This window comes from Diadema antillarum, unplaced genomic scaffold, assembly GCF_040938485.1.
Source record: "Diadema antillarum isolate AM-2024a unplaced genomic scaffold, OU_Dant_1.0 seq00001146_RagTag, whole genome shotgun sequence".
In the NCBI taxonomy this organism is placed as follows: domain Eukaryota; kingdom Metazoa; phylum Echinodermata; class Echinoidea; order Diadematoida; family Diadematidae; genus Diadema; species Diadema antillarum.
The window spans coordinates 220,542-292,630 of record NW_027271958.1 but is presented as its reverse complement, the minus strand read 5'-3'; the positions used below and the strand labels follow the sequence as shown (position 1 = coordinate 292,630).

Here is a 72,089-nt window from a genome sequence, read left to right as displayed (position 1 = left end):
GTGTAGTGGGCTCCTCCTTTTTTCGCGGAAAATGCCTTAAACTTACCTTCAGTTGCAATGGCAAGTATATATATATTTTTTTTTCAAAAGAATGATTTTCACAATAATTGATGTCACTGTTTTGTCATCTCATCTGCATATCTTGTTAATATCTGGACAGTTGAAAAATGAAATAAGATGCAATATTGAATTGACCTGAATTGAATTGAATGTTGTGACGTCACACCTTTGAGGATTCTTTTGAGTCCTCCGTCGAACCAGAGTATTTGCTGCTGCCCGTACCGAGTGGCCACGGCACCCCAGTTTCCCTGCTCCACGTTGAAGAAATAGCGGATGGAAACGTTCTGCTGCAAGGAGCCATCTAAGGAGAACGTCTCACGGGGATCGGCCGGGAGAGACGACAGTCTCGCTTCCCTGGTTTGAGGGTGCGAAGCTGTGAAAACTATTCGGGATCCCACGTTATCGTCAACTACATTTGAAAATAGGAAACAGTATTATAAATTATTTGCCGCCCATGGTTCAGGACACCATTTACCGCGAACATAAGAGCAAACAACAACACCAACAACAAAAATCGCAACAACAGATAATGGGTCTGGCGCTCTGAGTATCGCAAGTTCACCTTCCACCCACTCTTACAAATTACAAAAACATAAACTTGTGCGGGGATTCTGCTGCCGGGGGGGGGGGGGGGGGGGGACTAGGAGGTTGCCCTGCGTTTCTTATGAAAACTCTTATGAATTATTGTAGGACTCATGGAGCAAGATCTTGAAACTGCCCCAATCTGATGATGTCAAGAATCCTTCATAAAGTTTGTTTGGAGGAAGCTAGGTCCAATTCGTTTTTGTGTAAAGTTCTTTACAAAACCTACATAACCAGATTTATGTGGTACACTGTATTGACAGACGAAGAATCACTGTTTATTCTTCTGAACATTAACCCTTGAAACCGTATTCCCACTTTCCTGTGGACTTATATCACTTGATAATCTAAAGCCCCCTTTCCACTATGCCGTTCTCGCTACGATTTGACACTTTTCTCAGATCGGGAAGGATCGGGTAAAACCTTAGCCGATCTGTACGATGTTAGAACGCTCTAAGTACGCTGCAGTTACGACTACCACGTGCTTGCTTCGCTCTTACTACGATGATCGGGAATGGGGCATTACGATCTCTGCCGCTGCAGCTATACGCTTTAGAACGATGTACATTGTAGCTACGCTGTCGGTGCGATGTTGCCGATGTTATCCGATCGATGCACGCTGTATCTACGCTCTGAACGATCTATACGATCTTATCACGCTGTCATCCCGTTCAGAGAGCTGAAAAGTGCCCGATGTGCCCCGATTCGACTGTCAATCTGCAGTCAGTCAACTTTTTAGCATGCAGAACCGAAGAAATATACTGTGGACCTCGAAGAGGCTCCTCAACTCACGGTTCTTTTGCAGCAATGCATTGTTATAAACAAAGACGTGCTAATTTTTCCAAGGTTTTTTCTTGATGTCCTTGCTTTTATAGTCCGTCTTCCTCCAGTTGTAGATGATTTCATATTCTTCAAAATTCTGCTATGTCCTCTTCCTCCTCTTTAAGCATCATGTGCAGTCTCTCTTTTTCTTCATCTCTTCTCCTTCTTCGAAAATTTGAGCTCCTTCTTCTTCATGTTCTGCCCCGACAAGTGTAGCGACAATGCCCTCCTCCTCCTCAACAGTTCTGCCTCTCGATCTCCTTGATCTTCTTCTGGCAGACATTTTTGTGTAAAGCCCCCGTTCCACTATGCCGTTCTCGCTACGATTTGACAATATTCTCAGGTCGGGAAGGATCGGGTAAAACCTGAGCCGATCTGGACACAGTACGATGTTAGAACGCTCTAAGTACGCTGCAGTTACGACAACCAAGTGCTTGCTACGCTCTTACTACGATGATCGGGAATTAGACATTGCGATCTCTGCCGCTGCCGGTACGCTTTAGAACGATGTAGCTACGCCTGTTAGTGCGATGTTGCCGATGTTATCCGATCAATGCACGCTGTATCTACGCTCTGAACGATCTATACGATCTTATCACGCTGTTACCCCGTTCAGAGAGCTGAAAAGTGCCCGATGTGCCCCGATGTACCCCGATTCGACTGTGGGTCAGCAGTCAGTCAACTTATTAGCATGCAGAACCGAAGAAATATACTGTGGACCTCGAAGATTCATTCTTCTTTTTTTACTTTTGATTTTCAAAGTTGTTGTTGCTTCGTTATTCTCACTACTCTTTCTTCATCAGCGAGCCCGTGCTTCTGTGGCTCCAGTGCCCTGGTTATGACCCACCATTTCCCTCTCCTCTCCCCTCCTCCCCCCCCCCTTGTCCACCTCGGACTTACTACCTTCTTCACTACTATATCTTTCTATCCTCTCATCAATTTTTTCCTTACAAGAGAGCCGCCATATGTTTGTTAATGTGCGTCCGTATGTGTGCATGTATGTGTGTATTACTCTGTCTGTCTTTTTTTTTTTGCTACCGCTTAGGGAAATTTGTTGTTGTTTTTTGCAATTATATATTTTTCTCTATGAGGGGACTGCATTCTAATACTACAAGCTCTGCTTTTTAGCAGTCCCTTCCATTTCCTGTATCTCTTTTACAATGTTATTCTGTTCATCGCATTGTGGTACTGGTTTCATGACGTCTGTGTATATGAGCGTTTCTTTGTATTTTTTTTTATAATTTGTTTGTTGAAAGTGAAATAAATCAACTTGAACTTGAACTTTAAGAGCCTCCTCAACTCACGGTTCTTTTGCAGCAATGCATTGTATAAACAAAGACGTGCTGATTTTTCAAAGGATTTTTCTTGATGTCCTTGCTTTTATAGTCCGTCTTCCTCCAGTTGTAGATGATTTCATATTCTTCAAAAATCTGCTATGTCCTCTTCCTCCTCTTTCAGCATCACGTGCAGTCTCTCTTTCTTCGCCTTTTGGGTAGCTGCTTCGCTGCTTTCTTTTCTTCTTTTTCTTCATCTCTTCTTCTTCTTCGAAAATTACAGCTAAAATTACTTCCCGTTCTTGTGCCGATGTTACTACGCTCAGAAAGACCTTGTTACGCTCATCCCGCAGCGTTTACGCCGTCATTACGCTCTCCCCGCTGCGTTTACGCTGTCACTACGCTCTCCCCGCTTGCCGTACGATTAAAAATATGTCAATTTTGATCGGGGAGATCGGGAAGAAATTTTGAACCGGTTCAAAATTTCTTCCCGATCTGAAAAACTGCCCGCTCCAACCCCGACCTCCACACGCTGCTGCTACGATGCTTCCGATCCCCGTACGCTTTTGCCGCTCTCTCCCGATCTGCTAGATCGGGACAGATCGGGGTCCAAATCGTGATAGTGGAACGGGGGCTTAAGTTTTCTTCCCGTTCTTGTGCCGATGTTACTACGCTCACAAAGACCTTGTTACGCTCATACCGCTGCGTTTACGCTGTCACTACGCTCTCCCCGCTTGCCGTACGATTAAGAATAAGTCAATTTTGATCGGGGAGATCGGAAAGAAATTTTGAACAGGTTCAAAATTTCTTCCCGATCTGAAAAAATGCCCGCTCCAACCCCGACCTCCACACGCTGCTGCTACGATGCTTCCGATCCCCGTACGCTTTTGCCGCTCTCTCCCGATCTCCTAGATCGGGACAGATCGGGGTCCAGATCGTGAAAGCGGAACGGGGGCTTAAAATAAAGCCCATCCCCAAAACAAATCTCCGTAGCTAACCTAACTAACCTTCTTAACTATAAACTAAGGCATCCGCACAAGAACACACATTAACACACTCACATATACACACATTTACACGCACACACACATGCACACACACATACACATACATGGTATGACCTACGAAGTCTTTTACACACCTATCTCATAAGAGATAAGAAATCCCTGTCCCTGTCCCTCGAAGTCAGATGTAAAGCGAACCGTGAGGAAGCGAGATGTGGACTGTATTGTGACGTCACCACTCGGCGTTTCCAATCCACAAAATCGACCCGATTCAACAGAGTCGCTGGCTTCAGGTCCATCATAAAATCGCAAGGAATTGAGTCTGAAATAATTATCGATACACATAGTTAGGAAAAGGCAAGAGATACAATCCCGGCGTTTATATACAGGTTTGGTGTTAATTCGTGTGTGTGTGTGTGATTTTTTTTCATACAATCTGCAGCAGGAATATGATAGTTTATACAGAAAATTTTTAAATTGAATTTAATTAATCCAGGGGGCCTATAAAGTATTGGGATGCTAGTAGTCAGTTCCTGTGTTCCCACTACATACGTTTCAATACTTGGAATCATAATATGAATGACAGTTGGCGCCATGTTGTGCAAGGCAAGCGAAGTCATTTGATCGTAGGGGCACAATCAGATGCCGGTAGGCCTAATGATGTTATCAAGAAAGTTTATTTGAGAATAAAATCTATTTGAATGTCAAAATTTAGCCGTATTAGCATACTATGATATCACATGATCTTCGTTCATTTATATACTCCGACGAAGCAGTATTCACGATATATTGCTTCTCGGAGAACATTTCACTGACAGCTTTCTCTTTTGGAGTCATCCGTGTAAAGTCTTTTCCTGGGACCTGTACCATGGCATCTTGTTACATCGGCCTATTTCGTTTTCTTCATTCATGTATATCCATTCAAAAATGTTAAGCTTCCTAGAAGACAAGTAACTCAGAATGTTACGATTTGTCTAATGTTTTGATTTGATCCGAGTGGCAAAAGAAAGAAGAACGAAAGAAAGAAAGAAAGTTATAAGGGTGACACTAAATTAAGTGGACTTTATTGCTGCCTCGGAAGTCAACCTACGTGCAGTTTTCACCAGTTTCCGGTATGTCAAGATGAAAAAACCGGATCCTTATCCGGGTGCCCTCCGAACCCCGGATCACCCATGTGCAGTTCTGAGACGGTGGATACCAACTTGGATAATTCGGAGATCGGATAGTTCCAGCTCCTGCCTCCACTACGTAGCTACACGTTTCTGCAGTAGCGTCAATCTGTAACCTGAAATATGAATGAAAACAAGAGTACAACGAATTAAATCTGCGGTTGTATTCGCGGTCATTGAAAAAAAAATACAAAAGAGATGGCGCATGTTAATCTATATAATGAATGGAGAAAACCTAACACTCCGACTACATGATGGATTAAATTGCATTGGAAACGTATACGAAATGTTAGTGTGTGCTAGTTTGCTTTACTTGTGTGTTCTTCATTCAACCAGAAAGTCGTTCGGAAGCTGTCACATCAATAAAAGCATTGCACATCATCTTAATATCCATCAAATTTAAGAAGAGCAGGACATAACTAATGACTTTCCTTGTCTGTGCAACAATGTTATTTGTACCATTGCATTTCGGGTATTGCTTACGAACAAAACACCCCTGAACAAACAGGAAATGTTTGGCCATTACCGCAATGATCTGATATGCGGTTTGATTCTCCTTAGTTGCTACATAAGTGATCGCTGGTACAGTGTTATAGGGTCAGACCACTTTTCATGCCATTTCCGGCATCTGGTTTGAGGTCAGGTGCTATCAATCCAATGTCATAGTGGCAATATCCGTTTGACAGATAGCCAGGAAATTCATCAACAAAGGAAACGGAATAAAACTCGAAGAAAACGCCCACAAGATTTATTAAAAACGTGAGACATGTCGCAATGGAGGGAGAACACATCGTTCACCGGTACAGGTGGTAAAAAGATGTAGAACTAGAGTCGCAGGTGGTTTAGACTGTAATAACAGGTGATTCTAACTTTATCGTCACATCAGCTGTAATGGGGAGTGCGTGCAGCTCTTCACTATTTACATGAGGATGTTAAATTGATGCGAATCCTGCTGTACCTGTACGATTGTGTTAGCGTGATTTGTGTCGCAGACACGTAGCACAAATGAGATTATTCTCGTATCCATTTTCTAGTTGTTTTTATTCTTGTTATGTGTTAAGGAATATAAACATATGGTTCAATAACACCAGTAAGCTTTTACATGCATTGTAATTGCGATGGTCAAGATAACATACCCCCTCCCCCAAGAATTGGACCTTTTTCATATAGCATAAAATGGTACTTTTCATGGAAGCAAATTCTAAATTCCAATGACTTACACACAAAGGGCTGAAGATATTCTCACTTTAATCTCACTAGAGCCTACTTAAATAAGTGTTCAACTTAATAATACAAACATACATGCATAAGAACACACACACATACGCACACACACTCGTAGTGGTTAGATACGAAGTCTGCTGTACAAAAGTAATAACATTCGTTCGTTCGTTCGTTCGTATTTATTCTACTTCTCAAATCAAATCAAAATAAATGACATAGTTGTAACAAATCTAAACATAACAGAGCCAAATGACAAAGGAGCGATACCAAAGCGCAGTTCATACTGCATGCATAACAAAATCATTGTAAAGCATTTATGGTTCCATATAAAATTAATAATGCAGAAAAAGACAGTGCATTTGATTCAACAAGGAAGCAGGAGACCGTCATCATAAGCATGGCTTGACTGGGCTGATGGCTCAGGTCTCAATGTTAGATTTAGACCGAAGAAGCTACAAAGTGTCAGTTGAGCTAATTCTTACTTTATTGTTATGTTCATCGTTCGTATCGATTTGTTTGTCATTTCATTATCATATTTGCGTCTAGGGCCCCGTTCATAGTGTGACTAATCTACAATGAAACATTGCAACTAAAATGATATCAAGTATAAGAAGTAATGTATACGGGGATGTGAAAACGGAAGAACGCACAAGAAAAAAGTGGAAGCCTTACATTAGACCGTTAGACCATCTGGAACTCCCCTTCACTGTCACTGTCTATTTTTCAGTATATGCATCTTAACATGGCAAGTGTTACTATGTAATCTCTCAACTTACCCATGTGACTCTTTTTTTTCGTCGATGACTCAACGTTTGCCTTCTTTAACTCCTTTAGTATATGACTTTTGTCTTCTCTAAAGTTCATCACTGTAAACACTTCCAGACCCGTTTTCTAATTGTGTCATTGACAAGACATCTTGTTCAAACAAGGTGTTGATAGAAATCATTGTGATTCCTCATCTATCGTGTTTATGACGATGAACCATTTTGTCTTTTCATGTCAAAACTAAATGCCTTGTATATCGGAGCTCCAAATTATAATGTAATTGGGCTTTCACCTTGCAGTGCGTTTGAGAGTGGTTACAAGTATTTTGGTGAGGAAGGCGAAGACTGTTTATAATATTTTTTTTTTCGCAAGATGACTATGTTGTAAACAAATAAATTAAACAAGTTAGGTTCAAACACTCAATTCGTCTCTAAGGTCTTGTAATCGAATCGAAACATTTTATAAAAGTAATTTTAGTTTCGAGGTAGTTTTAAACTCTTACTAATCAAATTGATCATCCGTGTTTTTACTTTACTGGTTTTCCCTGCTGGTCCGAAAAAAAAAAATCACTTTAAATAGAGAAAAACAGTGGACGCTTTGATAATGAGGGACATTATATTATCTCTTGGTGATTCATTTATCGCATCAGTATCTCACTGCCGTCCGTTTTACCTCTACAAAGTCAGCCCACAAAAATCAAATGTCGAGGCAGTACTCACACTGTGGAGAGACTCCAAAGGAGAGAGATTACAGTCCAGTGGATCAACGCCATCTCACCATCGACGCAGTGACATACTCAGCCCTTCCCAGTCTGTACAGGTTTCTTCATACACGTCTTCAAGGTTGACAGATGACAACTATTCGGGAGAAAATTCATTTAAGCCGCATCACAGCAATTTGACATTAGCAAGTTATTGCCCACGTTTTATATTTCCACGATGTTCGCGGCTAATGTTTGTTTGTTTGTTTGTTTGTTTGCTTGCTTTGTTTGCCCTTATTCTGCTTCCCAACTCAAAACAAAGTAAACTTACATAGTTTTTGTTATCATCAGTGTCATTATTAATATTTATTTCGCAAAAAAAAAATGAAAAGAATCAAGCACAAAAGTAGACTATATATAGAAAGGAGCATAAAAAGAAAACAGTCTTACGTAACACTACAGCATAGTTATTACAAAATATAGATGGTTGTATAAATCACTAAAGGCAGTAGGACATCGTCAACATAAGCATTTGTTTTTATTGTTCTTGGCTGATCTGTTGATATAATCTAATTTCTCTTTTCATATAAACCCATGGGGTTTAATTATGGAAAATTTGAATACTTTGTTTTTCTAAATTTGGATTTGCCTGCAGGAAAAGCGTTTCAAGTGATATCATGGATTTTTTTCCATCGATGCCGATAGGGACATTGTGTGTAAGAAATATGTGTAATATCTATTTATTTAGTGGGTTTTTTTTTGGGGGGGGGGGGGAGATGCTAATGCTCCTTGCATGATTCTCAACATTAGGAGATACTGGAATATGATTTGACAGATTGAAAAATATGTAGACTGGCCTATAATATGAATATATATATATATATATATAGAGAGAGAGAGAGAGAGAGAGAGAGAGAGAGAGAGTTATATATTTATACATACAGACACACATAATTATACCTAGGACGGAACAAAAGATATGGTGTATAAAATTCTCATTTTTTCGGGGGGGGGGGTGTCAATGCCGCTTTATTATTCATCAGCATTATAGAGACACTGGAATAATATGTTTTGTCAGATTGCACAGTGTCCTCACATTTATACACGCACGCACGCACACACACACACACAATTATATACATACATATCTATATACATACAGCGTGTCCCACAAAAAATGGCAGTCTAAACGAGTACAATTTGAAAATTACCTAATCATATTGTATATAATGTTAGGCCAAGTAAAAAAAGAAAGCAGTTTCTCGTCCGGGTGTTTTGAGCAAGGCGATGAGGGAGGTCCTTACTATTTGATATCTTACTATTTTTTTCGAGGATTGTCAAAATGAAAGTAATATGTGTTTCTCGTCCGGTAATTCTGAGAAAGGTAATGAGAGAGGGCTTTACTATTTTCTATATATTCAATTTATGAAATGAAATATCACTCTGTTAGCTGTGTTATGAGAGACCAGGTCCAAAGTGTATGTCTTGCCTGCACTCTGTGCATTTTCAAACAATTATGTACCATACTTGAAATGAAACTTCATGCATGCAGAAATACATTTGCTTTTTCTTGCCACTACAGATATCAAGGGAAAATGACCATCTTAATACTGGTATTTAGTGTTGTAATGGCATTTCTGATACCAGTGTACTTGCAATTCTGATGTATTGTGCTATTAATAGAAACAGGTATAAAACATGTCTTTAACAAATGTACGACTGAAATAAATTCCATGATATTCAAAACACTGCTTTATTTATCATTGGTGTTTGTGACTTTTTGTGTCCACACAGCTGGTAATGTATCTGCATCTCTTCACAGTACAATTGTAGCACATTCAACTGGAAACTGGCTTGTACAATTGCAGATGGATGTAAAAATGATACTGATATGACATTATAGCATTAAACATTTAAAGATGTTTCTTCATGTTCTAAAAAGACATTTGATAATCACTCATCATTGTACAGTACAATTATTGTACAGTCTTTTCATTTCACTATGTTCTATTTACCTTGTTCTCTGTTATCAAAAGAAGTGAAATATATGTTTAATATGTCGAAAAATGAAATAAACTTTGAATTGAATTGAATTGAATCATTTGGACGATGAATGATTGTATACCACACTATGACAGGTGATACGACTCACGGCCGTGTCCGTGAATTTACATCGTAAAGAAAAGTATCCCGCAGAAATACGAGACAAACCAGAATCCGTGGAAAAGTTATTTATATTGTAGATACACCCATTTAATAATTCTACATTTGCTGGAAAAGCGCATTCATTTTCTCTTCAAAATAGAACAATACATCGCCGGCAGATGCAACGTTACAGAGCAGAGTGTACGGGCCTCTACACATTCGAATGTGTTCATGCGTGCGTGCAGACAGCCGACAGACCAGGGGATGGGGACCCTGACAGCTACAGCTAGAGACACGCATACGCGGCCGGCACGGCCACTGCACTGGTACCGTACCTTCCGACACTGCACACACATGCACATAGTCACAATGACATGAAAATGTATACAAACTCGATACAATCCTCACAAACATTTGTACAGTACAATTCATCCGCTTAAAATATGAGAAACGGGGAAAAATACGAACAATGCGCGAAATATGCGTGGAATATGATATCAGCGATTGTTCGCAAAACTGTTGCCGCTATTGCGTTCACGACGTACCGAGTACGCTGTACATCACAGCCCACACTCGCCCGCGCGCGCCCAGCCAACTACAGTTCGACTGCTTTTATCGGTCATTCCTTCTTGCCGAGCTCGCAGTGTGAAATGCATGCGTTATTACATACGCATTACGGAAGCTACAGCTATACTACAGCTAAGTAGAGGACGCAAGGCGTAATTAGAAATGAGACATCACGATTGGTAGGTGAATTGTCGAAAAATAGTAAATATCAAAAAAGTCGACGATGCGGCAACTGAAAATCGATGCGGGCGGGGAGCGGGCTGGGACGAGAATTATGAATTTCTTGGTATTTTCAGCGCCATTTTGAAAATAGTAAATAGTAAAAAAATCGATGCGGCGGCCAAAATCGATGCGCGCGAGGACGAGAAACTGGTTTCTTTTTTTACTTGGCCTTATAATCGTATAAACTAGCATTCATTTTATGCAACTGGCTTACGTTTTATGCGATGTAGTCCATTGAACACAAAGATATGAGCCTTCTTTCAGCACTCATCAGAAAACCTCTCAATCCAAGTTTCGTTATTACGTTGAATAAAGTATGTAGTCAAATTACGTCTTCATTCATTCTTATTTTATCTCCTTTTTAGATTTTGGACCCACAACTTGCGGGCCCATACTAAAAAAAAAAATGAAGGTTTAAGAAAACTGGCATGACATCTTTGGTATGTTATGAGATGTGTCCTGGTCAAGATGATAACCTACACAGGTCAGAATTTGAGACCCCTGTTTCAACAAAATGCATCTCTCTATTGTTCGTCATGTTTTGCTGAACGCACAGTCGTAAATATGCAAGAATTTCTATTCATCAGAGGTGGATGAATGAATAATTATTCCCCAAGTCCTGAACAAAAGAAAATCCTTGCAGATTTATGCCCGTTGCTGAAAGTGAATAGATATAATTTGCACCACTTGAATAGATAACAAATCTTGTTAGCTGAACCTGACTACACGTACTACTTAATACAAAACTTGGAGAGGTTTCCTAATGTGTAATGAAAAAATGCTCATATCTGTGTGGTTATTGGACCATATCACAAAAATTTCATCCAGTTGTAGAAAATGACTTGTAGTTTACGGGTGTAAACAATGGTAAAGATATAATTAATATAATGTTGTGATTTCAATATTGTACCCATCCAGAGTGTCATTAGCATTTTTGTGGGACACGCTGTATATACATAAAGAGACAAATAACAGGAGACAATGGACCTTTTTTTCATAACATTGTAATCACAGGCAAAAAGTTGGTATTCCTTCGGACGGAAGAGGCGTAGATTTAGTCTATGTTTATTTCTGTAGAGGGTTTTTGTGTCAGTTACGACTATATAGACATATCCGATATTTCTTTTCTTTTTTTTTGGGGGGGGGTGGGGGGGGTGGGTGGGAGGAGATGGTTTGTGATTGCTTATGTTGTTCTTCTTGACGTAAAACATGAATGCGTTCATGGAGGTATGGAGTCTTAGTGTCATATTTGAACGTTGACAGTCGTCAATCATCTATCATAAATTTACAACCAGTCCATTTGAATGTAAAGAAAATTGTTATACATCTGCTGTAAAAAGCAAGGATAAATATTATAAATAACAATTGATGCAGCCCATGCACAATAACCACAACACGTTGTTTGGAACAATACCAACAACGAATGCAAACAGAGGCCAAGTGCGATTTTTATGGGAGACCACTGTTATAAGTTATACACATTACGAACACAATACTCACGCAACGCCAAGTAATCAGCTTTGGTCCACACAGTGACGATATTTCCAACGAACAATTGATTCACTTCAAAAGTCTTCTGTCGCGTCTGCCTCAAATTATCTAGAAATATGATATGTGATGTATACGTCAGTTCATCTTGTAAAATATGGATAACGTTCCCGAGTATTCCACACTTGAACCCACTGGTGTTCCTTAACTAACTTGTGGTCCGATCAAATTTTGCCTGCCTCGAGTTGAACGTGCTTTAGACTGGTTTCCTTGTTGCCTCATATACCACCCAGTGAGTGACGTTTCTGGCCGCAGCTTCCCACACTCAAATTCAAGGATCAAAGGTCAGGTATATGATATATCTAGACCCGCTTAGCTCCCCGTGACGTGCCCAGCAAAGATCAAACATTTGGTTTCCGCTGGGAACCACGTGTTTCCACAAATTAACCCAGGCTGAACGGCATATTTACAGAGGTTTCCAGTCGGCCTAACTGTGCCTGCTATTAGGAGCAGGTGAGGTAAATTGATATACACGTATTTCAATAATATAATAATTGTTCATGCTAGCTATTCCATGTTTGTGTTGGCGTTTTGCCATTAGGAGTTAAATTTGCCTCATTTTCAGCTTTCTCTCCACTTTTACTTGCTCAGTAGAAATAAAACCTCGCAACTCAGCCATAATCCCCTATTGATGACATTTAGAGCCGTTTATACTTCTTCCACACTGGCCTCATGAATGGATGGTTTAACTTTGTCGTCCACCGTTACGCGGAATAATGCTTTACTCTTTTTCTTGGAAGCGCAACGACGTACTCTCACAGTTGAACATTTTCGAATACATATTATGATATTATATCTTATGATTAGGTGTGTACTTTTTCATAAAGATACCATTAAGATATGAATATTTAATACGATGATTTTGGTGTTCTATTGATAAATTGTGGGATCGTTCAGGGTCAAATATAGGAAATTAGTGATTAATCTTACGCTACGTATCTGGAGTACAAAACCTAGATTAATTCCAGCTGAGCAACAATTTGCCCAAACAATATTGCAGTATGACCATAATCATTGTCATATATGGTAGAATTAAAGAATTATATAAATACAAAAGGAATTTTGAGATTCAAAGAATGTATCTGTAAATTACAGTGTATTCGGATAAATGCATCAAGTATTATACGTATGTAAAGCTGCGCATACCCTACGCGAAAATACATTGCTTCGGAATTGTAACCCTCTCTAGTGAAGACGAATTCACTGTTGTCTCCTAGTTTGAACAATTATATTGCAATTCATTAGGAAAAAATATAACATACATATCATATATATATATATATATATATATATATATATACATATATTGTTCTGTTGGTAGGTCCTGACGAAGGTCCAATGACGGGCAGAAAGCTTGACAAATAAAAGGGAGACTAAGATCGAGAGCAACGTCCCGCCTCAGTCCAATTTCTTTCAATTATTATACAACCAACAATGCGGCACCGCGCACGTTCGGGACCCAGGGAACTATCTCTCACATTATATATATATATATATATATATATATATATATATATATATATATAATAGGTCCTATATTAAACAAGAAATTTTTGAAAATTCAGTCATATAACTGTGTAATACCTTAGATATTATATTTGTACATTGTTCATGGAATTGTTTAGAATTGGTGTAGGTCTATACTTGTGAAGAAATGCCATGCATAGACTAAATCAAATCAAATTGAATTAAAAACGATTTTAAATCTGAAACGTACCGCAGTGTGGGGTTGTGTCTGTTCCATCGACATGGGGAACTACCTCGTCAACGTCAGTTGCTGGTATAAAAATTATCTGAAACGTTTAGGGACAGTTTATCAGGACGTAGACCATTGAGAAATCTTGTCTTTGTTTCGTGTTTAAAATCTTAATCAGTGTTTCGAAGTCCTCATAAAAACCAATAATATTAGTATCATCCACAATTAATGTAAAGTTAAGAGTTCTGGAAGATTATCAAAAAATATATACATTATTGATGTATAATATTGCATATGATTCAACAGAGGACCCAGGACTGATTCATGAGAAATGCCAAATACAACATGAAATTTCGGGAATGGAAAATTTTATATACGCATTACTTTCTGCTGGATATAAAAAATCAATAATTCTTTAAAAAGGTGAACCTAGCAGCCATATCTTTTTCACTTTGATATGAATCAAACTATTACGACTACTGTATAGATGCTATCGTAAAGACCCATGAGAATAGCACAGGTTTTGATCAAAATTAGATTAAAAAAAAGAAAATCATGGATTATCGAATTATTGTTACTTTTGCCTTATCTTTGATTATGATAAGATCTTCTTTAACTTATACCTCGCAGTTGAAGGGTTTGTTGTATATTCTTCTTTTCTTCTTCTTCTCTTTCTTCCTCAAACCTCCGAGGATCGTTTTCTCTGTTGCATACTCCTGTCTATTTCGTTACCTCTTCGTCGCGCTGTAGTCTTGTTTTCTGTCGTGTCGTCAAGTCAGTTTTCTTCCCTATAAGTAGTCTTGTTGCTGTCCCAGTCTTGTCTCATGCTCATTATTTTGTTTGTTATTGTTTTGTGTGTAACTGTTTGTCCGTCTTTCTCTTAGTGTCTTTTTAGTGGGTCCCTCCGTTTTTTCACAGAGTGCATATTGACAATTCTTTCATTTTCGTTACCTCTGCAACAATTGCAATGTATTGATACTGTTAGTTTTTTCATTATTGTTGTTTTCTTTGTACAAATTTACATGCATTGTTTCTGTCACTCAAGAAAGTGAGATTTATGTTTGTATGACTTTATTGTGGAAAAACAAATAAATTCGAACTTGAACTTGAACTTGTATTCTCTCATGAATTCAGAAAGCAGATTCTATAACCGGTACAACATGGGTAAATTATGAGTGTGTTGATAGGGTAACAAATCTCCAATTTTACCTCCGGACAATTCTTCTCTAAATACCTCGTTGTTGTTGTTGTTTTACATATGAAATAGAAAAGAAAAACTTGTATCATTCATATAAAATCTACGCTGCATTGCCATATTTTATAGCCTAGCAATGACGACCTTTGTGGAGAAGATGTTAGAAGTCCTGACTTACAGACTGAAGTAAAAAAAAAATGTTGATTTCAATTTTGGGAAAATGTGTGAGCTTATGACAATGATCGTTTGATGATTCATACTTTGTAGAGTCCAACCACAGTCACAATTTAGGCTGAATATGTATGAAGCATAAAAATTCCACAACTTTCTTTACGTTTTTAAGACAGATTTTGGTAAAATTTTCTCGAAGAACAAGTCTACACATGGTTCTCTACGTCTGTCTCCGTCACAACAGGCAACATCTAATACCAACAATACCATATCAAGCACATTCCATGCCAAGTCAGCTCCCACTTAGTATTCAATACACGGCCAGTATGCTCCACAGCTCTACATCATGCACCCATACCCACGTCCATAACCCAGCAACCTAAACACAACTTTAGTGCCGCACATATTACTATGAAACCCCAGTGACACTTGCAGTGAACAGCCGGGGTAACATAGCTGAACACATGACAATGAAGCACACTGTAATACTCTTCACAGATTTCGTGACTGCTTCTATTCCTTTGGTTTCCTGTATCTTCGCATCGCTCATACTGATTACAGAGATGGCTATCAATGAAGATAATAGTTACTGATAGGGATAATAAAGATAATTCAGATTATTTGCTTAAAAGTGATTTATATATACGTCTCGCATTTGTAAAGAGGTAAGGCGTTTCCATTTTTTTCCACCGAAGTGTGTGTGTGTGTGTGTGTGTGTGAATGTGTGTGTAGGGGAGTGGAGTAGGAGGTGGGGCGGTTCTGCACACCATCCCCTGATGTTGTTGGCTGCGGTATGCGTATGACATCCTCCCTTCCCCTCATCTGCATCCCCTATGTATACAGCCTCAACTTTGTTTTTTCGATATAATCATGGCATTTGTAGGGGAGATAAATAGAATATTTCTTTTGGCAAGGGGATGTCTGTATAGACTGTATACTCCTTTGCAAACACGCACACACACACACACACACACACACACGTAAACAAAATATCGATCAGTGGAAAACTGACAAAACTATCTTATATCGTGTAACTGTTACACTTATGAAATCAATCTAAACGTGTCCCCCCTTTATCTTCGTCGCCATTACGACGGACCATACAATGACAAAGAAATAGTTCTGGAAGGTCACTCAGAGCCAACCAAACACACACACACACACACACACACACACACACACTTGAATATCAATTAACATTGAGGAACAGACCCCAATTGCAGTATAAAAATGCCCTTTAATCACTTTCTAAAAGCAAATGTGATACAAAAAAAAAGCGAACAACTTATTTGAAGTATACACCAAGTAAAAACTCTTACATGTTAAAGAATTGAATAAGGCACTCAATACAATATCCACTATTTAGCAGGAATCTGTAGGGACATCCTCCATAGCACACCGACGTGAAAACTCCTCCGAAATACATGTACTAAGTAGAATAAGGCTTTGAATGATTTTATTTATTTATGCACTTATCTATTATTATTATTATTATTATTATTATTATTATTATTATTATTATTATTATTACTATTATTATTATTATTATTATTATTATTATTATTATTATTACTATTATTATCATCATTTTGCTTACCGAACGTATATGGGCCCATGACGCCCCAGGTAGGTGTTTGACTTGTTCATGGTAGATATGTGGCAATGTTAGTATGATGAGCCCCAAAGAACCACATCTCTTGGTGTTGAGTTGAAATGAACTAGATCTTGTCTTGCCACATCTTGTCGAAGATGTAACCCAAGTTATTCATAATACAATAAGCGCGGGTCGTGTGTGACTACACTATGATCTCTCTTTTATCCAGATGTCAAAAATGTGAACGAAATTCAGACTTCGGACATATCTGGCGTTTGTGGTTATATCCTAATCTATGGGTTTAAAATGTACAAAATTATTGACTACGAACATGATATCTTACCTATTTTGCCATGAAGTACTTGTTCGGGTAAATATCCGGGTGAGGCCTGATTATGATATGCTCTATCTCTTTGATTATACGCTTTCATTGCAGCCTTGCAGCAAAATAATTTATTCGGATTCTAAAAGTGTCAAATTCTAAGAAGAGCGATGCTCGGAAGCCCCAAAATTGGTATACACGTATCTGTATCACAAGGTCACGAGTAAAATAAGATTACATAATTCATCGAAACACATAGCAACAATATCATGACTGGGATTGAAAGTTGTTTCATCTAGCCCGTTGTGATCAACAATCAAATGAGACTGCTACAAAAAGTGGATGATTGTTTAATTAGTGATGTAACCAAGGACAATCTACACGAAGATAATGTGGGTACATTGTAAACACCTCTGTAGGCTGAGAAAACAAATAATGATCAATAATGTTTCAAACATAATTATACATGAAGTTTGTCCTGGAACTTTATCGGAATGCATTGTGTCTCAAATGAACATTCTGTATGTATGAAAGTCTCTGACTCGGTGAAAGACGTGAAGCAGTCTATTAACAAACATACGAACAATAGGGCCTTCATATACGTTCACAAATTTGGCGCAATAAAATTGGTTCAGTTCAAAAAATGAAAAAAAAATGCAGCAACACAGATTATTTATACTGTCACGAAGAAATACACCCGCAGTACTCCTATTTTGAAGTCATTACTATGGGTATCAATAGAACAGCGCATTAAATTCGTACCTTTACCTTCTATTTCCCAATGTTTACAAAGTTCTGCACCTCTGTATATAAAATCTTCATGAGTAAACATGATACACATGTACCGGTGTACAACCCATTTCAATCACTTCGATGAGCAGACTAGTTTATTGTGGTCCCTGCATGTTACAAGTCTTGGAGGCCTTAGAGAGGTGTTCGTCTTTTACCGTGGAATTCATTGTTATTTACTTACATAAGAAATTCATAATCGACAGAGTCGTTAAGGAATGAGTTTAAAACTTATTTGTTTCATGATATTCAAACTTTTCCCATTTCTGAATCTGATCTGTATCTTTTCGTCATTTCATCAATTCAGTATGCCGTGGGGATTTGACACAACACCAGTTATAACTATCAAAATGTCGAACAGCAGAGAAGACTGCCTGAACAATTACTAGTGATACGATAGTCGAAATGTATAGCGCCTTCATATATATATATATATATATATACGCATAAGATAGGGGAAACTTATATATATATATATATATACATATATATATATATAAGTTTCCCCTATCATATGCGTATGAAGAAATAGCGCGAATTCTACCAGCAGTAATGGGGATGATATTATGGTCTCTTAATGACCGATATTTTCTGACACGTGACACATTGTGTGACACATTCTGTGAGATGGCATTTGCCACGTCATCACTGTTGTCTCGAAATGCGAAGAAGACAATGGGTAGCACTACGGTCCTGGCATCGGGGTCACAGCTGACAGAAATTGAGGAGAAAAGAATTAGAAAACCATTTACAATCATTTATCATGAAAGGATTACAAGTGATTGGAACGATTATGAACATTATCAAGACAAACTCAAAATAAATCACAAAAGACATTCATCCAAGGTTGGGACACACTGTGGTTGCGGAATCTACTTATCAGCATACTACGAGGGTTAATAAAAGTGAATAGACAATATTATGCAACCAGGTTTCACCATTAATCCAAATAACAGATGTGAAAAAATTATATGGATTGCTATTAATTATTATGACATCTTATCAAAAGATACTGATACATACAAACGATGGTTCCTTTGATTTTGTTTTATATCTGTTTGTAGCTCATGAATTCATTATTCGTTCTCTTATGCATTTTCTGAGGGTCCCATATCGTACAAGTTATGCTTTTTAGTGGTACCCTCCATTTCCATTCTCATCCTTACCTAATTTGTACTATGCATATGTATATGTCAAAAAGATACAATTGTTTTCTTCATTTTGTTACTCATTATCACATACATTTTGTTGATCTACGTTTTGTAATTACACTGCTTATACATTGTATTGAATTTTCTGATTTATTATGAAAATAAATTTGAACTCTGAACTTTTATGTATAAGTATACTACTACTACTACTAATAATAATGATACGTATTATTAATATTATTATCATCATCATTATCATAATCATCATCCTCATCAGCAAGTGTTGGTTCTAATCCTTATAGCATGCAGCAGGTACTGCGTAATTATCTAAATTCATGAAATTATTCCGTCGAAGTGTTTTCATTGCAACTGATTGACAAATTGCCCTACATCGACGTAAATAAGCACTGAAGTAGAACTAACACTCGCTGTCGGGCGAAAGCTCGGTGGTCTGGTGGAGATGACGCCTGTCCGGTGATCAGGATGTCGTAGGTTCGAATCCTGCTCGAGTATGTACGCCCATGATTTTTTATCATGGCTACTGCTAAAAAACACTGATCAATTCAGTGCTTATTTACGTCGATGTAGGGCAATTTGTCAATCAGTTGCAATGAAAACACCTCGATTGAAGAATTTCATGAATTTGAATCAATTTGTTGTTGTTGTTGCTTTTTCAGTTACACCCATCGAAAGCCAACAGATAACGTTTGACTGGCATTCACTTATTTTTACTGGATGACAGTCCTACACACAAACACACATAAACACACACACAAACGTATTTTAGAGAGCACCAACTCCGAACCCCCCCCCCAAAAAAAAAAAAAAAATCTCTCTGTTATATGCCTTTGAAGTTGAGATAATACATTATGTATATATATGGGGGGGGGTGTCAGGTAGAATCTTTTATTTGTGAAGGGCCAACTTACGTATATAATATCATAGTACTACTACTCTAAGCAACTTACCCAAGTACATCCGGGCACTGATGACTTGATCCCCATCAACTTCGCTGACACGTGCCACACACGTGTAAGTCCTCTCATAATCCTGCCTGACCTCGGCGAAGCGAAATATCAACCCCGTGGCGTCTATTCGCACTCCTGGGTCCACCCTTGTAGCTGAGTTTACTGCATACACAAAGTGAAATATGGAAAAGCGAATACTAGTATAAGTGCTAGCTAGGTTATGATGTGACGATATTTTGCATGACGGTCTGTTATCTGGAAATCCAACATTTCTCTCTGCTATGTATAGTGACAGCAATGGACCCCTATTCACATCTTTACACATACAACATATTATAAGACCGTACCCAGCAGTAACAGAGTAAGTTCCGTTCCGTGATTGTATTCAGTAATATTATGTTCGTTCTATTTGGTATTTGTTAAAAATATGTTATTTATGGCGTAATTTTGTACGTTTTGTATTCATTGTTATGTTTAGTATACTTTTAATGTATAAAATATATCGAACGTTAGTTAAGTTTAGTATGATTTTACACCGAGGTTGATTTTGTTTATTTGTTGTTATATATTGTTATTGTAGATTCTGAAGAAGGGCAATTAGCCCGAAAGCTTAATTAAAGGGGTGTTACTCAATATCACAGCCACGTCTCTCGCGCAAGTTTTGTTGGCAATATATGTATATGATATATAAAACAACCAAATCCAGGTGAGTGAAACAAACTGTCTACAGAGGCAGAAAACGAATACCATTTGGATAAAGCTCTCAAGTCAGTTTCTCCACACCCACGAGTTGCTGATCAACTCCAAATACCATTAGTGGATATAATTCGACAAACATTTCAATTGAGCTTGCTGCTAATCGATTGATGAAATTAATGTTCTATCACTGATTGGAGGTGAGACAACGCTCTTATATTGAGCCAGCGCAACGCAGTGAAAGATTATGAAGACTATACACCAGTATAATAAGCAATCCACCCAGCATGCAGTCCGTGTCCTCGCGATTTACATTACCGTAATTTACTTATCGTGATCTTTAACTAAGAGAATTGACCATTCATCTCTTAATCCAAATGATATTCTACCATATTTTCATATTTATATTTTCAACATACTTTCCTTGATCATATCATACTGGATATTGGCATAGGGGTAACATGTAACTTTTTTACGTCATGTATAAAAAAATGCAATAGCCCGTTGACCTTGAACTGACATCCCTATCTTTCCATCAGGATATTCGAAACATCATGCATATTTTGTTTAATCCTTACCCAATTATTGTATCACACAGGGCACTCCTAACCGAAGTTATGGTAGAGTAAAAAATAACACTGTTAGCCAAAAGTCAGCATCATCTTTGTTGACATGACATCATGAAGACACTGTAACTTGTATTCAATGGTGGCGCAGAGAAAAATGTCATCTGCCAAAGTTCAAAAACATTATAATGTCGACCCATGAATTACTTTTTTATAGTTTGCCTTGTCTATCTAGCATTTGTTTTTGTGTATACTTGCAATGTCTCAGCGAAATATGCACTCCTTTAAAACGTGTCACAAAGAATTAAAAACAGATTCATCATCTGCAGTGGCTCTCACCTCTCACGTCATCGACGTACCACTCCACAGAAGCATCATCTCGGTTTGGGACGCACTCGAGATCCAGCGGACTACCCTCAGCTATCGTCACATTCCCGGATGTTCTGATGAAGGCAAGTTCCACGCTAGTGTCGCTGGTACTTCCCGCAAAGAGGTCTTGAAGGACTTGAGGAGCAGCGAGGGTCACATTGTAGGACTGTAGCCAGTCTCGGTAAGGAGCGATGCTGGTGTAGTAGCCGTACTCGCCTTGAGCCGCACACTGCTCTGAAGTACCCCCAGTAACAATTCCCAGTTGATACCAGCGCCCTCTATACTTGACTGCAAAAGGACCGCCACTATCGCCTTCACAGGAATCCTCATTAGGTGCACCTGCACAGAACAGGTTGGGTTTTGTAGCAAGCACTTGGCACTGTGCTCGTGATACCACTGGAACATTTATTTCTCTGAGTTCGGTAGAGGGCGCCCCTCCAGCAACTTGACTTCCCCAGCCTGTGACACGACCGACAGAGGCTCTAGCCAGAAGGCGACGTGAAAAGCCTGAAGGTAATAGACAAATAGGCCTCACGTAATCTGTGAATTCCCTCAGGGGTTGCCGTAGACGGATCAGAGCGATATCGTTGATCAAACGCCTCTTCCTGTAGCGAGGATGTTTGATTATTTCTGCTATATCTCTTGTGAACTCGTGACTGCTACGAGAGTGGGTGTCATGATCACCGAAGTAAAGTACAATGTGGTCAGATCTGTACGGGACACAGTGTGCAGCTGTCAACACCCACTGCTGATCGAGAAGTGTTCCGCCACAGAATGTCCTTCTGTCAGTGGTACTGTATAAGCGAACCATGTAGGGAGCCGTCCCTTCCTCCACAGGACCTCCTCCGATGATCCTAGCGTTGTTCCCCTCATCAAAATCACTCCATCCTTCCAAACTCAACCCCCAATCAGAGCTAACATCAGAGATCAACTCTCCTTCCGTCACGACTGGCTCAATGGTCACGGTTGCCGGGTCATTCTGAACCGTAATCGTTCCGCAGACTGTGGGACAGATTAAAAAAAAAATCGACAGATTGACAAATTGCCCTTGCTACATCGACGTAAAAAAGCGCTGAAGCGCTGAGAAGGACGCATGGCGCTCGAGTAGAACAGACGTGTTTTTTTCCGAGAGCACGCTGTAGCACGCTGTAGACTGGACAATTTTGAACAATGCCGTATGAGCTGAGAAGCGGGAACATGACACAAGAGACCCGGCCAGCGTCCCGCAAGTTAAGGGCTATGGAGACCCAGACTGAGCAAGCAGCCTCGGAGTTCGAAAGTTTTGTCAGGAAGGGCATTTCAGATATTCGTGAAATGCTTACGGGTTTTGAGGAGGCTCTAGAATTTCAGAGTAGACGCACTACTGTATTAGAACAGAAAGTTGAGCCACTGGAGAGAAAAGTAAGCAATTTGGACAGTCGCATGCAATCTTTTGAACAGCGTGTTCAACAGATCGAATTCGCAGAGAACAAACTGGAACGTTTTTCTCGCCGCAACAACTTTCGAATTGTCGGAGTACCACAACTGCCGAATGAAAACCCCATGCAAGTAGCTACAAATTTGCTCAAAGATTTGTTTGGACTGGTCGACCCGAAAATTGAGCGTGCCCACCGAGATGGACCTCAGCTGAAGAACCTCCCACGTCATCTTCTTGTGAAGATGCTCTCCTACCAGGACAAGCGGTACATCGTTTCCCAACAGAGAGCTAAGTTAGAGAAGGAGAAATTCTACATAATAGATGACTTAACGAAGAAAGACCGAGAAGAGAAGAGAAAGTGGAAGAAAGAGGTACAGCAAGCCTTTCAGGCGGGAATACGCTATCACTTTTCCGCTGGGAGATGGCGGGATGGGCGTGGCATTCCTGCCGCTTTTTACGCAGCCGCTACTGGCCCGGGCAATACAACCATCCACCCGCTTGACACTCGGGATGACACTCCCCATCGCACTACGCGCTTCTCCTCGGCCAGTAGCTCCGGGAACCGAGTCAGTGAAGGCCGTTCACCGCATATTGATCCCGCACACAGCCCTACAATGACCTACTCGCACAGCGATGACACCCCTCCGCCCCTCACCCGTATTGTCACTGCCATGGTTCATACCCACCCTGAGTAGTTGTGTCCACAGGTTGAAATTACTAGTAAGTCGCTATTACTTAACTCTTAATCTTTAGGAGATGGCGGGATGGGCGCCATATCAGCCTTCGGATATGCACTTAAAGCCAAAGGACCGATATATCGCCTGTGTTAATTTCATTTGCAGCCGCTAGCTGGGTATCATTCGTCTATGCATCGTTGTGCCCGGTCGCTCGGTGGTAAGAACGTCGTTACATCAGTTTCGAAGACGCAGGTACGGCGAAGGGAGCGGTAAATCGTATCGTGACCACTGTTTATTTCATCCGCAGCCACTGTAGCTGGGTATCATTCGTTTTTGGATCCTTTTGCCCGGTCGCTCGGTGTAAAAAACGTCGCTATATCAGTCTTTGGACACTCAACTACGGCCAAAGGACCGGCACATCGCACTGTGACTATCATTCATTTCATTTGCAGCCGCTAGCTGGGTATTTTGTCTGTGAATCCTCACGCCGGTCGCTCGGGGTTTCGTTCGTTACTATTTCAGTCCTAGACACGGCAGCTACGGCCAAGATCGGCTTACCGCACTGTGAGTTTGTAGTCGTGCATTTACATCCTTATGTTCTGCCATATTCTAAGCACCTAAACAGCAGCTCCATATTCACGCGAGTCAATATGTGATACTGTTTCAGTTCTTATGCCGAAATTGTTTTTTGCTCTAAACGGCTTTTTATATGTTTTCTCGTAGGAGTCGTGCTTAGCAGTGCGGCTCTCGGAATCGGAGTCTGATTCGTGTTTGTCATAGCAGCCATGTTTTGGAAATGTTTTTTGTTTTTTCTCGAAGCAAGCCTGATTTTGTATTTTCATGTTAAAAGGGATAGAGGAAAGAACAAATACATATGTCGTATTATCTCTACATTTTCAATGCAAGTTGATGTGTGTGGTACCAAGCTCTCATACTATTGTATTAGAAGTGTTTCGGGATCAGTTAACTTACAAAGTCTGTTTTTAATGAGGTCGTGTTTTTTTGAGTAAAAGAACCTACTGTTATCTATGAATGCATTTGGTATATATTCATTGAACGTCAGAGGTCTTCGTGACAGAGTTAAACGCTTAGAAATGTTTAACTGGTTACGTAGTAAAAACGCAAATATTTTTTTCATTCAAGAATCTCATTCCTCCCCTCAAGATGAAAGTATATGGGCGAAAGATTGGGGACATGGTGTAATTTATTTTTCTCATGGTGCCTCAAACAGTAGAGGTGTTTGTATATTGTTTAAAGACGCCTCGCTGGTTACAATTAATAAACATTATTGTGATAATAATGGAAGACTTCTTATTTTGGACGCTTCGCTTGATAATCAAAAAATTACGCTTGTCAACGTTTACGGTCCAAATATTGATGACTCTTTGTTCTTTTTTGATGTTTTGGAGAAACTGTCTGAATTTGACTGTGAGTCAATTGTTTGGGGAGGTGATTTCAATTGTGTTTTAGATGTTAACCTAGATAAGAAAGGAGGCAGAGCAATTGCTCATTATAATAGTGTTGCTTGTATAAATGAAATAATGGATGAATATAATCTTATTGATGTATGGAGATTTAGAAATCCTAAAACTCGTACATATACTTGGCATTCGAGAAATATCTTTTGTCGTTTAGATTTTTTTCTTATATCATGTAATTTAGTTGTTCAAGTTGACAAATGTGAGATCTCTCCTGGTTTTAAAACAGATCATTCAGCAATATCCCTTAATTTTTCTGTAGTAAATGAAATCAGAGGACGTGGTTTTTGGAAATTTAATACATCTCTTTTACAAGATGAAACATATGTTGAACAGATTCGTAATTGTATTAAAGAAATTAAAACTTTATATTTTGAAATTTTAGACCCAACTACTTTTTGGGATTTTTTGAAATGTCAAATGAGATCTTTGACTCTTAGATACTCTATTAAGAAAGCAAAACAGAATAAGAAATATGAAAATGATTTGCTTGAGAAAATAGGTAATTTAGAATCTGATTATGTTCTAAATCCTTGTTATTCTCTGGCCCAACAGATAAAATGTTACAGAGATGATTTAAATGTTTTGTATGAAAAGAAAACTCAGGGTGTCATTATTAGATCGAGAGCAAACTGGGTCGAGAATGGTGAAAAGAACACTCGATATTTTTTGAATTTGGAGAAAAGGAATCAGAGACAAAAACTTATTACCAAACTTTACAATGATAATGGTGAACTTGTTTCATCGACAAAAGATATTTTAAACACTGTCAAAGATTATTATAAGGTGATTTACACGTCGTGTAATCCTCCTACTGTAGAGTTTGAACATTTGTTACCTAGAGACACTCAGGAAATTAAATTGTCTGAAAATTTAAAAGAAAAATGTGAAGGTTTGATCACACTCAATGAATGTCTACACAGTCTTAAAACTATGAAGAATAATAAAACTCCAGGAACTGACGGATTCCCGTGTGAATTTTACAAATTCTTTTTTACAGATCTTGGAGAAATGTTACTTAATAGTTTCAATTTCTCTTTTACTTCAGGCAAATTATCCGTGGACCAAAGGAGAGCAATCATTAGCCTTATTCCAAAAAAAAAAATCAGGATTTACTTTTTTTGAAGAATTGGCGGCCCATATCTATTCTGAATACTGATTACAAGCTTTTGGCAAAATGTCTTGCCCAAAGGTTAAAGAAAGTGTTGTCTGATATAATAAGTTGTGATCAAACCGGTTTTATGAAGGGGCGATTCATTGGTGAAAATATTAGACTGGCATTAGACATGATTGACTGTGAAGCTACTGGTTTTATGCTGTTAGCAGATATAGAAAAGGCATTCGATAAACTGGAATGGTCATATATGTTTCAAGCCTTAAGATACTTTAACTTTGGAGATGATTTGATCTCCTGGGTGCAAATTTTGTATACTGATATTCATTCTTGTGTTGTAAATAATGGTCATGCCTCTGAGTTCTTTAATCTTACGCGAGGTGTGCGCCAAGGATGCCCCCTTAGCCCGTTACTGTTTATAATCTGCAATGAAATAATGAGTATATGGATTAAAAGAGATGATAACGTTAAAGGGATCATAATCAATGATGTTGAAATAAAGATAAGTATGTATGCTGATGATACAACATTTTATGTTCAAGACACAAACTCTCTTGCCAGAATTATGTATATTATAAATCAACTGAAAATATATTCTGGCTTGTGTATTAACCGCAACAAATCAGATGTTATTGCTTTAGGATATTACAAAGCCCATCCTCCAGATGTATCCTTTTTGGGTTTCACATATTCACCAGGGCCTTATCGCCTTTTGGGTATACGTTTTACTACAAACCCAAATGACTTATTTGAACTCAATTTTAAGCCTAAAATGGAATTACTGAAAAGAATTTTTAGAGTTTGGGCTCCTAGAAATTTAACCCCAATAGGTAAGATTACTCTTGTTAAATCTCTCGGTATATCTCAATTAGTATTTTTATTCTCTGTTCTTCCAAAGCCTCCAGATGATTTCATAAAAGAAATTGAGTCTGTTATATATTCATTTATATGGAGCAAGAAGCCAGATAAGATCAAACGTAAAATTATTATTGGAGATTATAGTGAGGGAGGACTACGAATGATACACATTCAGTCAATGATTGTTGGTCTTAAAACCGCATGGGTAAAACGCTTTTTAAACCCTGATAGTAGGGGTAGCTGGAAATGCTTTTTTGACTTGTCAATGAAAGATCTCGGTGGAGACTTATTTTGGATTTGTAATCTTGATTGCAAGGATATGATTAATCAGGTCGGAAATATATTCATACGAGAAATTCTTGTCTGCTGGAGTAATTTAGTTTTTTCTCAGAACCCTCCTGACAGATATATTCATAATCAGGTTATATGGAATAATTCTTGCATTAGAATTAATGGAAAAGTTGTTATTAAGCATAATTGGATAAATAAAGGTATTACGAGAATTTATCATATTTTGAATGAACAGGGTAATTTTCTTTCATTTTCACAATTTAGAAATAAATATGAAATTCAATGCAATTTTTTGGATTTTTTTTCCATCATATCTGCAATTCCTCTTAACTGGAAAAATCTTGTTAAAAAACCTCAAACTCAAGATAAAAATTATCAAGAAGAACTGATTCTTGAAATTAAGAAAGCTCCTAAAGTATGTAGATTTATTCATAGAAAATGCGTAGATAATTTTCGTGAAGTTCCAAAATCACAAGAAAAATGGAATTCAATTTTGATAGAACCAGTCACTGACTGGAAAAAAATCTATCTCATTCCTTTTAAAAGTTCATTGTCGACAAAATTGCGTTATTTTCAGTTCAAGATTCTACACAACATCCTCGGGGTGAATAAACTGCTAAAACAAATTGGTTTGTCAGATTCTGATTTATGTACCTTTTGTTTAGATACAACCGAGACAATTACACATTTGTTCTGGGAGTGCCCTTATACTCAACGTTTTTTGAGAGAGTTCCAAAGACAAGTTTTGAAAGACGAAGTTATTCTCACATTTAACGATTTCATATTTGGAATCTTAAATGGTCCTTTCACTACATTGAATTCTGTTTTTTTATATGCCAAATATTACATATTCGCCACAAGATGTAAGAACGGTACATTATCTTTGGCGTTATTTCAAAAAGCTTTGAAACATTATTATGAAATTGAAGAAATTATATATCTAAAACAAGGTAAAATCACTGTGTTTTTAGATAAATGGAGACATGTTCAACTTATTTGAACTGTCTGATGTTGTTTCGTTACATAGTGTATTTCATGTTTCTTGATGATTCAAGGATGGGGCTGATGCAACACTTTCATTTGGTTCGTAGTCAAATATATGGAGGTATTTTCTCTCGGAAACTGGTAACATTCGATTTTGTTTGTAGAAAATAATTCCATACTTGGAATCCACCTTGCATACATTTAGTTGTTGCAACGTCAGGTGGATATTGACGTGTTTACGGGTTGCCTGGAGCAACCTTTGCCGGGGAGGTATGCATGAAAATAGTTTAAAGGTCTATGTACCCGCGAGTTTCTTTTAACGTTGTTATGATGTAAGTTTATTTATGCATGCTTTCGGGCAGGGTATGTTCGTGGCAACCCGGTGGCTTTCTAGGAGCCTACCTGGGTGTGGCGTGTGTAATGTAAATGTATACACTGTACATACTTTCGGGCAGGGTGCATCCTTGGCGTTCCAATGGCTTGCCGGAAGTCCGCTGGGGGCCTGCCAGAGCGTGGGGACGGCGGGTGAATGTTGTATGCTAATTTCTAGATTTTCTGTCCATGGGGCCTATTAGTATTTACGAATTTCCTTTTATTAGCTGTACATCGCAATGTGGCTGTGCGTGGCCCTGTCGCTGTGCTCAAGTGTTACACTTGTGTACGGCGGCGGGGCTGTGTGTAGTCAATTGCAATGGTCCTGTGGAAGTTATTCAATGTGCACTCGTCGTCGCCATGTCGGGCGGGCCTGGGCGGGCTTTCGGACTGCCAAAAGTTATTTTATCCTATTTTCGCATTCTCGCATGTACGACCCTTTATAGTATGTTTTTTAGTAAGAAGATATTTAAATATTTGAAAAAAAGTATAAAAAACACAGATATGTGTTTAAATTGTTTGTATCAAAGAAATGTTTTTGTGTTGAAGTAATAACTTTGTAATTCATTTATCCTCTGTAAAATTATGTTGCTTCGAGAAATCAATAAATTCTATCATTTGAAAAAAAAAAAAAAAGCGCTGAATTGATCAGTGTTTTAGTAGTAGCCATGATAAAAAATCATGGCCGTACCTAGTCGAGCAGGATTCGAATCTACGACCCCCTGATCTCCGGACAGGCGTCATCTCTACTAGACCACCGAGCTTCCGCCCGACATTAAGTGTTGGAAGAATGTCAAGAATTTGAATAATTACGCAGTACCCGCTGCATGCTATAAGGATTAGAACCAACATCGGAAGTTCGGTGGTCTTGTAGAGATGACGCCTGTCCGGAGATCAGTGGGTCGTAGGGTCGAATCCTGCTCGAGTAAGCCCATGATTTCTTATCATGGGAACTACTAAAACACTGATCAATTCAGTGCTTATAACAGTCGGTTTAAGGCAATTTGTCAATCAGTTGCAATGAAAATAGCTCAACGGGAGAATTTCATGAATTCGATAAAAGAAAGTAGACATCTTTCAGTAGACACAGTAGTTTTCTAGGGCCTTCACCAAGATTAATGACCAGGGGCCGTATTCTGAGAGCTAATTAAGTGTCTGATTAGCACTTAATTACCGAATTGGTATTCTGAGAGCATGATTAAGTAGGGGGTATATTAACTACCATAGCAACAAGCGTTTTGGCGGGAAGGACCTACGCGTTTGCGCGTATCAATGCGCGTGCACCTCTGAGAGGACTTACTTCCTTAACCGAGGAGCGGTTGAATCTTGTTATCATGGTATCCGTAGAATTCAGAGAAAAAAAGAAATATAGCCGATCTTCGAGGAATTTTGTCATTTTATGTGAGCAAAGAGGTTGAGATCTTCGCGTGCGTAGGTGAGGGGTTGTAATCAAATACCGGAGTGTGCGCACGGAGCTCTTGGGTTGTAATGACAGGGGGCGTGGAGGAGCGCGCATTGAGGGCATATTTGCGCGTGTAATCATCATTTTGGCTTCTAACAACGCGTCTGATTGGATGGAATAACAATTAGATGGGAGGGACCTAAGATAATTACAGGGGACTTAATCATACCTTAATTACGTCCTCGGAATACCGATTTTGCCCATGATTAAGGGCCTATTAACTTCACGACTTAATCACGAAGTTAATTACAGACTTAATTACGACCTCAGAATACCACCCCAGGAATATTTTAACTGCTGTCGTTGTGCATGCGTAAGTGTGCATGTGTGCGTGCGTCTGTATGTGCATGAACGCGTGAAAGTGGACAAGATTTTTTTTTTGTACATTTTTTTTAAGTGTGTATCAAAATGCCAACTACATTTTCTTGGCATGTCTAGCCTACTGTGTGATCGATAGCCTATTTTATTTGGTACATAGTTACGACTTCTGATGCAGTATGAGCTTTTCATGTTACAAGCACAATTCAGCACAACAGCTGGAAATGAAAGAAGTCCACCAGAGTCTTGAAGTCCAGATAACTTACACATCTCTTCTTAATCTATGATTTACAAACCTGAAATTATCGTACATTAAATCTTTGTTGCTTAGTGATGTCTTACGATTAGGTATGTCGAGGATTGGTGGAGCTTCCAGAAAAAGCCAGGCGTGCGCCCGAGCCCTCACTGTGCCTTCGACGTCTGTCAGAACACAAGTATATTTCCCTTCGTCCTCGGGCTCAAGATTGCGCAAAATCAGACCACCGCCCGGTATCTGTATTCATGGCAGGAGATTAATTGTACATCATCTGCAGTTTTTTAGAAAGGCGACGAGACTCCTATACTACGAGACTAACAATAACAAGTTTGACATCAGCTATACAATGCTATCATTATACAAAGGACATAGAAGTATGTTTACAGACCTCAACCTGCTCAAGGACAGACGAATACTAATTGAAAAAGTATGACAGTGAAAGTATAGATACCTCGAAAAGTTTTGAAAATTGTTGTGCGGTAGCTTTATCATTAAAGAAAATATGTGAAGGTAGTAGGCCCATTCTCCATCAGGAGATGAAATCAATATCAAACATCGGAAGAAACTATCTGAAAATACAGCCGATGCGATTTATCATGACACGAGAACACACCAGTGATATATGGATGTTTATCGTGACATTAGGATGCAACAAACATTATTAGAATGTTGTCTAGCAATAAACCTTCTTTTTTTTTTTGCAGACATTTCCTAATGTGCTAGCGGCTGTAAGTCCCTTAGGTAAGTAGAGTTCCATGACATTTGCTCCTGCGACAATTGCTCCCACGAAACATAAAATCTACCCACAAACATAAATCGAACCCTAATTCCAATCCTCACATCAAAGTAACTCTAAAACCCTATCACAATCCTAACCCTAAATCCCAGCCTAACCCTAAGTCCTTGAAGAAAACAAGACTGGAGAAACTGTCGCGGGAGCAAAATGTCGTGTCACCGGTAAACAGAGATGACTATTCTGGCACTTCAAGAGGGCGCTGCCGCTTTTATCACAATTGTATGCTAATCATCCATTCTACGCATGTGATAGAAACCTGGATGAAAAACAAAAGTGCCTATCAGAACAGGTGACAAACACAGAAGCTCCTGAATACAACAAAACCGCTATCGTATCGTAGTGCTATACAAAATAATCCTGTGCATCATTTGTTTTATAAAATGGGTCGAAAACTAACAGCATTTTTCACGTAAATACCTTTGTGGGTCAATACCAGTCAGCTACATGTAGCACTCGCTCAAGAATCGATGTCCGAAGATGTTCGTCCTAAACATTTACGCACGTCGCACTCGGAAATCCCGCACATATAAGTACTGTACGTATAAGACTAAAGGGCTTTTTACACTTGTAAATTTTTGCTTAGCCCCGGACCAACGGTGGGGCTAAGGGGGGGCCTTAGCCCCACCGTTGGTACGGGACTATCCTTAGCCCACTTTCTGTTTACACTCGTTTTTGCCAAAGTGGGCTAGCCCCACCGATAGTACGGTACTATCTGGCCCTGCAAAATAGCAGGGGTTAGCACCGCAATTGCGGTGCTAGCACCGCAATTGCGGTGCCAAGCAAGTGAGTGTAAACAGAACGAAAAAATAATCCTGGGCTAAGCGACGGAGACGAAGTCCGACCCTCACTGACCAATCAGAAACGAGGTAATCAAGTGCTGCCGGTGCGTGCGTGTACTTGTACAGTACACAGCGTAATTATGAATATTCATGTGGTTTGGAAAGTCCGGGGCTAAGAAATACGAGTGTAAAAAGGTCAGTTTTCTCCTTAGCCCCGGACAAGAGATAGTACGGGACTAATTGGCGAGTGTAAAAAGCTGAAAAAATTGGTACGGGACTAACGATAGTCCTGGGTCAGAGAAAGTCCGGGGTTAAGAAACACAAGTGTAAAAAGCCCTTAAGAGTATACGTACGCCACACATGTTATGCACACAAGAAAGGCCGGCCGGCAGCCCGAACTAGAGGTTGTTTACAGGATTGACAGCGCGTGTAGTAGCGCGCGACGCACTTGTAACAACTGATTGAGTGCGCACTGCTAGTGTAAACATTGTTAGTGAGAAATTAATGCACGCACACGTGACTCATTTCAGCGCTTCCAATTGGCTATATTCTTGAACCCATTTTATAATCGCACATAATCTATCTAACGACTTAAGATAACATTACCCTGCTTGTTCTGTTTTTCAAGAATCCATATAGGGGCATTTTAAACCCTGAGCGTTGTGAGAACCTGTTGCCCAGATGGTTTTGCAATTTATTACCCGGAAGACTTTTACCATTGTATGAATCAAAATGAACTCATTGAGTTCAAATTATTCTTACATGGCAAACAGCCACTCGGATTACAGGGGTCTTGGACCCAACTTTATTCAAAAAAAAAAAAAGGAAACAAATTATACAGGTCTAACCTGTATGGCATCAGCATCTCCGATGGGGATTCTTTCGTCATCTTTGAACCACGTGACGTCATACGTTCGATCTTCAGGGCTGCATTCAAACAGATGTTGTTCGCCTTCTTCAGCGAAGGCATCTTCGGGTGCTTGGGCGAAAAAGCCAAGCATGTCGTAAGCTAGAAGGTACAGGAAGGAAGAACCGAACATGCATGTACTCGCTTTTAAATTTTGCAAGTCATTTCTCTGCCTAAGATTTTTTTCCGTGATAGGCTGTTACATTTCTGTAAAAATCATCCTTATTGGATAAGGGGAAGCGCAAGAGTACTTGGATTGAACATTATCACTAATATTGGTTGAATGATGCACACTAATTGGTATGTTTGCAAGGCAATAAAGAAACGTAGGGTTACCGTTGAATTTTATTTCGTATCAATACTTCTACTAGTGGTATTTCTTCACAAGTTGACGTTCCTAAACGATATAAGGACGCAAATCATGAAAATGTAATATCCTTGTTTATCTATCCCCCCCCCCCCCAGCAGTATTTCTGATTCATTCCTCCAGGAATGATGTTACATTTTCTACGAAAAAGCATACCTTGATCTATCGCTTCACATTAACGCTTTATAGATTTCAGAAAGGAAACGCGATTTAGGGGGTATCACACTCGATTTCGACATCAAGTTATCCAATCGAATTCCCTCTCTCATGGATACTCAAGTCCACTCGCTGGTACAGCAGACCACCTTCTGCCAACAGGACTACATGTATTTGCAGGGAGGCGTAGCTGCAGTATCTCGGGTCATGTTGCATCCTCCAGTGTCGTCTGCCAAAATCTACTTGAATTTCTCTTTTTCTACTTCTTCTCAGGTATATTCACCAAACTGAACCGCAATCAATAAAGACGTAATAGTTTGATTACCAATGGTGAAATTTCAAGACACATTTTTTTTTTCGTTCCTGCGAGTGAGCACGGCCTAATAAGAATAAAAGTAAACTTACTGATGCTCAGATCAGCTCTGAGACATTCGTTGCCATCCACCAAGGCCACGCATGCATACTGGCCTTCGTGTGTCAATTCGAATGCGGGTATGATGAGGAGGTCGTTGGTTGATTGGACGAAAATGCCCGGAACGCTGCCTAAAGTAGACAATAATTTACATGAAAATTAGTTGCTTTGAATACAATAAGATATTCCCCCAAGATGATGAATCTAAATATGATTGGAATATAACTTAAGTTCTTTGAAACACTGTAATCCATTGTCGTTACTGAAATATGATGGCATTGGATGGGACGGGGATTTTTATTCACTAAACATTGGTAGGCCTCATGCTCTACGTCCACACGCCACATCGATGTTCATCGGACTGAAAATGTCAATTTAGGTAAATGTGTAGAATTGCTAAGAATTATCGAGACATAATGCACAGAGATAGCAAATGTCGAAAGAGATACAGAGGTTAAAATACATTTGTCTTAAATTCCACATTGTCTCGTTTCTGCATGGTGAATTAGTCATTACATTTAAATACATTCATCAGATCAAGCTGGACTCGAAGAAACGCTGGGGATTGCTATGTGAATACATCAGTAAAGCAATCAATAAACCTCGTAAACATGCTATCAAATAATTGAACCGGCAATAGTCTAATTTAGAAAGAAAAAAATGTTTGATTATCTCAGAGAAGAGAAATAGTTGGGCAAATGTGACGTACAAAAGCGGAGAGAGAAAAGAGAATGACAAAAGAAGATAGAAGTTTCATAAAGATTTCATATCGAGAAGAAAAAGGTAAAGAGATAAAAAGTATTTAAGGTAACTGGACGAAATGCAGTAAAATTGTACTACCCAAAGCAAAAAGACAATGACAACCAATTGAAGATAATTTTACGACTTTCAAACCCAGTAAAGAGGAAACTTAAGGAGAACATGATTTCAATTTTTATGACAACATATTAATTGAATTACAACTTGTGATCACCTGATCGTAATCTGCGATCATCTTTGTACCACGCTATTTCGGCGTTAGGGTCGCTCACCACACAGTCCAGCTGGATCAAATCATTTTCAAAGCTCTGCTGACTGACAGGTCGGTCTAGGAACTCCATGTCTACATTGCAACTGCCTCCTGGTTCTTGAACTTGAGCGACTGACGATGGGAATTGTGATGAACATGGACGAAATTTAAAGTCCGTTGGTAGCATACAACGACCAGCCGTTTAAAGCTGTATATGCTATTTGTAGCATTTTCATACAACGATATTTTTCTCAACACTTTTTACGATTGGCTGTTAACCGGGTTCACTGCTTTATAGTAATATTGTGTGAGGGAAAAGGTTTTGCGTCAGCTTATATTCAAGTTCAGGTTCAACTTTATTTCCATTTCCATTGAATAAACAAAGAAAATAATATACAATACATTAACAGAACATATTTTTGACAATTTCAAAGAAAACGTACATGTGATCACGAGTAACAACAATATTGCCTCTTACTTCCACTTTTCTGCGCCTCTAAGTCAGGTTATGTTTTCTCCCTCTCTTTGTCATACTATAAAGATATCAGTAACCATGGTACAAGGGGAACAAAGTTGGCTTATACCAGTGTACAATAAAGATTATTGATGACATCCCAGTTTCCCTTACGCACGAGAAGACGGTTTTACTTTTCATAAAACATATAATTTTTCTCTGTCTCTGCTTTATGATTTCTTGGTATAATCATTTGTACACGTAAATGACTGTAGTATTGGTATGTAGTGTATCAACACACATTTTATATTTTTTAAAACAGATATTTCAGACGTATTTCAAAGCGTTGTTCTGATGCTACGCTTCTCATTTCTCTACCTTCTTCGCACGTCAGCTGAATCCCCAGCCAACCTACGGATGGTTCGCAGATTCGCCTCCCGCTCCCGCCCGTTCTCCTATAGCCTGGCTCGCATTCGTGGGTGCAGAGCGTGCCTGCGGTGAACGGAGGCGAACAGGGTCCAGCAATCGCGTGGTCCGGTGTGACAAGTGCCTCGCATTCTGGTTCTGTGTCGACAGAAACGGACAAGAGAAATGGAAACACTGGTTTATTAGACGCAAAGTTGGGTTTAATTGGTTCAATGAGTTAATTGTCACTTTCCCCCTCTTCTTTCATGTGGAATAAAAAATGATAGTAATAATATTATAAAAAAAAACAGTGGTAAAACTCAACAGCTCCTCAATTTTCATTTCCATAAAGTCCATAATGAAACAAGATTGGATTAATTATCATTATTATCAAAATGATTGTCACTTTACAGTGCGTGTAAAAAAAAAGGTAATCCAACTTTGGGCGCTATGACAAATGTCATGCATGACTCAGCATATGAACTTTAATAACAACAATGACAAACTGTACTTTTTCCAAGTTTGAGTGTCACATTCAGGAACAATGAATGTGTCACTGAATGAATGAGATCTGTCACTGAAAGTGGCCAAATTAGGCCAGCTGTACGAATGTAGGTTTGTGGTTAGAGTTTGTGTTTAGGGTTTCTTCTAACATTTTATGGTCCATAACCTTTAACATGGCTACCTGTCCGAAAACTTGGTCAGTCCTAAAAAGGCCAACTCACATAATAAATTTTTCTCTGTTCATATTCAACACATAGCTCGCAGCGACAAACCATGACTTGAATATGAAAACAGAAGAACGGGTAATGGGTTAGTCTTTGTGGGAGTGACCAAATTATCGACAGCGTGGCCATGTTGGAGGTAATGGACCATTAAAGGTGAGAAGAAACCCTAAACACAAACCTGCAGTCATGTAGGGTGACCTCTTGATTTGACAACTTTCATTAAGAGATCTCATCCAGCGAATTATTCATTGTTGCTTCATAATTATGTGACACTCAAACTCGGAAAAAGTGCAATTTGTCATGGTTGTCTTTAAAGTTGATGCGCTCAGTCATGCATGACATTTGTCAATATAATTAGGATTAATGGAAAAAAGAAGAGTTCCCCTTTCCTCACAACTAAAATTTAGCTCTCCATAAATGACAATGATGAAATAGTAGCCCTCCATAGTTGGAATATCTTTTTTGGTATTACAGCACTATAATGGAACTAATGGTGTCCTTGAAATAAGCAGTAACAGGAGGAGATCTGAGCTGAAGTCATACCTTTACAAAGTGAGTCTACGTCGACATCCCAGGCTCCTGACCCAAGACATCGTACCACGTCCACGGTGGCCACCTTGTTCTGTTCGCACTCGATGTCACAGACGCTGCCAGGTCTGACGTCACACCCTCCGGTCACTCGTCCCGACGGGAAGGCTCTGGGACACTCAATCAGTGCGTCTATAAAGTATAAAAATCAAAATATAAGACGCATTTCACACGTGGGCATCAATTTCCCTGCGTCTATTCAACACAAAACTAATAATGAAAAGATTAAACCTACCTTCCAACATGCCACGTTTAAGATGTTCCCAGGTTCAATCTAAGATTCATTTTTGTCATCACTAACAGAATTCAAAAGATAATGGACGACGTGGCTTATTCCAGTGCGCACCAGAATAATAAGTGTATGACATGCCATCGTGTTATTCTAAAAAAATGATGTGCTATAACGTAATATATTATGTACCACAGTCAGCATCATAAACGCTTTCTCAACTTTTGCAATAAAAGATATTAAAGTGAACAAGTTGAGAAATGACAATGTTCTAGCATTTTAACCTCAACCAGCAACATGCCATCTATCGGAAATATCGTTTTGTGGTTACTAAAAAACAACAACAACGAATTCGGCTGAACTAATCACGTTGTCATTCATCATATCTGTACTCAAACAAGGAATCTGGTAAAATATGGCAGAACAGTTGGTTGGTATAACAGCTGAGGAATGATTCAAGACATCTCATTAATTCTGGTTCAATTAGATATTGATAGTTCATGTGTAAAATGCTCATAACGGGCTAGTTTTGATGAACCACTCCATACAGACTCTTTCCCCTGAAAAGTAATAGATATTATTCCCACTTTCTACAACAATTCGTAATTTTTCACTATTGCCAGTCCGCTATTAATCCGATTCTCCTGGCCATTGCATGCTCATGACGTGCTTTCATGAGATTAAAAGATCATGGGGACAGCACTGCTGGTGAATATCCAATCAAGATATCGCCATTGTTATTTCTTAAGACATACCTAGCTGGCAGCCTCCATCTAGTCCCAGGTGGAATCCATCGGCGCATACACACTTGTTGTCTGAGATACCACTAGGTAGGCAGAGGCTACTTGGTGAACACCCGCCATTACCGAGGATACAGTTTGTAAACTCTATAAAATCACATAAATCACTGGTTAGAATTATGAGAACTAACATGTAGAAAGAAGGGACGCATCAGACGCGTTATATGCATTTTATGCGACGTGTGATATCATAATCCAAGACATACATATTGATATACCATCTTAGTTTCTCTTTCATCACTTATAGGACGACACAGTTTTCCCATTTGACTACTATACTATAACGCATAAAGTCGAAGAAGGTATTGCTTTGGTCGAACACGTTTGCCCAACGATGGGATAATTACTTTCTGCTCATTCTTTCGAGTGTATTTATAAACCTTATCACATCACAGCGTATAGAGCTAACGCTAAAACACACACAATATGACCAAGACATTTGAAATTCGAAAGAATTTAAGCGTATCTGGACAATACAATTCATGGAAAATAATCTTCTCTCTATATAGGTATACATTTACTTTCTATATAAAGTATGCTGGTATGTGACAAAGTAGGTATAGTAATTTGTTATGCTTTCGTCATTTACATATTCAAGGCACAATGGTTACACTGTAATACAGTTGCCAACTATCATATTGTGGTAAGAATGCTTCTGTGATACAACAGGACTACGATGAAAGGTTAATAAGGGAAGGGAAATTGCTTTACCGTTTTCCGGGTTGCTTGTGACAGCAAATAGGCCATTTGGTCTGATGTAGTCGCTGGGTCCTATGGTACGGTTGTTTCTACCGGTTGCTTTTTCTGCCCTCAGAATGCTCTGTTCTGTCCAATCCGCCCAGTAGATGAAGTCGCCAACGACAACCACACCGAAGCCATGCACGTCTCGACCGAAGTCGACAAGCTGACGACGACTTCGTCCGTTGAAGTCTGCAGTTTCCATCTTGTCGAGACCGGCGTCGACCCAGAAGAGGCGTTCAGCTATAGGGAACACGGATGCATTCAGTCACACTATCGTGAACAATTTGACAACTATATTTTTAAGGTAGACCAAAGGTGGACTTAAACAACTGATATGTATCCATTCAATGAATTTAAGCTTATCTTTATTTCTGATTATTTGTTGATTTCATATAAAATTGCATTACAGCACCGACTTGACGCAAGCAATGCAATATGTACTCAAATAATGATAAATAATAAATGATAAATAATAAATGTCAATTATAGATATCAAGTAACAAATACGTCATGAAATTCTGAAATGGCAAGAAGCATTTTTCTCAGAAGAGAGGAAATATTCGGACCCCCTCCCCCTGTACATCAACTCAATGTGTTCAGCTCATGTTTCAACATTTCAACATTTGCATGTTGATTTTACGCCACGCTATGGAAACAATGTATCACTCTCAGCATTGTCAGTTTCACCATATTATGTCAGTTTAGGCAGATTATATATCGTAAAAGCGGCTGAAATCAATTCAATTGAACAAAGTTTTAATTTACCTCATCACACATCACGCTGAACTTGAAATAAACTGTAGTAACTCAGATCTGAAAGTCGTATGTTCAATTTTTGTCAAATAAAGAGATGATTATTAATTTCAAATCAATGTTTTGGGGCAGTCAAGTTAATTCATGTCCAAAATTATTATGAATTTAATATTCTAGAGTAGTCTACAATATACTAAAAACTTATTGGGAGTTGCTGAGACATTTTGGTGGCAGTATTGTTGCTTAAGACTGATACTTAATGAGGTAATCCCTCTTGCAGTTCCATTAAGCTGTACTGGGATGAACTACACATGTGTTGTGGGAAGGTGTCATGGCATTGTTTCTCTTATTTACAATAACAGATTTCAATTTATCATAAAAGTTGCTCGTGTTTTTCTGGTTATGTTGGTGTTTTGGTTGTTTAGTTCTGCTAAGTTACTGTATGAAGTCATGTCCAGTCCAGTCACACTTTGGCTCACCTTGATAGTCGATAGCCAGGCCGTTGGGCCAGCGGAGACCACCCGAGATTATCACCCTCCGCGAGGAGCCATCCATGTAGGCGCGTTCGATGGACGGATTGGACCCCCAGTCAGTCCAAAACATAGTTCTACAAAGAATAGAACAAAGACAGCAAACCAATCGGGAATAAAACAATACTCCATAAATGAAATTGGTACTAGTACACACTCCTAAACCACGAGTCAGAAGTTAAAGGGATTGTATAGTATTGGAGGAGATGAGAATTGGGATTTTAACTCTTTGTGAGATACCAAGAAGCCACTTATGAAATAGTACAGAGCATACCAATTTAAGAGGAATTCAAAGCTTATCAGATGAAAATCGATTTTGGAATCACTAAGACATCCAAAAACAAAGTAAAACAAGGCGATCCCGCTTTTTTTATTAGGAATGCTCTTGTTTTCGGATATCTCAGCCATTTTAAAACCGATTTTCATCAAATAAACTTTGAATCCCTCTTGGAATTGCATGTTCTATCATATTTGATGAAAGATTTCTCATTATCTGACAGAAAATATTAGAAACAAACCGGAAGTTAGGTCACAACCAAAAGTATACGCTCCCTTTCAAAGAAAAGAAAAGAATAACGAACATGTTTTATACTGTATAGTCAAGCGTTTGGAGGTATGTGTCTGGGCAAGAAGGGGGAGGTGGAAACGCCTGTCTTTAGTTTCAAGCGCAGGATCTACTAGCATACATTACACGCATAATAGTGTGAAACTATACCCAAAGGACACATGACGTTTACCATTTTAAGGACTTATCTGATATGAATTAGACATTTTAAATGAAATATTTGCCCCCATTTCTTTGTCAATAGTAGATAGTTCTTGAGTGATGTGACTTTCAATTTTCTTGTCTCTACTGAATACAGACTCCGGCAAAATCATATTTGTTTCAAAGACATTTCGTCTCTGAATATACTGTTATCAATCTGATAAAATACTCGCAAATTTAAAGGGGCCTTGTATATTCCAGTTGCAAAGTGTCTAAGATATTATCCTTGTCCTGTTTACACATTCCATGCTGACACAAACAGATACCCAAATTGGCTAATGTATATCTACCCTTTTGCAGGATGAAGCACAAGCGCTCTAGGCTTTCCCAATCCGCGTATTAATGTTTTGTGATCTGAACCATCCAAACGGGACACTGAAAGAGTCTGCAACTCAAAGTCGGTCCAGTACAGTAGTCTGGAGCTAGAGTCTACAGCAATCCCATCAGGATCTGGATGTGAAATGTGACACATCAGAAAATGGTTTTACACTTTTAAAGGAATCATTTAAGAATTATGTATAACTGCACATAACATAACGAAGTGTTTCTTATACGCAACACAGCGGTCGATTTTCTTTCCTCCTGAATTTTCGGATATTTTTTAAAGCCATCTAGGTTTATATAAGCCTACCTAAATGCGACAAAAGAAACTTCAAGATCTATGTACATTATACATAACTTCAGGAAATCACAAAATTTACCAGTATTGCACGTAGATGATCCATTTAAAATGAATAACGGTTATAACAATAGATAATAGATGATTTTACTTTTAAGGAATGAGTTAGATGAAAAAAAAATATGCGTCAGCTCGAGCTGTATTTATAAATTCTCGAAGAATATTGACAGAGAAAAATCAAAGCTCTAAACAAGAGAGGGGAGGAGGAAAAAAAGACAAATGGAAATTGAAGCTGTGTGGAAGGAAATAGTTCACAAACACTCACGTTGCACTTCGGCGGATAGAATGACTTCCTGGCGCTGACCGTCCAATGAGCCACGGCTTATTGTCTTGGCAGCCACATCGGTCCAATACACCAGTCTGTCTACCGGGTCAAAGGTCACAGCTATTGGATTCTGGATTGATGTCAGCCTCAAAGCTTCTGGTTCAAAATTCGGGTCGGACATATCGACTTGGAAAATAGCCCGTCGATACGAGTCCGTAATCAAGAAGAAGTTATCCTCAGGCATATCGGCGATATCTACAGCAAGAGGAGCAAATGAATATAATGTGACTGTCCATTAAAACATACATACTTAGGCAGGCCTTATATAATACTAAACAGCTACATCCAATACTATTAGTCCATGGGCCAGTGTGGGACCCCCCTCCCCCCCCCCCCCCCCCATTAGGGACAATTTGAAATGATGTTTTCCGAATAGGCCCGACGACCAGTGATCAGAATCCACTTGTTGTTTTTTTTTCTTAGTGGTGGGTGTGGCCTCCAGAGCCGTTTCCATGGTAACGCTCAATGAAAATAATGGATTCTCATATAAATGCTTATAACTCTACATGGAAACACCCAAATCTCATGTAAATGATATCATATTAAAGTGCATAAAATTTCCTACACAATGATATATCACTCTTTGTGCTTCTTGAAAATTAAAGGTCATCTTTGAGGGTCAAAATGTTATTTTTTCACTTTTTCATCTAACATTGAATTAAGCAAAATACATCTAAAAAGCTATGGAATAAACAAAATACAAGAAAATAAATGGAAATTTTCCCAAAATAATCCACAATATATTTTTAAAGGTCTCTGAAAAAATAGCTTTGATTGGGACTTAAATCACAGAGATATGGACCTTTAAATATGACAAGAATAATGCAGGCGGATGAGTGATTGCACAACAAGAAAAGCGCCCTCCAGTGAGAAGTCCTGCACAATACCCATTGATTTTCATAGTTACAACACTTTTAGTAGAGCAGTTAAGCCGAAGAATTGTGCAAAATTTGACTGAAGCATGAAACTTTCACCATTATTAGTACATGCTATAAGATAAATTTTAAGATCGGGAGGTAAGTCTGAATTGACCTCTGATGACCTCCAGAGGTCAATGACCTCAAAATGTAAGAAAATTGATATTTTGCATCATTGGTTAATGATAAACACAGTAATGATGTACTGAAACCTAATTTTTGTCACAGTGAGATTGTCTTCATGTTTTAGAGGCCCCGCGAGCACACACACGCAAACGCACACACACACACACACACACACACACACACACACACATGATACATACGTCTAATCAATCATATTTAGTTCGTAGTTATCTTACGCCGGACAGAACAACACTCTCAAACAAACGGCTCTACCCCGAGGCGCACCTGATAAACATGACTTCCCATTGACGTCTAGGTGGTAGCCCAGTGAACACTTGCACACGTAGCCTTTGCTGCTCGATGGCGAGTTAAGACAAAGCTGATCACATCCTCCATTTCTGAAGCGACATGGATCTGTTTAACGGGGGAAATTACGAAGCAAAAACATTGTGATTATAATTGTCATCCATTTATGGCAAATCGTGGATGTTTTCACAGAGGTCATTAGCTGGATATTCATTTGATTATCTATAATGTGTATCATGAATGAAATCATCGTCACATTTGTAACCATCAATCATTTCATGTATTATCATTGCATAATGTTTTGTAGTTATTACGTCAATGCTACATAATATAATTATTTTGTTTCAATTTCTGAATGGTGGGCCTACATTGTATTATGAGGACTAGTAGACATATACCTTCCTAGAATTTCATTGACAATCAGGTAAAAAAAAAATTACATCGACAACCAACTAGGAAGCACGGTGGCCGAATCAGACAAATATTCAAATAGCATAGACCTAAACCCAATCACCTGACATTCTGTGCTATCTAGTGTCGGGTAATGGTCACCGTGTCGGACGGTCATAATACATCACGATGTAAGTGACAAACATATACGCACATAGTATCACGATTTCAGGAGTCAAAGCGTTAAACGCTTTTGTGAGTGAAAGGCGGCTGGACAAAGTTATCAAACTTGCAATATGATCAAACTTACGTTGTATCATCTTTTGCCTCGAATTAGCGTACGTGGTGATACCGAAGACCGCCTCGTCTCGTTTGAGGTAATTCTGTACCGTTTCTCCTGTTTCGCGGTTAGCTGCATATATTCCGTTACCTCTCCCTAGCTCCGTCCACAGAACGAAGTCCTGGAATTCGAACAACATGAAACGGAAACACTGCAATCTTGAACAATACAACATTATTCATCACTGCGGTAATGTTTATCATGCCATTAAGGTATTACATAAGAAATTACAGGCATAAAAAAATAAATGTGACCGCAAGACAGTCGATAACATTTTGCATTATCTATAGTTTAAATTTGAATCTTTATCCTTACGCATCTATGCATCGATCTATGAACAAATCAATAAAATAATGATGCCTTTGAACTAGAGTATTTGGCAATTATCAAATGATATCTCACGGATAGATGAAACTAACGGCTAATTAATCCACTCACCGTATACACCAAGTATCAGGAAACTATTATTTCACAGATTGATGAACTGTATGTTCATCGATCGGGAATGTTTCTTCATAATGAATAATGACATTAATATTATTATTACTATTATTATTTTGCAAACAGATACAATTAATCTCTCTGACTTTGTCTACATTTCTGACTATGAAAACTTCAAACACCCCACTCATGAAGAACAAGACAATATCAATGTACGGTTTTAAAGGCAAGATTTATTATTTACAGTTGAAACAAAAACCCAGCATTAGTGCTTTAAACTGGTTCTAAAATGTGAGTTAGGGATAGAAACAACCACAGTAAAAATTAGAATCTGTATAATCAATGTATAGCATTGTTAAATACACAAAATGTGAACAATAGTTATGATAAAAATGTTTCCAGACTAAACCGTCTATAGGTATGGTTTATTGAGAAAAATACTGGTATCTCCATAATATTTTAGGCTTCACTGCGAAAATTTTGTATGGTAGGATGTTTTGTGACACAACACCCCTACACATATGCATCAAAAGTGATATCTTGAACATTTTTAAAACCAGTGCTCCCAGAGGTAAACAGGACCTTTAATAGTCAATAGTAACAGTATGTTGTGGTAGAAATACTAGTAGTATAATAGAAGTAGTAGCAGTAGTAGTAGTAGTAGTAGGCCTATTATATACAAGAAATAGCAGCAGCAGCAGTTGTAGTAATAGTAGTAGTAGCAGGAGTAGTAGTAGTAGTAGTAGTACAAAGTAGTAGTAGTAGTAGTAGAAGTAGTAGTAATAGTACAAAGTAGTAGGAGAAGGTGGGGTAAGATGGGACACGGGGCAGGATGGGACAATGCGATAACTATCTAAGTAAGCATCAGAGGACACTATAATCTGCACTGATAAAAAGCACGCTGTCAGGAAGCCATCTTTACGCTCTGTGAAGGTGAGATTCTCTTGAGCTTTGGTGAACAAACGCAAAAATTGATATCGATGACGGCAGAATTTCTGAGGTTATGAAATGTATAGTATCCCTGGCATAATATGAAGAAAGTTAGAACGTTGATATCGTGTGGTTTTTTATAGTATATACATCAAGTTTATTTCACAAAATGTAGGCAGACTGTATGTCATTGCATGTATTGTGTAGAACTGAGAAGTGTAGTGTGTGTGTGCATGGGGCAGGATGGGCGGGTGTCCCATCTTGCCCCATCATATTTGATAAGGTTAATGTATATGTTTTATTCTTTTTTCAGTTTCGGAATGGTCCGGAATTACAAAAGAAAGAGCGACCGTTTCAAGTGGAACACGGAAATATGCGTCTTCATTGTTTGTCCCATCGTGCCCCACAATTGTGGGGCAGGATGGGACAAATTTGACTATTTTGAGATGGCTATTACGTAAAATAAAAGTAGGCAATTAAGATGATATTACGTGTGATAGTGTTGCTTTACACAATCTTTGTAAATCCTGTTTCATGTGGAAGTTTGTGACGTAATATTTGAAATAAAGCACATTTAGTGAAATGTGGCCCATCCTGCCCCACGTTCCCCTAGTAGTAGTAGTAGTAGTAGTAGTGGAAAAGGCAGTAGTAGCAGTAGTACTGGTAGTAGTGGAAGTGGCGGTGTTCAGAAGTATATTAGCAGTATAGTACACGGCAGTACTAGCAATTATGGTTCGGTGAAGCATATAGCAATAGAATACATGTAGTAATCATTAATGTTCATAACCAGCGCAACCGGGTTGATTGGGGATTTTGTTAGAGAAGTGGCATCGAAAAATGTGAAAACTTTCTTGTTAAAACTGCTTGATATACAAGATAGAATATCATCATATTACACACACGCCGAAATAGCAATACATAAAAGCTTCCTTGAATATGTAAACACATAAATTATTCAAATTAGACTTATCATTGTGATATATCATATCCGACATTCAAATAAATGGGAAGGAAAATAGAGCGAACCGACGAGTCAAGTAACGATGTTCAAAGATGAGGAAATTACTATGGCAGATAATAATCAAAATGGTAACAGTAATCACCTTATACAATGCTATGTCAAAGAAGATGGCTCCCGGTTTCCTGAGAATTTGTCTTCGGTTGTTTCCATTGTAGTCCATACTACTGATTGTACCCATTAGCAGATCTCCGTAGTACAATCTAACAATCAAACAAAATAACGTCTTTATTTGACGATGTCCTAGAGTCTCATGAATAATAAAAAAGAAGTATTCACATGTTTTACGACATATATGGAAATAGCAAAATCTCGTCAATACCGAAAATTTGTTTTAGTTCCTACATTATAACCTTGATATATAATTCATGTTGTCAGTAACAGGCTGAGAGAATGCATACTTCTCATTAGACAAAAATAGAAATTTCTGAATCCTCTTTATAATGTCTTCGTATCATTATTATAACAATCTCGGCACCATTGTTGTAGCCTTCCTATCCAATGACGGTGCGCGGATTTAGCCCAGACTTTAAAATTCATTACTTTTTATCAGGGTTTCCAGATCTTTTCAAACTTCACTTAATTATATTCTCTTTTTCTTTCTGCAGTCACTGAATGCATATGATTTAGGGGTTGAAATATTCTTTTGGTACCTTTGCTTGTCGTAGTCGATGGCGAGTCCACCTGGCCTGAACAGCGGAAGACCGATGAGAGAAGAAAGCAGGACAACTCGATCTGACCCATCAAGACCGGCTCGCTCAATCTGTGCCGGAGGGCCGAACTCTGTCCAGAACATCAGTCTGTTATGGAAATATGTCATATGCAGAGACACAATCAGGTGCACGTACTTCACTTAAAGTACTTCAAGTTACGATTCATTATGTAAGTATGTACATCTAGGTCTGATATGTCTTGATTATATTGATACTGACAGTAAAACATTAATACCTTTATTTATACGACTTGCTATAGATTGATACAAAAATGATAACTAATAGGCATGCATGTCAAAATGGTAATGAAACCTATCAATGAATCAGTGAATATATTTGGCAATCTGTAAACAACACGAATACCTCAGTTAACTTTACTTAAAAAATAAAGAAAAAAATTGAAGTTTTAGAAATATACAAGTGACTGTTCTCATAACTCACTTTCTCTCTGGATCGATAGCGATACTCCGCGGCTTGGTCACATCGTCTTGGAGCAGAGTTGTCCTGTGTGATCCGTCGTACTTGGAGACTTCGATTGTACCACGGGGGTTGTCTGTCCAATACACGTGTTTGGTCGACCAATCAACTGCCACACCTAATTGGTTTCCAATACACAAGGAGAATAGATCAACAGCATAAGACTCTACGCTCACAACAAATTTTTGCGACGGAACGAAATCGACTGACAGCAGCAAGGCTTATATTTTAAGAGATAGTAGATGGAAATCGTGTCAATAAGCAATAACATGATAAAGCAAACGTAATAACCAATCAGAAATAACATTGTCAAATAATTCTCACACACAATTTAGTTGATTGCTGTAGATGCAATATATAATACTGACTAGGCGTGAAGTTCAAGCCGAACGTGATGATAAAGACATTAACAATTAGTCTAAGAATCGGACACTCACCAAGAGAACATGATAGAATAATTGTCAGACAAAGAGATGCTTTGTAAACCTTGCATATAGGCTGTCATAGGGCTGGAATGATAAACCAGTGTATGAACAGAGTACAAAATAATAACTATAAAATAATGTTTCAATATACTATGGACTGGAGCACTTACCCTTCACGCGTTATCAGGGTTGTGAAGCGGGAACTGCTACACCAAAGTGACTAACGGTTCATAATGAATGATCGTGACGAGCAAAATACACTTTAAGCACCAAATGTATTGTTCTTACAGAAATTCCGCGTTCAGCTGAACATACCTTCGACTGACTTAATTCCACCGGTAATAGCTCTCACTGGAGCACCCTGTCGCAAAGTTCCTTTAGATAGGCCCTTGCTTCTAACATCACTGAAGAACACGAAGCCCTCTTCCAAATCCACTGCCATGGCAACAACGTGCTGCTGCCCACTGAGAAAGCAGGACACGTTGAAGTTGGTGCCAGAACCGATTCTCATATTGGGGAAGTTGACAGGATAGCGACACAGCTTCGTTTGAGATGCCACAAAGAGCTGTGGCGGGTCGATGGTGCCCTCTACATTAAGAAATCACAACAAAAAAGTTTAGATTTTAAATCATAAACCTGGCATTTGAATTCCTTTGAGTCACCTCTCCTATTCTGTTTTCTTCAGAGTCGTATATATGCGCTTATTATAATTTATAAGAACCTTTCTCTTTCCATTCCTTTTTCTAATCACAGTGTGTGCATCCATTTCCTCCAAGCAGATTTTTCTCTCTTTTCAAAAAAAAAAATAATCTAGCAAAAATACTTCTGTGAAGAATCGTTGTCATTGGCAACTAATATGCCGGCTTATATTATACACTTGTTTCAATCTCCAGTTCCCATCTAGCTCTGTGTTTATAAGGTTTATCAATATCTCATCTGCTTGATTGTCAATATGGGAATACACCTGTTTCAACGACAAAGACAGTGTCAGTATACCCGTAGATGCAGTTGATATATGGTTTTCGGCAAATGCAGTGTAACTCTCTTCGGCAACTGCCATGGCATACCTGGCAACGTTAGGGTTTTAACAATGGCATGACCATCTAAAGAAATAAATCACTACCGAAGAGGCTACCCTGGATAAAGAAGACCATAATTATTATCATTATTGCCATCATTATTTATTACCTTTATCGATATAATTATTTGTATTACTACCCCTCCTGTATACCCTACACAAATTCAAATAAGAAATGTTTCAACTATTTTCCTTTGAACAGCAAAACGACTGATGAATAAATATTCATGCTAAGATATATGTGCTGAAGATGAAAAGATTGAAAGTGTATATACCTTGAATGTGTCACGGACCGATCAAATGAAGAATGGATTTTATCCACATTCCACTTTTACACTTATTCTACATCATTTTATCCTTTATTATCGTGTCATGTAATGATCATGAATTTATTATGATGTACTTATATTTCACGATGATATGTTCAACTGAAAAGTGGAGGGTGTCACCCACCTACCACTTTTGCTATGCATTCCTATGTGCCCTCGCTACCGGAGATACATTTGCAATATAATCAAACTTATACGTTGTACAATCTTTTGCCTCGAATCAGCTACATGGTGATACCGTAGACCATCTAGTTTTTAGTGTTATTTATGGTAAGCGTAATATTTGAGTGTACAAGTTGCATCAATTACAGTCACAAACATAATTATGTAACCGTACATCAAAAAACCGACATAAAGTCGCATGCACTAATTATGTATTAAGACTCAAAATAAGTGAAATGGGTCAACACAGCCAATCTTGAGTTTTTCATATTTTCTGAAAGAACAAGTCTTCTATTTCATATTAAAGGTTGGGATCATAAAACGAACAGGAAGTTGTGCTTTAAGCAGTTTTTCTCGAACATTTTTGATGGAATGGTGTGATTAGACGTTTCTCATAGAGTCCTCTTTTCATTTTTAAAAAAGACCTGTCCATACTCTTTACTTTCAACTCCTATACCTTTGGAAAACATGTTGCTCCTGCGTTGAAAGTTGGCATTAATCATCTTGCAGAATGTGTTGATAAAGCATATTCAATTTCAGCTTAATCTGATAATCCCTTCATTGCTGTTGCTCTGCTGGGTAACATCTTGTTTTTTCTTCCTTTCATCGCACAGCTAGCACGGCTTGGTAAAGATTAAGCGCTTAAATAGACCCTGTACTTCAGAGCCTCTTTTCTCAGTTCACACTTTCCAGGGTATGTGCTTTCTTTCCAGTATTGGGATAGGTTAGGAGAATCCATTTGAATTGAGTAATATATCACTTAAAACCTAAAGTCTGTTCTTTCAGAATATGCTCTAAACTACAAAATTCATGACTTGCGACTTTTGTTGGTTTTGTGATGCAGGGTCACATATGCCCATGAAAAATGTTCCTGCAAAGGATAAAGACCACTAGCTGTGATCGAGTCACCTTTACCTGTGTTTACGAATCATCGTCATCAAAAGAATCACTAACACAAATATCACTATCGGCATCATATTTCATGACTTCTCCTCGTTTACTTTTCTTTTTCTGTTTTGCTTTCCTGGCTAGAACTCGCCCTTACCCTTCGCGCACGTGTGTCCGTCCGCTGAGAGTAGACGTCCGTTCTCACATAGACAGCTGTATCCATTAGGTCCGCCTCCAACGCACATGAAACCACATGGATTACTACTACATGGGGCTACGGGATAGGAAAGGAAACGGTACGTGTTCAAGACAATCTTTGATTGTATTACTAAGCACATCAGGTAAATTTAGCACTGCTTCTCCATCTTTCTTGGTTTCATTCCACTGTCGCTTTCAAGTTGGCAATAGAAATATTGGTTGTTGGATGTTTTCATTCATCTTTAATGTTTAGTCTACGTTACGAGAGAATGTATTATCTTTAGAAGGTGACACACCATAAACACTATCGTAGGATGTAAATTATGCTTCTTTGACACATTATGCTATCATTGATGGCAGTTATTGATATTCTTTCAGGAGATGAAAATAGTGTGTACAGCCAAATGTATGACCAACTTACAGTACTGGGGAGGTTGTACATCCGGGTCATAGATTGCGACTCCGTAGGGCGTGGCTTCGAGGTTGATTGTAACAAGGTTATTACCGGTGTTTTTATTTATGATGTACAAGGAGTTTCGAGCTTTTCCGGTCACATAGATGTAATCCTGCGTTGGAAAAAAAATAAATGAAAGAATTTTATCATGGTGGCAGTTGAGTATTCTTCTCAAACATGTACTAACAATAGTTCATGAGAGCAACGATGCCACATTAGGGCACCATGAAATATTCTGAATTCTATGTATGTTCGTGTGATACTAATTGTCATTATGAATGAAGGAAAGAGTTTTACCCATGTTTTTCTCTTAAGTATGTGATGGAAATGTCTTCGCGGCCAGGGAGAATGGAAATAGTCTCCGCAAAGCGAACATGTTCGATTCTCGCGCCATTCCCCGGAGTTCCAGGAGACGTCTCGGAGAAGTCGCAGGGACGTCTCCGCAACCAGCGAGGCTCGAGTTGCCACAGGTCGTCATCTAGTCTCCATGCCAATGAAATACCGACTTTACCAAACGCTTGTTTTTGTATACGGCAAAATTCAAATTGATAGCCCATGAATGCCAATGTTATACATTTGTTATACCATTGCTGTTAGTAATGTGCATGTATATTCTTCAATCGCAATATGTCTCCTTTATTCATGTCTTTATTTCTCTCTGAAGGACAGGCTTCTACCGTTGGTGGAGAGCGCCCTTTTACGCACGGGTGTTGTCAGTGTATAGGTCTGGCTTATTACCTCAAACAAGGCGACGCCATGGAAGCGATTGTCTCCATTCGTCTCGAGCAGTCGTCGGCGGTTCTGTCCATCGAAGTCACACACTTCCACGCGGTTATTAGACGGGTCAGCATCAACCCAGTAGACGCTGTGTGAAGGTGACGTTCAGGGTAAGATGGTTTTAAATACATGAACTTCCATTCTATTTGTAATTGTTGATAGAGATGATACTTTTTAATACTTTTACTTTTTCTTCATAAAAGTAAATTACCAATTAAAACAAACTAAAACCGAAAATCTTCGTTTTGACGTGAATGCACCCCGGACCATTCTGAATTATCAGATACATGTATCTATAATTTCTTTAGACTTAAGAAATGTGTGGGGATATATTATTTTGTCTTGTGTTTGAAAGTCAGAATATTGCAATGAGAGCGTTTTTTTATGACAAACCAACATGCGGCCCGCGGTAGCTGGAATTAAAAAAACATGAATGCCCAATGATACATCTCCCGTGCAAATTCCTAACAAAACAAATAGAAAATATGGCCACGCGTTCACGAGAAGTGTGACGGATCAACAATGTAACACAGTTGAATCAAAAGTATGGGAGGTTGTTTTTTTTTATCCCAGAATATACAATTAATGAAGGAAGCATAATATATTTCATTATTCACTAATGTTTAAGAAGCAAACTTGCAATGATTTCGTTTCTTAGGGAAAATGCATGTATAATTATGTATTGCTGTGAAGCATCATGTGGTAATGTATTTGATAAGAATATTGAGTATAAATTTAAATGCCTTTTCAATTCAAATGATGATATAAGGTCTTTTGACTTGCTTTGATCAAATTGACATATTTTAATCATCTTAATGTCTTGTTTGGAATGAAGCATTTTCAATTGCTATTTTCCGATATCATATGCCTGGTGTCCCATAGGCAATGGGCAAAATTCTCAAAGGTAATATTTTAACGAACGTACAGATTTGTGTCGTGGTCAATGGAGATCCCATAAGGGCGGTGAATGTCAGTCGTAACCAGTTCAATCCGGTTATCGCCGGCTAGCGTACTTCGTTCCAATTTAGGCTGTGAGCCAGCGTCAGCCCAGAACATAAGTCTGCGTGCAAAACAACAAAAATATGCTGGTCAGAATTTAGAGAAAGCCCAGCGAAGTCTTCTCTTGCTGACCTTGTAAACAGATTTTAGTTAAATGCACACAGGTTAGAATATCATTAAATATAATTATCATCATACATTATCGGAAACCTTTTGCGATCGATTCAGAAATTTTGTGTCAGGTAGAAATTCATCAGTGTTAGACTGGCAAATACAAAGATAAAGATTTTAATGAAGAGAAAAAAAGGTCAAAATTTCCCATACTGATAAAAATCATGGGAGTAAATAAAGACAACATTTCGATCATGCATCAAAGAACCTTAATTTTTAAATGTTGAGCTGTAACATCTAGTGTGAATGGCATATGTACTAACAGGGGACATCGAGAAACAGCAATGTCGGCCTCAACTAAAACGAGAGTTAGCACCCCATTACAACGTATTTACCATGGGCGTAAATCCCGGGGGGGATGGGGGGGGGATATATCCCCCCCCCCCCCACTTTTGAAGGAGGGGGATGGCCTGTACAAATATCCCCCCTGAAATTCTCCCATGAAAAATATGTAGGAACAAAAAAAAAAAAAAAGAAATGTGGCGAAATTGATTTCAGCATGATGGATTATTGCATAGCCTATAATCTAGGCGGAGAAATATTTTAAACATAATGATGCAGCGAGGTAATTGTCTTTGCCAAGCGATACATCTGATGCGGCGAGACTACGAACAGTGGACACATCTACCGCGTCCGTTAGGCGCCACGATCGGTGGCAGTTTTTTTTCCGTGTAAGAAGACTGCCACCGATTTAAAAAAAAAAGAAAACAACGACAAACAACTGGATCATAGGCGGTGTATTCGCGCGCATCCACTGTTCTTAGTCTCGTCGCATCAGACCAGCTGCATCCCCACCTAGGTTATAGGCTACATACTGTAATGCATGAGCCATGACGTTCGCACGCCCGCCTCGTGACGAGAGCATACTGCTGGACAGTGCTAGCAGCGCTCGCGTACTTCTCTCGCACGCCAATGCATGTAGAGCAATATCGACCGTAATGCATGCTTCGGATATTGAACTACTAGACTAGCCACACAACCAGATGGCAACCAGCTGCATGCAACCCAGGGAGGTGCTCTTCCCACCTCCTTGATGCAACACAGTCTGTAGGGCTGCTGCCACTTCCCTCCCACTTTGCATGGAAAAGAGTGGGACATTTGATCCCTGTACAGTGTGTGCGTGGGGGGGGGGGGGGGGGGCAAGCTTCCTCCCCCCCCCCCCCCCCGGCGGTCCGGTTATGGGCTTGTAATCGTGGTGATGGTGGCTATCGCCAATCATCCCCCCCCCCCCCCCCACTCCTCAGTACGGATTTACGCCGTTGGTATTTACCCTCTAGTTATCGTTTTAACTGATGAAATTGAAAATACACGACTGATAAATCTATTATGTCATAGATATAGCTTTAAAAAAATTCAAGAAACGCCAGGTACATTACCCACGAGACGGATGAAGCGCGATTCCTGTCGGCAAGTCTAGATCATCGTCGATTACAATTGTCATCTTTGCACCGTCCGCGCTACACACTATGATCCAATCGTATGCCGCGTCCGTCCAGTACACGTTGCCCGTTAACCAATCAGTGGCAATCCCATACACCGCTCGTGACGTCCATGCGAAATACGCGCGGGCTGCATTGCTGGTCCTTCCCAGTGTGCCTTTAAGCGATGTAGCAAAATAAGGTATGAGAGGAATTCCACTCCATATGTTTACGTCGACTTTCATGAGAAGAGTAAATTCATGATACTCGGACAAGAGTTAATGAAATTGAAGTCATAATTATGTCTCTTATTTTTTTTATGGTTTACCTACGTTGATGAACAATTATCAAATTAGGCTTTATACTTTAAGGCCTAAAGATAAAATTTGTAAGACAACAATTTCTTTTAGGTCTTTTAGTAAAGCGTCTAAAGGTCCGAGCCCAAGCTGGCATGCACTATCACACTGAAATTGTCCCAGGGTGAGACAGCAGCATGATATGATTCTTCTTGCACGGATTCGCAAAAACGAGAGATTAAACAAGAATAAAAGAGCTTGTCCCTGTCCCAGAACCCTATTTAGGGCCCTACCTGTGATTATGATCCCAAGGTTTTCCGCGTGCCACAAGACTTCGTGCTTCCCATAGTTGATGTTGACAGAGGTCCAGTTTCCTCTGGGCACCCTGTAGAAGAACGTGGTAGACACAGATGGTATTACCGTGCCGTCGGGTTGGATGAGCTCCGTCGGATCGGTCCCGAGGCTGTTGATACGGGCAAGACCCGTTGCAGCATTCACCTCCGACCACAGGACTCTGGAGCCAACTACGTCATCAACTGCAAAGAGGCAAAAGTAATTTTAAAGGAGACATCCGGATGATTTTCAGATTTTTACATTTGAACAATTATAATTAGTTATACTGAGGACAGAGTTTCAGAATTTTTGATGATTTGGATGAAGAATAAGAATATTTTCAAAATTTAGAACAAATTTCAATGAACAAGGATGATGACATGGCAGAGTCACCATAAGAATGCATGAGTTGGGGCTAAAGGAAGCAGAACAAAAGAAGAAGGCATGCATAGATTATACACAGGTGAACTCGCAAGCAAGCGGTATTGTAATGGAATTACAGTGCTACATTTCTGAAATATGTGAACCTCCTATGTCATCGTCCTTGTTCAGTGTAATATGTTCAAGGTTTTTCAAAGTATTGTTTCTCTGCTCAAGAACCACAATAAATTCCACCAATCAATACACGGAGTTGTTAATTGATGTTCTACATGATGTGAAATTATGAAAATCGTCTGGAATGTCCCTTTAACTGAATACCATCATGGACTGTTGTAGCCAGTCTGCATAACTGCATGATGTAACATGGCAAATATACCTGCTGCAGGTACATTGTATAATGTTTGATGTAGTGTCGAGATAGAGGTCAAAACAACTCCCTGATGTTACTAATGGCAAGCGCCACAGATGTCTTTCTCACTCTGGCATTACTGTGTACATTGAAAATCAACACACACAAACACGCATAAAATGATTTTTGTTTTTTAAATTTCACCAGTATCTAACTTGTGTGCAATTAGCTCAGAGAAAAGAAATAAAAATCATCAAGGCTTATAACACGCACACACACACACACACACACACACACACACGAAAGTCAACCTCGAAATTCGACGATACTCGCTGGAGCCAAATGAAACTGGTAACCAGCCAAAAAAATCGCAAACACACACAAAATGATTTTTTTTTAAATTTCATCAGTATCCAACTTGTGTGCAATTAGCTCAGAGAAAAAAAAAATCATCAAGGCTTATAACACACACACACACACACGCACACATACACACACACGAAAATCAACCTCGAAATTCGACGATACTCGCCGGAGCCAAAAGAAACTGCTAACCAGCCAAAATCGCGTAGTGCCAATATCACAGGTGAAGGAAGGAATATGCCTATGAATCTTGATATAGGGAACCAGAAAACATCCCTTCATATCATGATTCTAATGTTCACTTTGGGTGTCATTTCATTATCAGATAGGGAATCAGAAAACATCCGTCCATGTTAGGCTTCTAAAATTCACTTGTGGGGTCATTTTACTATCAGCTTAATTACCAGCTTTTACCTGCATGCTGATGTATAAAATATCGGCTGGAAGGTGTTACGGATTTCATATCGTTACAATATATTGTAACAGCATATAGTGATGATTATGGTATGAAATTATTGGCACCATCCAAGGCAATTATCTCCACTTATGACGGCGGTCTCCTGTATTGTTTCCATCCTCGTTTACTTATCTTTTTTATTGTAAATTAGTATATCCAATATTGCTGCTGTGCTGTCGGCCTATGTTTTAGGGAAAGCAGAGTACGAAATTGACAATTCCTATATTTTGATTTGTATCCGCTATGCTTTCCTTGCATACTTCGTTACTTTATATCCATGAGAAAGAAAAAAGAATTACAGAAATAACCTAAACGAAACCAAACTAAGCTTTACTGTACCTGAGAGAGGAACTACAGTCTCTTTCACCAGCAGGGCCTGTATATGCTGAACGCACATGTACTGCAAATGACCGTGTTTGATTTGCAGACTAACATAACAAACGTGAATGTTTTGAATTTGCCAACTTTCATATTCTGTCTAATGAATCACTGTAATTGCTGTCCTCTCTTTGGTTTAATGTATAGAAATCAGCTGATATCCTATATTAGTATTTAAAAGAAAAACGCAATTAAGACGCACACATAGGGAAAATTTCACATTGACTGTGACATCGAAATAGCGCAAGCTTTGCCCCATCAGGGAGTGAGAGCTAGGCGTGTGATGGGATCGCCTGAATACAAGTTGCGGATGATGCTCGTTACACCAAAGATGCACCTGAAAGAAAATCATTCTCCTCCTTGTGCTAATAAAGACAACGACCAACCATCCAATTCGTGGTATGTTAGCTGATTCCAGCGTCCATCACAGAACAAAACTACAAAAATAGTGAACTCGAAGTATTTTGATAAAATCACATCGCATTATAGATATTTCACTTGAGCCGCTACTACATACACATTAGCATTAAATTGAATAATGAGTACTCAAACCCTTATTTCCCCCTTTTTTTTCGTCAATTTTGTATGACAGTGAAAAGAAAGAAAACCCAGATATGCAATATTAATGACTTTAGCTTTTCATATCCAAGTGTAGATTGATGACATTTTGCCATTGCGCTGCTGGAAAGAATACAGTGTACCACAGTGGGAGAAACACTGTGAACGCAGTGTGAACACACTGTGAACGCAGTGTGAACACAGTGTGGACACAGTGTGAAATCTTTTCACACTATTAAAGTCGGGCGTTTTGACAGAGTAAACACAATGTGAGTTATCAATTCACTGTGTGAAACGAAGCATTAATCTGTGAAATCCACACCACAGTGTGATATTATCTTCACACTGTTAATTTCGAGCGTTAACGTACTGTGGGATGCTGTGTTCTTTCCAGTAGGGTGTTGTCGATCTCTACCGAGAGTAAAATCAGTGAAAGCCTTTACATGACAACATACAAACTTACTTGACAGGAATGAGATATCAAACCCAGCTCTGTTGGTTTGAGATTGACTAGCAGTGAATTTGATGGTCAGAAACCTGCCATTGGAATCTAATGAACTAGGTGGCTGTGTGTTGCAGTATTCGCCGATTCGATGCGTGCCGATAGATCCAAGGCCATCGAAGATCTCCAAAGAGGAACCTCTGTTGTTCAGGACATAAGAACAATTCCATGAAACCAACAATTTGTGTGACACACTATTCAGAAATATTCGAAAGTGCTGCTTTTATGTGGATTATCAGAAGTCCCCTACTTCTCCAAGAAAACTTTTAGAATGCACGCAATGGGAAGGTGAGTTCTTTGGCTTGACTTTTGAACTTATACGTAATACGTAATACTATGATCAACTTTCTCCACATCTCCGGACTAATATATGTCGTGACGCTATGAAATAATCTCAATCATGATCTGTCTTTGCTTCATTGATCCTTTAAATTCCAAAGTCATCTAAACTCCAGAGCAAAACTGCCCCAATGTAATCCATTGAAGAAAAAGAAACAAACAAACGAGCTATGCAGGAAAAGTGATGAGCAGGGAGGAAGGGAGCGTGTGCTTTTATCGAAAATGAAGAGTTTTATTCATTATGCCACAGTGCCCTATACAGATGTATACAAAATGATGATTTACTAGTATCTATATGACGCTGTAGTTTTCATGAAATAAAGAGATAAAATCTTGTGTGCATGTTTGACACACAACGCATGTAGCTAAGGATTTATATTGTATTGTATGTACAGCAATATGTACAGTCATCATAATCGTAAGTTTGTTTCGGTCATTCCAGTCTTTTCCGTTATGTCATTTATACAATGAATTTGATGTACATCGTATATCGCCAGTATTTATAAGGGTAACTTGAATACAGATGACACTTGTTATGTACTGGTACTAGACTTATAATGGTTTTTCACTCACAGGCAATCACGGGTATCGAACCGCAGGCGAACCCGAAATCTGTCCAAAGTTTGGATGATCCATTCACAAGATGATGAAGGCGGATATGGACCAGGAAATCCAGGGGAACGGATGACACCTGACCCGGAATCAATCGTACCCCCGCAGTTCTGGCTCCTCGTTTCCTTCGCAACATGGCTGCAGAGAGAATATGATAAGATTACATCGCTTTCACCTTTTTTTTAATGCAATATCAGGAAATCTGTCAATCTAAAAAGTGTACTGCGGGGGAGAGTGTGGGAAGGAGACTTTGTATTTTCACATTTGAAATGTAACAATCTGGTGTACACTTTAGGTGAAATATGTGGACCGTTTTCTATTAAAAAAAACAAGAAAAATTTTCACATCTCGGGAAACATGGGGGGGGGGGAACGATATGTTTGCCCCCCCCCCCCCCCATTTATGCCATTGGCCGTTACTGTTGTAACCTCTAAGAAGCTATATTCATGTGGACTTCACGAACTATACATATAGGAATCTCGAACACTGAACACACACAAAATAAAGGGATTTCCAGTTTCTGATCAAGGAGGGGGCGCCCCTTTAATATTTTTCAAATAAAAGAAACAAACAAAAATGAAAATTGCGGTAAAGCCCCCCTTTTTGTCAGCTGATGAAACCCGGAAGTGGTACGATAAAATACCTGTTAAGGTTTTTTTTTTTTTTTTTTTTTTGGCTTGTCGGGTGATTAAACCTGGAAGTGACACAGATGTATCCCCCCCCCCCCCCCCCCCGTTGCGAAATTCCTGGATCCGCCTCTGGATTTCGAACGATCTCATTTATCTTGACTGTGATTATGAAGGAAGCGGAGTGCAATTCAGCCGAAGTACTTACAGGATGTGGTACAGTTTATCCATTTCACGGACATATCCTGACATATTTTGTGAGTACAGTTTGAATGAGTAGAATGAATACAGTTTGGATATTGTCTGAAAGATATCCCTTGTCTTAATGATGTGAACAACACTTTGAAACTAAACGTGCCTTAAACGTATTTTTACATACCTTTTCTTTTAACTGGGGCAAAAATTAATTTTATTCATTAGTTACGATACAATTATGGCAGACTGATAGAGAGCAGTGAGTTGTAAGTATGAATAAATTACTATGAAACTAAGCCGTATAAAGACCGTCAGTACTTAGGACAGTAAATGCATGTCCAAACAATATGCACCTTATAGCCCATATACGTCGATCATCCACTACAGCACCAAGATTTGTCTGATCTGCAGTACGAAACCTTCTCTTTAGTCTAGTCCTTTACATTATTGAATCTTTCAAGTTTGATTATCAAAAAAAAAAACCCCTGAAAATATAATTAGACATGTTAGATATTGGGAATGCGAAATGCTTAGCCATTATGCAAGCTCTGGATGAGTTGCCTTGGTGTATCCATCATCGATGGAAGATTATTTTCTGATCTTTCGATAAACTTGTATTCTATGAAGATTTGAATGGAAATATGAACAAAAGATATCAGATATAAACGGTAAACATGACAGTTGCACACCAGGGGCCTAGGGGAAAAAACCCAAATGGATTAGATTAGCCTGTTCTTTTGGTTGTTATCTTTAATATTTGTCTTTTGTTTTCCTTGCAATAATTATGTAATTGGCTTCTGTTCGATAATTTAGTAAAGTTTCAAGACTCTAACAAACTTGCGAACTTACTTCGTGAGAGTGAAGAGATAAGATGGAATAGAAATGGAAACCCGATAAACAGCATGAACAATTTGTCAGAAACTCTCGTTGTGATAATTCATATAATAATAATAATAATAGTAAAGGACATTTAATAATAATATACTCTACTGCGCATTACAAAATGACATGCATACAAGAAATTCAAACAGAAAATACATTACTTCAAGAGATGACTTTTTAACCTGGCTTTAAACTCATTAATTGTAACTGCTTGTCTTACAAACAAAGGGAAAGTATTCCATAATTTTGGGGGCAGCGTACAAAAATGCCATGTCACGAAGAGTAACTTTTGATTTCCCCGATGGATATTTCAATAATGTTTGATCCCGTGAACTTCAAAGATGATAAAATATTTGAAATTATGTTTTTAACTCTACAAGTTCCTGTATGTACACTGGTGCTGTACCATGAATAGCTCTATATACAATTAGCAGAGTTTTAAATATGATTCTCTGCTTTACAGGCAACCAATGTAATGCACTTAGTAATGGACTACAATGAGAAAAACGAGGAGAATTACAAACTAATCTAGCACATGCATTTTGCACCCTTTGTAGTTTACCTAATTGATTATCAGGGAAGTCATAAAATAAACTGTTACAATAATCCACTCTGCTTGTGACAAACGCATGGATGATTTTTTCAGTACTTTCCCGTGTCAAATGCTTCCGAAAATGTGCAATATTAAACAAATGATAAAATGAATTTTTACATACTACAGAGATTGTCTGTCAAAAGCTAGGCGTGAATCAAACCACACTTCCAGATTCCGTGCAGAATCAACAGGATAAATATCAACATCAATCACTTTCAGGCTTTCAGTGCCAAATTTTAAAACTTGCTGTTGAGTGCCACATATCACAAATTCGGTTTTCTTATCATTAAGTAGAAGATTGTTGGATAATAACCATTTGTGAAGATGCACAATACATCGCTCTATAATGGACACAGAATAATTCTCATCTGCTGCAGTAGGTGAAACAGATATGTACAGCTGTGTATCATCCGCATAGGTATGACACATTACTTCTGAGAAATTGTGTTGGATTTCATGGAACAACCTACTAGCATACAAAGTAAAGAGAAGGGGACCCAGGCAGGAGCCTTGGGGCACACCCCAGGGTACATCAAACTCCTTGGACATACTGGAATCGACCTAAACCCTCTGTCTCCTATCATTCAAATAGGACTCAAACCATGACAATGCCCTGTCAGTGACATGTGACATGATTGTATCCCCTTGCTTGTTCGATTATCAATTAAAGAAATAGTTGCGACAATGTTCATTACATTGGCATGGAAAGTATCCACAACATCACATGTGATTTAAAGCACATGGCACAGCTTACAAACCTTCTATAGTCTAGGTTCAAGAGCAAAGAATATCTAATTCTTTTTGATTATTATGCAACATAATGGACTTTAAATTAGACACTAGTACCTCACAACGAGAAGAGCCAGTATCACGTGACTCATACGTCTTGTCGACATCATGTCGGATGTCATAGCGGATGTCGTTGATGCAGGGTCCTTGATAGCTGCCGTCAGGAACCCTTGAGGGATTAAAATTTTCGAAAATTTTATTTCACTGAAATAACAATGTACATTACGTGCTGTCTCTGGTCTTAAAAAGGAGGTTCAAGAGAATGGAGTCACAACCGTCTTCATTGCTTTGCTAGATGTACCAAACTGGATCTGCATGTGCAAATAGGAAGACAATTGACTCATGCCTCATTGCATAATCACCAGCCACTTTCTAAGGAAGATGTGGCTTTGTGATGGTAATTACTGTTCGCTATCCCTTCTTATGGAAGGTAAGTGGTACAGACACGAGGATGCGCGAATACAAATTGCGCCAAAAAAAAAAAATGCTGAAATAAAGATGAAAATTACTCGACTGGGCATACCCGGGCACTTATCTTATATATCTATCCATAAAGAATTACACTTGAAGATTATTCGATATTAATTTCATTTGTGGAAATTAAATGGGAAGCGATAAAAACCGGATTTCGAGGATGGTACAGTTTTAAACATTTTCACATGGTATAGTTCTGATTTACACTTTTGCACAAATTTTGGGACGAGATTTTGTTTACATGCTTTATCATAAAGCAAAGTTTCATTTCATTCAATAAAAAATAACCAAAATGTGGCCAAAATCATGTGAACGTTCAAAATGAATCTTCAGATTGCTCATTAGACGGCGGCGTCGAACATCGACCATCCAAGGCACAAATGTACCTGTGATTTTTTTTTTTTGTACATCAATAGAAATCTGAAAACTGTTTAAATGATTATAGCCAGTGGGAACTCCAGCTCTTAAACCTCCTTGGTCTTACTTTTCTAGGATAACGTATATTTGGGCGCATCTGGACTTGTACTCAATACCACAATAATTCCATTCGACTGTTTATTGCATGATTGAAAGATATAAAACAACACATAAAAACAAAAATAATCTTGCATTATACATACGATGTATTGTCAAAAGGTATGCAGACTGAAGTGTGCAATTAGATTTATGATTGAATCACAGACAGTCTACCTCCGCCCACTCGGGTAGTCATCTGGATCGCTTGCGTGTTCCCTATTTTTCCGGAAAAGGGGTATATTTAAGGGCTGTAAATTAGGGGGAAATTATCCCGAAAAATTGTTGAAATATATCTGTATATATATATATATATATATATATATATATAATATATATATAATATATGAATTTTCCCAAAACATCTTTAATTGTGTATAGGGTTGTTTTCAAAACTGTTCCGAACAATCAAGAAACACAGTCCCCCACAGGGTTAGCCATGCCGAGCTTGCGTTCTTTTTGCAGGACATTTCTCCACATGCGCTGCATTTTTGCTTTGTTTGTTTGTTTGTTTTTTTTAGCTTGCATGTCTCTCAGCACATGGTTTATACTAACTTCCGGAAGTCCGGAAGAATTTGGTTTTATAATTCGTCCTCCACACTTCGCAATATCCGTTGATTCATCAACAAACGTTGGAGCCTTGGTGATCTGAAAACTTATATCCTGAAAGCGTGGTCGCGTGGTCAAAAGTCGAGCAAACAAGGCTAGAAAACAGTTTCAAAAACAATTTCGTTTTGTGGGAACTTATATCCTCATCATTTTGATCACGTGATTTCTTATTTATTTGTTAACTACCTATTCTCTTACAAAGAAGTTCAATGAGTTTATCATTGAGTTCCTAGGCTAAGGTCTGTATAAACACTATAACGCATAGCTGATATTGGAATGTAAAAGCTTTAGTGGGAACGGTTCCGAAGGACTATTAGCATCGGACATAATGTGCCTATGGTGCCCATAGCCTAAGGATACTGAAGCTGCTGTCAAGGGAATATCGAACTAGGGACTTCTAGATGGAAGAGTTAATGGAGAGTTACTGTATTTAAAAAGCTTTCTCTTTATCACAATTTAGTCAAGAGCGGTTGTTACTCAGGACCTCTAACATGCAAATACATGTTGACTTGTATCTATTTATGATATCCTCAGCATCACTTATGTTGCCAAATGAATATACATACGTATCATTTATTCTCTTATCTTTCTCTTCTACAATTTTTCTTCACATTCTTTTTTGACAAGTCCCCTCTAAATAAATGCAAGCCAAGATTCTATTGATTTCATCATTAGTCCATCATTGTGTAAGTACTATTATGATTAACAAGTGAAATTTGACTGCATCTTCCCCTATATTAGTGCATACTGAGCATAGCATGCAGGTTTCCATGTTGCTAAGATTATTAACAAATTAGACACTGGAAGAAAACGTGAATGCTATGCTCCGTCTAGGAGAAGATGCATCCCTATGTCTTTTTGTTAATTACATTAGTTCTTTAGCAGTGATTGACAGTTGATTTCGTTGACAGAATCTTGGTTTGGAAGATGTTGTTGTTTTGTTTTTTTGCAGACTTATCCAGGTATAATCTGAATGCAAGTAGTAGAAAACTGGTTATAAAATGTATAGCACATGTTAAGATTTTCTTTTGGCGACATAAGTGATGATAAGGGTATTATAAATCAATGCAAGTCCACATGCATTTGCATTCTTTGGGTCCTTTAACCGAGTAACAATTACTCTCTTGACTGAACGGTAATGAAGAAAAAGCTTTTTGAAGATATTATTCGTAAAAACTGTGATGAGAGGAAGAATCGAATTTAGTTAGGTGGAGTGGCATACCTGGAGTCCTATGTGCAGCACACCTTCACCAGTTGTTGTTGGGCGTCAGTTCTGTGGGACGAATCTTTGGAAGAGTTGCTCGCTTGTTTGATAGCCAGAGAAGTTTTCATCACGAGGTGAGAGAACGAGACCTTTTTATACATGATATAGGACTACGGACGTACCAGCGGAATGGCGTTTTCCGGAAGCCACGCGCTGTCCTGGATTGTTCGAAGTACACATAACGTCCGGGTTTAGGTCAGCAAAACAATGATAACAACCACCACCACAACAAAAACAAGGATGTGTGTTGAACATTACACTCACATTTTTTATTGTCATTTAAGAAGCTAATCTGAAAAGGACACAGTTTTCTGACCGCAATGAAAAAAAAAAGAATCCTAAAGAGACCGACTCATAGAAAAAAGGGAAAAACAGACAAAATAAACTATCAAATAAAACATAGTGACATAGAATAAAAATAAAGGACCCAGAAACAGGTGTTTTCTCTCTCATTTGTTTCCAATCAATGATTTGCCTTCACATATTAGCTTACACAAATCTATACAATGTGTGCATGTATGATGTACTGTATGTATAGTTCTATTGAATTCAAGTCATTGCTTGGATCAAGAAATAATATCATATACATGTCAAGACAAGAAGAAAGGACAAGGGTATTGTATGTGGAGTGGATTTTAAAGTAACGCTGGGCAAAGACTTTGTTTGTTTGTTTTTTCGCTCCATGATAGATACAAAACTCACGTATGTTTTATCACGGTAATTTCACCTACTCCACAAAAGGACAATATCATTGTACAATATATTTTGTTTCATTGAATCTCTGAAACAATACATTACTTAATGTAATCGATACTAGCACGTGCGGCCATACTAAATTTAACCATCATCGATACAGTGTGCCCGATAATGTAGAAGCAATGAGCATTGATTTTTTTTTATAGTTTCCCCTGTATAAGAAATTAAGACCATGCTGGAAATAATTATTTCATTGCCATTCGTCTTAACCAAAAACAGAAATATACAAAGTCTTCTTTAATAATAGCCCGCCCGTGTCCTTTGGGAGAGAAGGAGATACGCATACACTGAACTCAGTAAAACCTTTTTCGAGTTACGGCGTATATTCATATCTCTTGGTAACTGATGTTAGCCATAACCTATAATGCGAGACCGTTTGGGGAAAAACAGCTTACACATAATAAAATCAAATATGTACGAACTAAAAAACAAAACAAAACAAAATTTCTCTCTGTAAAGATATGAAGATATTCCATGATAAAAAAGTAATGATGACGCATACAGACCGGGTAGCAGAGAGATCTGTTTTTAACAAAATGAAAAGAAAATCATGTTAAGATTAATCTGAAAGGAGGCAAAACCAAAGAAGGTGAGATTCGTTGAGAGAGAGAGAAAGAGAGGGGAGTGCGTGTCATATGTGTACCTTTGTGTGTTGTTGTTGTTGTGTGTGGGGGGGGGGATAAGTATGTTTTTGTGTGTTTGTTTTTGTTGTGTGTGTGTGTGTGTGTGTGAATTTGTGTATTTTAATTTTCCGTAGAAGGCGGTTAGATGGCATATAAACAGGCTTCTTTGTAAGGGGGTGCACGTCACGAGACCGACACCCACGAGTCATACAGCCCACAAGTTATACAGCTCACAAGTCATACAGCCCACGAGTCATACAGCTCACAAGTCATACAGCCCACCAGTTATCCAGCCCCACGAGTTCGACACTGAGTAAATAAAGCCCATGAGTTCGACATCAAGTAAAATAAGCCCAGGAGTTATACGGCTCACGAGACCGACACTACGCACACAAGGCCCATGAGACCGACAGTAACCAAACAAAGCCCACGAGACCGACACTACACTTAAAAGGTCCACGAGACCGACGCTACGCATACAAGGCTCACGAGACCGACATTACGCAAAAGAGGTTCACGAGACCGACACTAAGCAAAGAAGGCCCACGAGACCGACACTAAGCAAAGAAGGCCCATGAGACCGACAGGATGAACAGCGCCACCTATAGACCAATAAATTGTATAGGGTGTCCTGATAATAGCATAGGAAGATATGAGAGATGGAAAAGAAGAGTTGCCATCTCCGTAGGGTGTTACCCCATCAGTTGCCCCCCCCCCCACCCCCCCCCGAAATGATCAGGATCTTTAATTGTGTTTGCATGGGTGTGTGTTTGTGGAAAAAAAGAACAAAGTACAGTAAAAGTGTGTAACAGATCTTTCTACAATAAACCTGCGAGGGTGTTGATGTAGTATCAATTAAAAATAAAAAATAACGTAATCATCTATTAAGGTAGCGTTAGGGATTGGGAAAAAACAGATATATCCATGAAAACAGTTATTGTACTTCACGATAAAATGTCGGAGGAGAATAACACAAGCCACAAAATTGAGGTGAATCCCTGCGACATAAAACGTTTTAATCAATAGAATTACTAGTACATCATAGTTACAGAGAAAATTACAAATAGATCTTACTGCAAAACGACAAAGCAGGAGGGTAGAATATCTAAAATAGAATAAGTAACTAGTGAATCGGGAAAGAGAAGAGGTAAAATTTATATCTTGTCCATTTTCTAGCTAAAAACTGGGAAAGCCTGTTAAAAATAGCACGATGGCATTATCAATGCTGTAAAATTAATTCACACATCGTTATTGTCCTCTGTTAAATTCATTTGTGTTTTTGTCTTTTTTTTTGGGGGGGGGGTGAAGAATACTAATTCTTTTATTTTTTTTGGAGGGGGAGCGGGGGCATGAAGAATACAATTCAATTTTCTACTTGATAACAATGTCGCTCCCTGACACACTTGCCCCCCCCCCCCCCCAGAAGTATGTGGAAATACATATTTGATGATGTTCATAATTATGTAGATGGTCACCATCTTTCAATTGATAGCTTTACGAAATTACACCCGCCAGTATGTTATTTTTTCGTTCATAGAACACCCTGTACAGGTGATTGACATGTAGATGGCGCTGTTTATCCTGTCGGTCTCGTGGGCCTTCTTTGCCTATTGTCGGTCTCGTGGGCTTTCTTTGCTTAGTGTCGGTCTCGTGGGCTTCTTAGCTTAGTGTCGGTCTCATGAGTTTTTATTGCTTAGTGTCGGTCTCGTGGGCTATGTTTGCTTAGAGTCGGTCTCATGAGCCTTTTGTGCGTAGTGTCGAACTCATGGACTGTATGACTCCTGAGCCGTATAACTCGTGGGCTGTATGACTCATGGACCTATTATTGATGTCGGTCTCGTGGACCGTATGACTCGTGGGTGTCGGTCTCGTGGGATGCCCCCGTTCCCCCTATGCCTGAAATTGAAATAAATGCTACTGGTGTGACTAATTTGCTAAAAAATTTAGATCCCCATAAAGCAGCAGGTCCAGACGAAATCTCACCATGGGTTCTACGTGAAACTGCAGAAGAGATAACTACAGCATTAACCACGATTTTTCAGTTATCTCTTGAAACAGGGGAGATCACGGAGGACTGGCGGCAAGCAAACGTAACACCCATCTTTAAGAAAGGGGACAAAGCCGACCCAGCCAATTACCGTTCAGTTAGTCTCACTTCTGTTTGTAGCAAAATAATGGAACACAAGGTCATCATCCACACTAACACCATGCATCATCTGGATACACATCAGTTATTGGACGAAAATCAACACGGGTTCAGGAAAAAACACTCATGTGAAACTCAACTAATTTCTGCTATACAGGACATAGCTCAAGAAGTAGACCACAGGAAACAAGTTGATTTGATTGTGTTAGATTTCCAGAAGGCGTTCGACAAGGTCCCACATCACAGACTGCTAACAAAACTGCAATCGTATGGTATAACAGGAAAGACTCACAGATGGATTAAGGAATTTTTAACCCACAGGAAACAGAGGGTGGTGGTGGAAGGAGAAAGATCAGAATGGGTCACCGTAGACTCAGGAGTCCCACAAGGTACGGTCACAGGTCCACTCTACTTTCTATTATATATCAATGACTTGCCTAATGACTTAAACTCCACCTGTCGATTATTCGCTGATGACTGCATCATATACAAACAGGTCTCGAGCGTAGAAGATGCACAAAACCTACAGAGAGACCTAGACACTCTAACTGAATGGCAGGATAAGTGGCAGATGGACTTCAATGCCCAAAAAAGTCATGTCTTACACATCACACATGCAAAAAACCCGGTTAAATACCAGTACTCATTAAACAACAGCACATTGATAGAGACAAAGTGTCACAGATACCTGGGGGTTGATATATCATCAGATTTATCATGGAATGCGCACGTCGACAGAACATGTGCTAAAGCCAACAGAGTTGTAGGATTTCTAAGGCGAAACCTTCATGACTGTAACAAGAGAATTAAAGATACGACATATAAGACTCTTGTTAGACCACTACTAGATTATTGTTCTACAGTCTGGGACCCCCACACTCAGACTCTGGTAGACAGACTGGAAGCAGTGCAGAACAGAGCAGCGCGTTTTGTTAGAGGTGATTACTCTAGACACAGTAGTGTTACTAAAATGAAGCGTGAGCTGGGCTGGGAGCTGCTGAAACATCGACGCAGAGTAGGCCGCATCACCACATTCCGCGAAGCGCTTGCGGGTCGCCTATCCATCCCAGTTCGAAAAGCCCTGCGTCCGGTCCGAAGGGTTCTCCGGAAATCATCCACTACAAGCTTCATCCCAATCGCCACGAACAAAAACTGTTATAAATACTCGTTCATTCCAAGAACAATCATAGACTGGAACTCACTCCCATCAACAGTTTCCAACATCGCAAGCAAGGACTCTTTTAAAGCAGCAACCCTACAATACATTCAGGAGCAAAGCAACTAAACCCCACACTTCTCTCTCCGCGCAACTTTAACACCAGCGCACCCCCTGTCCGGTTGGCCCCTACTAAGGGGTGTTGGACAGTATACACGAAGAAGAAGAATTATCATTTGCCTTACAAGGGGTAACATTAAATTCATCTTTTGGAAATGGTAATTGAAAAATGCAGGAGACCACCATCTTCGGCTTTTGCTTGCTTTCAGTGGCGGCCTCGGGAAAGCAAAATGTATCGAAGGCGGGACGGAAGGTAAGTGAATGAGTGAAAAATGCAAAAACGAGAAATCAGTTGACAAAGAGAAATTGGGGAGTGCGGGGGGGGGGGACGATTAGAATACATTATAGTACTTACTAGGCCTTACTAATAATAACAATAATTCACAATACTTAAATGGCACATTATCACATGAAATGTCTCTAAACGCAACGGGGACAATAGAAAAGAAAAAAGAAAGAAAGAAAGAGTACCGGTATGTGTAAAAGTACATGTATGTGTAAACGTGTAGAAATTATTTACGTATAGTAACCGTGTGTCTGTCAGTTGTTTGTGGTTGTTATTATAGGTCTGCGTCAACATGTGAATGAACTTTGACTGTGAGGGTGTAAAGGTGTATGTATGTTAATACGTGTGTGTGTGTGTTCGTGTGTGTGTGTGTGTGAAAGAATATGTGTGTGTGTTTGTGTGTGTACCAGCGTATGTTGGTATGCAATTCAAAGAGGACAGTATAGACAACGTGATAAGAACACATGTGAACAGCTTTGTTATAAATTGATGATAAATTGTATACAAATGATTCATTGTAAATCTTATACATCTTGATGTCATATATCTAAATAATCACAACGTTGATATATCCTTAAAATTACTTTATGATTCATATGAATAGGAATTGGTCCGTTCGTCGGAATAATTCGTAATGCTTATACTCATAAAACACACACACACTACACACACCCACACACACACTTTCAGGGACCATAAAAGAGGTGTCAAAGAGAGAGAGAGAGAGAGAGAGAGAGAGAGAGAGAGAACACCCTTAACACAGTATGAGCCCGAATTACAAGCGTGACAAGAGACACGTTTAACTCGAAAAAAAGGTCATGGAGTCTTTTGAAGGTCAGTGCTCCTCCTCAGTTACCTCACTCTTGCATGAAAGGGATGATTCTATGTAGGCGGAGCGTAGCCTGGCACGAAATGAAAGGAAAGGACGTGCCCTGGACTTAAAATGGCCTTCCTTTTTTCTTTTCTCTTTTTTTTTTTTGGGGGGGGGGAGGGGTTACAGCCAAATACCCTACGATTGCCCTTGAACGGTCAATGTAAATAATTATGCAAATGGAAAAGTGAGCCTACGTCATCCCCTCACAGCTTGCCATATATTTTGTATATAAAATTTGTAGGGGTTTTACATCCCAATACCCAATAAGATAATACGCTACCCTGGAAAAGACTGCCTGTGCTTTCCTTGTGGCGAGATCAGTACACTGTTCCAGTTGACTTTGACCGTGAAATGCGAGTCATCCTATATGCTCTCGCCTACCATATAGTGTAAGAGAGTTTGTGTACACCGAATTGTCATTTGAATACACATTTAAGAATATTCTAAATATTGCTGTGTCAAAATGTCATGTACGGATTTGATATGTCAGAAAAAAAAAAAGAAGTTTGAAGAGGATCATTTCGAAAGCTATACATCATCAATATTACGATATTTTGGTTGTTTTCAGCATTGGGTGTTATTGGCTTTTGTTTATTTGTTTGTTTATTGTTGCACCGTGAAAAACAAACAAACAAACAAACAAACAAGTTCAAACAAACAAGCCATTTGGCTTAAATCTCATGTTAATACGACTTTTATGAAGGCGGGGCTTGTTCGCAATTATTTATCAATTTATTGAACGCATCAAACTATAGACCGATTCTGTGACGCGCTATGTGTATTTTTGGCATGGGCAGCGCCATTAC

The 72,089-nt window shown here is 38.8% G+C and overlaps 2 protein-coding genes across 2 annotated transcripts in view; both read right to left on the bottom strand.

The window, feature by feature from the left end:
* The window catches only part of LOC139744204 (low-density lipoprotein receptor-related protein 6-like), a 38,746-nt gene extending 26,474 nt beyond the window's left edge, over positions 1-12,272 (bottom strand). The window contains exons 1-5 of the mRNA XM_071654655.1: positions 12,035-12,272; positions 7,620-7,757; positions 4,833-5,027; positions 3,880-4,064; positions 227-469 (exon numbers count right to left, since the gene is read on the bottom strand). Coding sequence (XP_071510756.1) covers positions 227-469; positions 3,880-4,064; positions 4,833-5,027; positions 7,620-7,672 — 676 coding nt within the window. The 5' untranslated portion in view covers positions 7,673-7,757; positions 12,035-12,272. The remainder of the gene's footprint in view (positions 1-226; positions 470-3,879; positions 4,065-4,832; positions 5,028-7,619; positions 7,758-12,034) is intronic.
* Positions 12,273-18,365: 6,093 nt separating this feature from the next.
* LOC139744202 (uncharacterized) lies at positions 18,366-65,416 on the bottom strand. Its single transcript, XM_071654653.1, has 30 exons — positions 65,281-65,416; positions 62,520-62,631; positions 59,337-59,513; positions 58,386-58,564; positions 55,397-55,639; positions 54,766-54,985; positions 53,145-53,279; positions 52,181-52,307; positions 51,410-51,554; positions 50,948-51,064; positions 48,649-48,921; positions 47,873-48,026; positions 47,372-47,518; positions 46,804-46,921; positions 44,300-44,450; positions 43,579-43,707; positions 42,191-42,445; positions 41,537-41,696; positions 40,430-40,557; positions 39,168-39,437; positions 38,412-38,543; positions 37,383-37,559; positions 36,085-36,270; positions 35,217-35,384; positions 34,237-34,374; positions 33,250-33,410; positions 30,913-31,063; positions 21,570-22,601; positions 19,969-20,130; positions 18,366-18,560 (listed from the first exon to the last, which is right to left on the bottom strand). Exons 2-30 carry the CDS (start codon positions 62,582-62,584, stop codon positions 18,535-18,537), a joined length of 5,526 nt encoding a protein of 1,841 aa, XP_071510754.1. The 5' UTR covers positions 62,585-62,631; positions 65,281-65,416; the 3' UTR covers positions 18,366-18,534.
* Between the last annotated feature and the right edge of the window lie 6,673 nt (positions 65,417-72,089).

Excerpts from the sequence above, each read along its gene's own strand:
- LOC139744202 (XM_071654653.1), bottom strand. The coding sequence starts at position 62,584 with ATGACATCCGACATGATGTCGACAAGACGTATGAGTCACGTGATACTG. Across the intron at positions 46,922-47,371 it reads ATCGACTACGACAAGCAAAG|ATTGTACTACGGAGATCTGC; the intron begins GTACCAAAAGAA and ends TTTGATTGTTAG. Across the intron at positions 36,271-37,382 it reads CGTAGACTCACTTTGTAAAG|AACCAGAATGCGAGGCACTT; the intron begins GTATGACTTCAG and ends CTGTCGACACAG.